Source organism: Bos indicus, chromosome 7 (assembly GCF_029378745.1).
Source record: "Bos indicus isolate NIAB-ARS_2022 breed Sahiwal x Tharparkar chromosome 7, NIAB-ARS_B.indTharparkar_mat_pri_1.0, whole genome shotgun sequence".
Classification (NCBI taxonomy): Eukaryota; Metazoa; Chordata; class Mammalia; order Artiodactyla; family Bovidae; genus Bos; species Bos indicus.
In genome coordinates this window covers 296,710-368,798 of record NC_091766.1, presented here as the reverse complement: position 1 = coordinate 368,798, position 72,089 = coordinate 296,710, and the positions used below count along the sequence as shown (strand labels likewise).

General features: G+C 39.2%; 1 protein-coding gene and 1 pseudogene across 1 annotated transcript; both read left to right on the top strand.

Annotated features, from left to right (window-relative positions):
• Positions 1 to 3,328: 3,328 nt before the first annotated feature.
• On the top strand, positions 3,329 to 15,430 carry LOC109561156 (nuclear envelope pore membrane protein POM 121-like). Its single transcript, XM_019963555.2, has 2 exons — positions 3,329 to 4,628; positions 15,257 to 15,430. The coding sequence occupies exons 1-2, from the start codon at positions 3,421 to 3,423 to the stop codon at positions 15,258 to 15,260; spliced, it is 1,212 nt and encodes a 403-aa protein (XP_019819114.2). The 5' UTR covers positions 3,329 to 3,420; the 3' UTR covers positions 15,261 to 15,430.
• A 13,141-nt stretch (positions 15,431 to 28,571) lies between these two features.
• On the top strand, positions 28,572 to 64,464 carry LOC109560797 (olfactory receptor 5I1-like; annotated as a pseudogene).
• The last annotated feature ends 7,625 nt before the right edge of the window (positions 64,465 to 72,089 follow it).

Below are 72,089 nucleotides of genomic sequence, written 5' to 3'. Positions count from 1 at the left end.
AGACCAGATACTATAAATTTCCTCAAGGAAAATATGGGCAGAGCACTTTCTGACATAAATGACAGCATCATTTTTTCGATCTGTCTCCCAGAATACTGGAGATTAAAACAAAAATAAACAAATGGGACCTACTTAAACTTAAAAGTTGTTGCATAGCAAAAGAAACAATAAACAAAATGAAAAGACCACCTAGAGATTGGGAGAAAATATTTGCAAATGATGTGATTGATAAGGGATTAGTCTCCAAAATTTACAAACAGCTCATGATGCTTTATGGCATCAAAATAAACAACCCACTCACAAAATGCGCAGAAGACCTAAACAGATATTTCCTCTGAAGAAGACATACAGAAGGCCAATAGACACATGAAAAGATGTTCAACATCTCTAAGTATTAGAGAAACAAAAGTCAAGACTACAATGAAATATCACCTCATACCAGCCGGAATGGTTATCAACAAAAAACTCACAAAGAATAAATGCTGGAGAGAAGGTAACTCTCCTGTGCTGTTGGTGGGAATGTAAATTGATACAGCCACTATGGAGAACAGTATGGAGGTTCCTCATAAAGCTAAAAGTAGAGCTACCATATGACCCTGAAATCCCACTCTTGGACATATATCCAAATAAAAAACATGATCCAAAAGGATGCATACATCCCAATGTTCATTGCAGCACTGTTTACAATAGCCAAGACATGGAAGCAACCTAAATGTCCATTGACAGAGGAATGGATAAAGGAATGGATAAAGATTCCATTGTACATACACACAATGGAGTATTACTCAGACATTATAAAGAATGAAATAATGCCATTTGCAGCAATGTGAATGGACCTGGAGCATATCATACTGAGTGAAGTAAGTCAAAGAAGGAGAAATATTGTATGACTTCCATTATATGCAAAATCTAAAAAGACATGATACAAATGAACGTACAAAACAGAGAGAGACTCACAGACTTAGAGAACGAATTTATGGTTGCTGGGAGGAAGGGATAATTAGAGAGACTGGGATGAACATTACACACTGCTATATTTAAAATGGATAACCAACAAGGACCTAGTGTATAGCATATGAAACTCTCTGCTCAATGTTATGTGGCAGTCTGGATGGGAGGGGAGTTTGGGGAGAATATATACGTATGGCTGAGTCCCTTAGCTATTCATCTGAAATGATCACAACCTTGTTAATTGGCTACACCCCAATACAAAATACAAAGTTAAAAAATTAGTGGTTAAAAAATTCCTTTAGAAAATTTTTATTGGATAACAAATTTTAATGTGTATATTATTAAGATTTATTTCCTTAACTGAGGAATGGATTACCTTCAAATACCTGGAATAATTACATTCATATTGTGGTAGTATATCCACCCATCATGAATTTTTCTCTTATTTCATTATTTATTTATTTATTTATTTTTATTTTTTAACTTTACAATATTGTATTGGTTTTGCCATATATCAACATGAATCTGCCACAGGTATACATGTGTTCCCCATCCTGAACCCTCCTCCCTCCTCCCTCCCCATACCATCCCTCTGGGTCGTCGCAGTGCACCAGCCCCAAGCATCCAGTATCGTGCATCGAACCTGGACTGGCAACTCGTTTCATATATATTATACATGTTTCAATGCCATTCTCCCAAATCATCCTACCCTCTCCCTCTCCCACAGAGTCCAAAAGACTGTTCTACACATCAGTGTCTCTTTTGCTGTCTCATATACAGGGTTATTGTTACCATCTTTCTAAATGCCATATATATGCATTAGTATACCATATTGGTGTTTTTCTTTCTGGCTTACTTCACTCTGTATAATAGGCTCCAGTTTCATCCACCTCATTAGAACTGATTCAAATGCATTCTTTTTAATGGCTGAGAAATACTCCATTGTGTATATGTACCACAGCTTTCTTATCCATTCATCTGCTGATGGACATCTAGGTTGCTTCCATGTCCTGGCTCATTTCATTTCTAAAAGAACTTTGAAGCATAGCAGACAGATAAAAAACACTGGGAGGTTGTCAATATTGTTAATTTTTTTTTTTTTGCATAAAGATGAAAGTCAAACTCCTGAATTTTATAACCCGCTAGAATATTTAGTTAAAGTATAGCCCTTTGGATGCTGCTTATACAAAATCATACTTCCCTTCTCTGCTTGCTGAGCATAGCACTGACTAGAATAACTCCTTTGAAAACTACCTGGTCTAGTAAAATGTCAAGCATAATTCACTAAGTGATGATAATCCAAAATAAGGCAAAATGATTTCAAAACAAAAAACAACCAAATCAAAGTGAGTGTAGCTATGAAAACATCAAAGATGTTTAAATAGTCTGAATATTCTAATGTATTCACCTTTCAACTAATACTAACTGCAGTCAGAATACTTACAGAGAGCCAAATTCTGAGTTCTAATTTGAATTGCCAGGTCCCTTCTCCCATCCATAGACACAGACTTACTGAAAAGGAATGACACAAAGCCCTACAGGATCTGTTGAGGGGCAGAAAGCAAAGATTAGGGTAATGGCAAAGTACGACCTTCAACATTCAAGTTTAAGTCCCAGATAACACTGCTCCTAGACATGTGTGTTGTGTGTGTGTTAGTCCCTCAGTCGTGTCCGACTCTTCGCGACCCCATGGACTCCTCTGTCCATGGAATTCTCCAAGCAAGAATACTGGAGTGGGTTGCCATTTCCTTCTCCAGCTCCCGGATATACAGCTGCCTAAAAAGATACCAATTCTCTACTTCTGGTCATTGTAAACTGTTTTGGAAACCTTACTTTCCAGGGGAGGAGGAGGGGGTGCGGTATCAGAAAAGTAAGATTCACCGGAAAGGAAACAGGACGGGGAGCATCCACTCTGGCTTCCCGCGTCCAGCTGGTTCCCTCCTGCAGCCCCCAGGATCTCGGTGGCACGGAGTCAGAACGGCTTTCCCCTGGGGTATCCGGTGCTGACCCTGGAGCTGCAGCATAGAGTGGGCGCTGCTGAGCCCGGAGCCAATAGGTTTGGGGAACACTGCCAGTCACCTTCCAGTGGCGCAGCTGGAGCCTGGTTGCGGGAAGTGCGACTGCGCCCAGGGGGCCGGTACTCCAGGCGCCAACACCTGCGCCCCGCCGACACCGGTGCCCCGGAGACACTTGCGCCCCGCCGACACCGGCGCCCCGAGACACCTGCGTTCCGCCGACACCTGCGCCCCGCCGACACCTACGCCGCATCCGGCAGGAAGCACCCGGGTGCGCTTAACCCTCCCTCGCGCAGGCCTAGCGTCCCCTTTCTTCGCTCACGCGTTCCAACGACGCGTCACAGGCGCCTCCCAACAGTAAGCGCTTTGCCTGGCACCCCTTAGGCAGCTAACGGAAATCTCTCTGAGCCACTAGACTCCATTTGAAGGTCCCGACAGTGCAGAATTGCGCCTCATGGGCGGTTGCCTGAGCCGGCCTCGCCCTCGCCAGTCGTCGTCACCTGCTCTGCGGGGCGGGGACCAGCCAGAGAGCACCGAGTGCCTCGGGCCCGCGCACACTGCCAGCCGTGTTCCCCCAGCTTGCCGGGTTCACTCGTGGGCCCCAACTCTGGACCTGGCTCGCAGGCTGTCCTATGAGGGTCTCATGGCTTCACCCCGTCGTCGTCTGCACCGTCGGGGGTTTGTCCTAGTCCATCGGCGGCAATATTCAATCCAGCAAGCCCGGTGTTTATTTTGGTGTTTTTTTCCCTCTGTGCCCCGGAGTGGCCGTCAGAAGCCATTGCCGTCAGCTTGCAGTTCCAAGATGTTCCACACCTCAGTAATCCTGAGGATGGCATCCGCAAAGGGCAAACTGACGCTCCGTTTGCCTCTGAAGCAGACAGTCATCTGTACGTGGTCTTCATTTTCTGTTCACCTCCCAAACCTTTGTGTAAAGGAAATTCTGGTGAGGGCCCTAGAAGAGAGTGGCCAACTGAGAGGAAAGGAAGAGAAGGACCTGACAGCCTTGGCTGAGAGCAGAAAGGGGCTAGCAAAGCAAAAGAAAGGACAATCAGCCCAGGAGAGTCAGGATAAACAGAGAAGGGGCTCGAATCCAGGAGGAAATGCGCAGTCCGCGTTTAGACACCTCATAATCAACGGGGTCCTCTCTTCCTTTGTGCCCAGGCCTGGGCCTCTGGTTCTCTGTTCCAAGAGCTCGGATATCCTGATTAGGAAATCCCAGACCTACTTTTTGAGTTCATGCAGCAAACGAAATGCCATCACCAGTTCATACAGCTCCACAAGAGGTTTCCTACAGCTCCAGAGGATGGGTCCAGGCGCAGCCCGGCTCCTGGGCCCAGAGTCATCGCATCTTCATGAGGTCTCAGATAAAACCAGCGAGGAATGCCATTGGCCTAACCCTTCAGCCTCAATGGAACCGCAGAGGAAGATCAAAGATGAAAAAATTGCAGATGACCACTTAAGGAAGAAACAAAACTTAAATTGCTCACAGTCATCTGACAGTTTCAGGCCCCGCAAACGCAAGATTCCTCTGCTGCTGCCCACCAGGCGAAACGGTCCACTGATCCTGCCCCCACCTCTCCAGATAGGTTATCCAGTCACTGCTGAAGACCTTGACCTAGAGAAGAGAGCTGCGATACAGTGGATTAACAACGTCTTGGAAGGGTAAGACTGAAACCATCTCAGTCTGCAGAACCCCTCAGCCTTCTATTCTGCCAGCTCCTAGCTCTAATTCATAGCGGAGGAGCTTCTGGAAGATGTAGAGCTCCCCAGGCCTGGTGGCCTTCTTGTAGTTGGTTGGAGTAGCCATCTCTATGAGGTATTTTGTCTTGGTTTTCCCTGTTTGTCTTGCTCCACTTGGCTTAAAAAGTTGGTTCCTTTTTCCTGGCCCACTAGGGCCTGTTCCCCAGTACTTTGCTGCTTGCCCCTCAGTGGTTCCTTGGAGAAGCAGTGCAAGACCATCAGAGTCCAGCTTTGCTCTTGAGGGAACCCAGAGTGCTGCTCCTGTGAGCCCATTCCCCTACCAAGTCAGTTCTCTCCAGAGAGACAACATAACATTGTTATCATCTTACTGTCAGAAGTGCACCTGGAACTTGGGCAGCTGGAGGTTGTTAGTCTGGCCTGACCCAGTGGTCAGCATCCTTGCAGCAGAAGAGGGAAGCTTTGGACCAGTTTCACTCCAGGCAGGAGCAAGCGGGACACCCACTGCTGCAATCGTTGCCTTTTCCTGCCTTCCCCATTTTCTTAACTGGGACCTGGTTCATCTTTCTTAAAATCTCTATATTCTCTCTCTGAACATTTGGTACCACATAAATACTTAGTTGATGAACAAAGTCATATATGTTGCATACATATAGTCACATATATTTATACATGTCATTTATATATTAATATAGTCATATATATTATGTGTATGTGAAATGAAATTCAGTCATGTTCGACTCTTTGTGACCCCATGGACTATAGAGTCCATGAAATTCTCAGGCCAGAACACTGGAGTGGGTAGCCTTTCGCTTCTCCAGGGGATCTTCCCAACCCAGGGATCAAACCCAGGTCTCCTGCATTGCAGGCAGATTCTTTAGCAGCTGAGCCACAAGGGAAGCCTGTATTATGTGTATATGTATATATTATATATAACTTATGAGAATACATAGTTCATATACATTATATATTAGATATGTATAATATATATGTATATTGTTTAGTCAATCTGTCCTGTCCAACTCTTTCACGACACCACAAACTGTAGGCTGCCAGGCTCAATCTGTCCATGGGATTTTCCAGGCAAGAACACTGGAGTGGGTTGCCATTTCCTTCTCCATATATGTATATATGTATGTATAATATTAGTATATGATTATATTCATAGTAATCAATATTTAATGTATGTAATGTTACATACTCATATGTAATATGTATTAATATAACCATGTACAATACATATGTGTTTTTAACATATATGTATGTGTTTAGTACATTATGTATAGAATATATAATGTGAATTACATTACATATAATAATATGTATTGAATACATATATGACCTTTGCTAATTTATCAAGTATTCCTGCCTCTGCTTTTTGAATTCACAGTGAAGAAAGAAGTGACTAGTACGAGTGGCCAGACTTTTAACTCTAGGTTTTCTGTGTCCCACAGTCAGAAAAGCTGGAACCACCTTACGTCTCTAAATGTTGAGTCTAGAAAAAATGCACTTGCCTTTTTTTTCTCTGCTTGTCATCTGCCCACTTGACTTCACTATGGATTGGATCATGCCTACTGTATGTTAAGAAATGACTTGTGACAACTTTAGTCTTTAAAAAAGAATTGAATTTGATATAATTTTAGACTTACAAGAATAGTAGAGAGAATCCCAAACTAGTCTTCACTGAGCTTCTCCTAATGTTAATATCTTACAGAACAGTTATTGAAACCAGGAAATTAACATTGTTGCAATGTTATTAGCTAAACTTCAGACTTTAAACATATTTTCCCATTTTCCAGTAAAATTTTCTTTCTGTGCCAGTATAATCCCACATTTCATTTAGTTGCCATGTCTCCTTAGTTTCCTCCAAACTGACCATTACTCTATCTTAATGTCTTCTGTGACCTTGATACATTTGTAGAGTACCAGTTAAGTATTTTGTAGAATTTTCCTCAATTTGGATTTGTGCTGTTTTATCATGAGTACATTGAGGTTTTGAATTTTTAAGAAATCACACACTTGTGATGTGTCATCCTCAGCACATGGGAAATGTTAATCTTGACCACAATTAAAGTGGTGTCTGGCCCGGGTTCTCCTCTGAATAGTTACTATTTTTCTCTAGTACATATTTAAGAGGGTCTTATGTTGATGTGACACAAAAATCCTGTTTATCCTTAAACTTTCACCACTAATTTTGCCATCATCAGTGGATCTTGCCTGTAGCAATTATCATTGTGGTGTTCTATGGTGATTTTATATCTTTATTGTTCTACATTTGATTAGAATTACTCTCCAAGGCAGAGTTCTCTGCATTTATATAGTCACTTATATCTGTATGGTCTCATCAATATTTCTTTTTATTATTTGGGCTATGTCTAATACGATCACTGTTAATTTTATTGCTCATATTGTTCCAGATTTGATCATTATGAGTTCTTTCAGATTAGCTCCTGAGTCCTTTAAAATGCCTGCATCTCCCTCCCCACTTTTCCCAAGGATTCCTTTACCTTATAGCCCCATAACGTATTCCAGAATTATCTTATATTTTACCTGTCCCAGTTCTGGAGTCAACCACTCTTCTAAGAAGCTTTGGTTCATTTTATTGGAGAAATTAAAAAAAAAATCTGGGCATTCAGGTGTTGTTATGACTACTAGGGAATCTTTGCTTCTAAGTCCTCTCAACAGACAGAATTGGAAATGTATGTTCCCACTTATAAACTTGTATCTATTTCTGTATGCTGTGTGTATGTGTACACATGTGTGTGTGTGCACACATGTGTGTGTGTGTGCAAAAGAGTTAATACTGATACCGCTAACTAATGTAGTGCACAATCAGGGTTCATCTTAGAAATGTTCCCCTTTGCTTATGTGTAACTTCTTCAACAGTTTCTCCAGAGAAACCTGGTCTAATTATAATTTAATTACTTATTTGTTCAATCCAGAATGTACATAGTTTCACAATTGGCAGCCCTGTGAGCCGCTCACCAAAGTGTTCATGTACAGTTCTTTCTGTATGGCCTTGCAGCATCCAAGCAAACATTGCTTTAAAAAACTCCTTGGTTTAGCTTCTTTCAGCAACTGTGTAGCGAGGTTATATGTAACACATTTAGATTCACTTGTCATTGTCTACATTCCATTTTGGGCTCCTGCAACAACCTGGTTGATTTTAATTTTCAAAGTGAACCCCAGTCTTTGTGGTATAAAATTTGCTTAAATTTTTTGAGTATTTTTTGTGTCTGTATTCATGAGTGATGTTGATCTGAAATTTTCTTTTCTTGTGATGTCTTTATCTGATTTTGGTATCAGAAAATACTGCCCATACAGAGTGAGTTGGGAATGCCAGTCCAGGTTTGATGCATGATACTGGATGCTTGGGGCTAGTGCACTGGGACGACCCAGAGGGATGGTATGGGGAGGGAGGAGGGAGGAGGGTTCAGGATGGGGAACACATGTATACCTGTGGCGGATTCATTTTGATATTTGGCAAAACTAATACAATTGTGTAAAGTTTAAAAATAAAATAAAATTAAAAAAAAGAGAAATGTTGGTACAATTTCTTCTTAAAATATTTGGGAGTATTCATCAATGAAGCCATTTGGGCCCAGGTTTTTATTTCTGGGAAAATTTTCAATTATTAATTCAATCTCTTGTTATAGGTCTAAGGTTTTCTAATTCTTCTTGAGTCAGTTTCAGTAACTGGTGACTTTCTGGAGACTTTGCCTACTTCATCTAAATTGTATAATTTATTGGCATGAAATTGTGCTATTTTCTTATAATTCTAGTATCTCTAACGTAGGAGATGATATCCTTTCTTGAATTCCTAATTTTGTTAATCATTTTCTTCTCTCTGTATCTCTTTCTCTCTTATTCTTGCCCTTTCTCTCTTTCACTGTGGCTAAAAATGTATAAATTGTGTTGATTTTTTAAAAAAGAGTCAGTTTTTGTGCTTTTCATTTTGTCTATTTTGCTGTTTTCTATTTCTATTTTAGGCTCTAATCTTTACTATTTCTTTCATTCTTCTTCCTTTAGGTTTGATTTGCTCTTTAACTATTTCTTAAATTGAAAGACTAGGGTATGGATTTGAAACTTCTCTCTAATAAACTTTTAAATGATGTAATTGATATAACATGCACAGAGGAGCCTGGCAGGCTACAGTTCATGGGGTCACAAAGAGTAGGACACAACTGAGTAGCTAACATTTTCACTTTCACTTATGTAAATTTAAGGTATAAATCTAATGTTGATTTGATACATTTATGTAAGTAATATGATTCCCATTGTAGTGATAATTAACACCTCCTTCATGTTGTATAACTATCATTTCTTTCTAGTGGTTGGAATTATTAAGATCTGTCCTTGTCAAGTATGATTACAGTAATACAATATTATTGTCTGTATTCAGCATACTGTGCATTAGAATTTTAGAAATTATTAGCTTCTTGTTGCAAATTTGTACCCTTAAATAGCATCTCTCCTATCTCACCACCCCCTAGCTTTTGGTAACCACTATTTTAGTCTCTGGTTTTATGATTTTGGCCTTTTAAGTTTACACATATAAGTGATATCATACGGTATATGTCTTTTCTTGTCTGACTTATTACTTAGCATAATGTCCTCAAGGTCCATCCATGTTGTTGCAAAGGTGCCCGTCTTACTCATGACTAAAAAATGTCCCCTTGTGTATACACCACATCTTTCTTATCCATTCCTCCTGCAATGGGCATGTGGATTGTTTCCATATCTTGGTTATTATGAATTATACTATAATAAATATCAGAGTACAGATATCTCTTTGAATCTTGTTTTCATTTCCTTTGAGTATATACCCAGATGTAGCTCTATTTTTATTTTTTGGAGAACCTTCATACTGTTTTCCATAATGCATGAACTAGTTTACAATTCCACCATCAGTATACATGGATTCCCTTTTCTCCATATCCTAGACCAATACTTGTTATCTCTTGTGTTTTTCATTGAAGTATAGTTGATTTATAATGCTATACTAGTTTCAAGTGTTCAAAATTGGGAAAGGGGTACATCAAAGCTGTATATTGTCACCTTGTTTATTTAATTTACATGCAGAGTTCATCATGTGAGATGCCAGGCTAGATGAAGCACAAACTGGAATCAAGATTGCCAGGAGAAATATCAATAACCTCAAATATGAAGATGACACCACCATTATGGCAGAGAGCAAAGAGGAGCTTAAGAGCCTCTTGATAAAGGTGAAAATGGAGAGTAAAAAAGCTGGCTTAAAGCTGATTATTCAAAAAGCTAAGATCATGGCATCTGGTCCCATCACTTCATGACAAATAGCTAGAGGAAAAAAAAAAAAAAACAATGACAGACTTAATTTTCTTGGGCTCCAGTATCACTGTGGATGGTGACTGCAGCCATGAAATTAAAAGATGCTTGATCCTTGGAAGAAAAGCTATGACAAACCTAGACAGCATATTAAAAAAGAGAGACATCACTTTGCTGACAAAAGTGCCTACAGTCAAAGCTATGGTTTTTCTAGTAGTCATGTACGGATGTGAGAGCTGGACCATAAAGAAGCCTGAGTGCCAAAGAATTGATGCTTTTGAACTGTGGTGCTGGAGAAGACCACTCTTGAGAGTCCCTTGGACAGCAAGGATATCAAACTACTCAATCTTAAGGGAAATCAACCCTGAATATCAGTTGGAAAGACTGATGCTAAAGCTGAAGCTCCAATACTTTGGCCACCTGATGTGAAGAACCGACTCATTGGAAAAGACCCTGATGCTGGGAAAGATTGAAGGCAGGAGGAGAAGGGGGCAACAGAGGATGAGATGGTTGGATGACATCAACAACTCAATGGATATGAGTTTAAGCAAACTCTATGAGATGTTGAAGGACAGGGAAGCCTAGCCTGCTATAGTCTGTGGGGTTGCAATGAGTCAGACAAGACTGAGCAACAAAGTTTCAAGTGTACAATATAGTAATTAAGTATTTTCAGATTATACTCTATTATTGGTTGTATTCCATGTAGATCCTTTATTCCATTATATCCTTGTCAGACATGACTTAGCAATTGAACAGCAACCTAGTATTGATAGTTCATATCTCTTAATTCCTTTTCCTTATTATGCCCCTCCTCCAAACAGTTCCACCACTGGAGAGACAAAGTATTTATACCAATAGTTTGTCCGCTATATCTATGTCTGTTTTCATTTTGTTATATTTATTTAACTTTTAAAATTCTACATTTAACTTAAACATATAGTATTTGTCTTTCTGTCTTACTTCGCTAATCATAACACTTTCCAGGTACATCAGTGTTGTGCAAATGGAAAAATTTTATTCTTTTTATGTGTGTATCTTGTTGATCTTTTAATCTGTTTATGGACACTTAGATTACTTCCATATCTTAGCTATTGTAAATATGATGTTATGAACTTTGGGGTGCACATATGTTTTCAAAGTAGTGTTTTTGTTTTGGATATATACCCATGAGTGGAAATATTGGATCATATGGTCATTCTATTTTTAATTTTTTGAGGAACCTCCATATAGTTTCCCATAGTGGTTTACCAATTTAAATTCTCACCAAAGTGGGCTAGCATTTCCTATTTTCCACATCTTTACCTACATTATTTGTTAAATTTTTTGATGATAGCATTTCTGACAGATAAGAGATGATGAGTCATTGTGGTTTTGATTTGCATTTCCCTAATGATGGGTGATGTTGAGCATCTTTTCATGTGCCAATTGGCTATTTGTATGTCTTCTTTGGAAAATGCCTATTCAGGTCTTCTGTTCATTTTTTAAGTTTGTTATTTAAATATTTTTGTTATTTTAAGTATTAACCACTTATCAGACATATCATTTAGAAATATCTTCTCCCATTCAATAGTTTGTCTATGCTTTATGATGGGTTACTTTACTGTGCAAAAACTTTTAACTTGAATTAGAATCCATTTGCTTATTTTTGCTTTTGTTTCCCTTGCCTGAGGAGGCAGATCTAATAAATACTGCTAAGATTTATGTCAGAGTGTACTGCCTATGTTTTCTTCTAGGAGTTTTATGATTTCTGATCTTAAGTTTAGGTCTTTAATCCATTTTGAGTTTACTTTTGTATGTTATGTGAGAAAATGTTCTAATTTTATTCTTCTACATGTAGCTGTTCAGTTTTCCTAGCACCACTTATTGAAGAGACTTCTTCCCATTGTATGTATTTGTCTCCTTTGTTGTAGATCAATTGACCATAGTTGCATGACTTTATTTTTGGGCTTTCTATTATTCAATTGATCTATGTGTCCTTTTGGTGCCAGTACCATACTGTTTTGATTACTATGGCTTTGGAATATAGTCTGAAGTTAGTGTGATTCCTGCAGCTCCATAGCATTGGCTATTTGGGGTATTTTGTGTTTTTCATACAAATTTTAGGACTCTTTGTTTTAGTTCTGTGAAAAATATCATGAGTTTTTTTTTTTTTTTTTTAATAGGGATTGCAGTTGATCTGTAGATTGCTTTGAGTAGTGTGGTCATTTAAACAATAGCAACTCCTCCAATCCATGAGTATGGATATCTGTCCACTTATTTGTATCATCTTCAATTTACTTCATCAATGACTTATAGTTTTCTAAGTATGGGTCTTTCATTTCCTTGGCCAAGTTCATTCCTATGTATTTAATTCCCTTTGATGCAACTGCAATTGGGTTTTTTGTTTTGTTTTCTCTTTTGGTACTTTGTTATCAGTGTATAGATAAACAATAGATATCTATGTATTAATCATGTAACCTGGAATTTTGCTGAATTATTTTTTAGTTCTGATAGTATTTTGGTGATGACTTTAGTGCTTTCAGTATACAATATCATGTCATCCGCAGTGACAATTTTACTTCTTCCCTTCCAATTTGCATGACTTCTTGTCTGATTTCTATGGCTAGGACTTACAATATTATGTTAAATACATGTGGCAAGAGTAGGCATCCTTGTCTTGTTTCTGATTTTAGAAGAGAAAATTTCAATTTTTCACCATTGAGTTTCTTTCAGCATTTGAAAAATTTTGTGCCACTTCATTGTTTTGGAAGAGAAATCTGCTGGTCATTCAAATTTGCATTTTTTTTGTACAATATCTTGTACAAAATACAAAATGTTATCTGTTTTAAAATTTTATCTTTGTTAGTTTTCAGAAGTTTAATATGCTGTATATTGATATGGATATTTTTTGTTGTTATTTTTAATATTTTTGGATTGGCTCAGTTTTTTGAATCTGATTTATGTATTTTGACAGATTTGTGACATTCTCAGCCATTATTTTTTCTGATACTTGTTCCACACTGTGTCCTCTCTTTCTGAGGCTCTGATGATATACGTTCTAGACCCTTTGTTATAGTCCCTCAAGTTGGTAAGGCTCTGTCTTTTTTGTCTATGTTCTCTCTGTTAAAATCGCACAACTTCTACTGATTTATTTTCAAGTGTATTGATTCTATCCTCTGTCATCTTCAGTTGTATTGAGTCCATCTATCAGGTTGAAAAAATTTAGCTGATGTAGTTTTCAGGTGTATTATTTCCATTTGCTCCCATTTTGTCCTTTTTATAACTTCTATTTTATTGCTTAAATATTAATTTTTTCATTTGTTTCAAGAGGATTTGTAATTGATTATTGAAATGTATTCATGATGGCAAATTTAAAATCCTTGTGTGACAATTCTAATATTCAACTTGGTACTGGTGTCAGTTGATTGTTTTTTCTCACTGTTTATGGTTTCACTGGCTTTTGGCGTGAGGAAAGTTCTTTCTGTTGTATCCTTAATATTTTGGTTATTATGCTTAGATACTCCTATTTTTTAATATAAATTTATTTATTTTTATTGGAGGCTAATTACTTTACAATATTGCATTGGTTTTGCCATACATCAACATGAATCTGCCATGGGTGTCTTCTACTTAGTAGGCAATTTTGCTGTTTAGGTTTAGCTTGTAAGTTGACCTATTTTGTGAACTTGACAGTTTAGCTTCCTGAACCCTGGGAATATTCCTGCTATTCTGATTTGCTTCATTCTTCTGGGGCCTCTGTCAATTCCTGCTGGTGCTGTATGTGGGAACATAAAGGTGTTTCCTGGGTTGTCTAGTGTCTGTGGGCCATCACCTCTTGAACAGGGAAGAAGGTGAGTCAGAAGCCATTGTTCTTGTGTTTCTTTATGCTACTGGTGGAAGTCAGGGAGACAATGGCTTTGCTGTGGGTATTTGGAGCTTTTGTGGGCAGTTGACGCTGCTTGCTGGTAACTCAGTTGTGGATGCAGGTTTGGACTCTTCACTCAATCTGTTTGGCATCTTGTTTCTTATCCTTTGGCCAGAAAGATCAGTCTTTTTACTGTTGGTGGGTTTTGATTTTTACATATCTGGTAGTTCCAGGTTTCAAAACTCCCTGTATCAAGTCCTGGTATATGTGAGACCAAATAATAATAATACAAAGAAAGAAAAGAAAGAGAAAACCCTACAGGAAAACCCTGTGTTATTCTTCAAGTCCTGAGATCCCTAGTCAGTCTGATTTCTTTTTTCCAGGCTTCAGAGTTCTTTTATTATTGTCTGTGTAATAATTTCCAAGATACTTAATTTCATTAGAAAGGATAAGTGGGAAAAAGTAAGACAATACTGTCTATTATGGAGCTGGTGATTTTAACATTGCTTTTTGAGGAGAGGATTTGGTAACCACCTTGTTCTGCCCTTCCGAAAGCCCCATCCCCAGATCAGTCTCATTATAGCTTTTCTAACAAGTTACATTTATTGCACTGTAGTATTCTCTTCTCAATGGTCCTGCATGTGTGCGAGCTAAGTTGCTTCAGTTGCGTCTAACTTTTTGTGACGCTATGGACTATAGCCTGCCAGGATCCTCTGTCCATGGGATTCTCCAGGCAAGAATACTGGAGTGGGGATGCCCTCCTCCAGGGGATCTTCCTGACCCGGGGATCAAACCCATGTCACATGTCTCCTGCATTGGCAGGTGGGTTCTTTACCATGAGCATCACCTGGGAAGCCCCTCAATGGTCCTAGCACAGTCCAAATATCCATAAATTATTGCCATGTATCAGTATTTCTTGTAATTTAGACACTTGTCTTTTAAAATAAGGAAATTAATTATATAATTATTTTTATATTATTATATTATAATCATATAACAAATAATTATATAATTATATATTATATAAATTATATACATTTGTCTTTTTAAAATAAGGAAATTAATTATATAACTATTTTATATTATTATAATTGTATAACATATAATTATATGATAATTATATAACCTATAATAATTATAATCATATATTATATTATAATTTATATACTATATAAATTATATAAATATATATTATAAAATTATATATTATATATTATATAATTATATAATATATATTATTTTAAAATATATAATATATAAAATATATTATATAAAATTATAAAATATAATTATATATATTATATAATTATATATATAATATATAAATCCTCTGTTTACTTACAGATGAAATGATAATCATAAGTGAGCATTATATCAAGTACTTTTTGTTTATGATCCCATTGATTCTTTTTCACATAGTCACAACCATTTTTATTTTTTACAGATAATGGAACTAAGACCCTAAACAATCAAATGACTTGAGAATGGTGACATCATGATTCATCTGCATAGGCGCCGATCTTCAAACACAAATACCTAAGCTGTACTCTTTTCTTGTAGTGCAATATCACATTCCATGTAGAGTCATTTTGATACTTAAATAAAATAATCAATCTGAAGTGCTAACTGTAGTGTCTGACTTATGTGTTTGGTTCATGTTATCACTTATTATGATTAGTTTCCTCCTCTGTTGATCACATCTGTCCTGCTTTAGAGAATCCTCCTACTTCACTTGGCTGTCATGAGAATGTTCATGTGTCAGCTGACATGCTGGCTCAGGAGGCTCCTCAACCTTTCACTTCTCAAGGAGCTACAAGCAGTTCCACCTCCCATGTAAAGCTTGGGGGAAGTGCCCCTTCCTCCTTCTGGAACACCCTCTGTATCTTGCTACTGAAGCATCTGTATTTGTATCCAGAGCATCATAAAACTCCCTTCTCAGTGGCACCAACAACTTCAACCTCTGACCCTTCTCTCTACATAAATGTTCAAGTCAGATACATGGGACAGGTTGAGGACAGATACCAATTCATTGTCCTGCACACGCATGACTTCTCTCTTGCCTCTGTTTCCCTCAGATTTCACTTGTCTCTCCATCCCACTTCCAGCCACTGATCTTTTCAACCACAAACTTTATCAAATCCAATTTAGTTTACTATTCTGGAATAGTGAAAGCCAGGGCAGAGCTTCAACTGTTTAAGAGAATAGGGGCCTGAGACCTGAGTCAGAGATAAATCCTAAAAGAGGAGCAGAAGGCTGAGGCAAGATGTGACATGGACACTGGAGCAGAAGGGCCTCTATGAGGCTATAGCAGAGGAAGGCTAGATTGTTCTAGATTGGGACAAGGAAAGATCAGGTGATGGGAGAACCTAGTGTTAGGTGGAGAGAAAAGTGATCCCACCCTAGACCATCCCCTATGGGCCCCTTCATGGGTATGGAGGATGAGGGGTTCCCATAGCAGACTGTCCTGAGTGAGAGTCACTGATTGTGGAATGACAGACATTGGGAAGGCAAAATATGACCCTTGTTGCTTAGGGTTGAAACCTAGCATTTGTTTCTTATAGCCAATGCTGAGCATTGGGAGATGGCAGCGCCAGGGGACTGAGTGGGTTGGCTGTGGCCAAGACTCCTTCTCATTCTCCTAGCAGAGATCAGATACTTTCCCTCAGCTCAGGGCCTCAAGATATGTGATTGATATCTTGTGATTCAGGGGACACATGCCAAATTCCATAGGCTTAAGTGCAAGGGGAGTGTCTAACATAACTTAAGAGACCCTGGCATCATGGAGTGGCTTTCCTGGATGAGGCAAGTGCTGGCCTGGGTTAAGGGTCTTCACTGCTGCCTCTTTGACATGGTTTCCTATGAAGATGATACGTGGGCTTCTGCATGTGAGATTCTCAGAGGCCTCAGGTTTATTATCAGAAACATTGCATTATGTATTCTATTTTGCCTGTTTTTTCTCTTTCACATGAGAGTAATAGCTTATGGTGAACACTGCCAGTACTCATGGAGAAAATTTCACTCCAGGACCTGAAAGATGTGGTCTCAGTCACTCAGAGCTTTGTGTAGCAAAGTTTAATTAGAGTGAAAAGTATAGAGAAAGCCTCCAGCAAAAGGCACTGGAAGGGAGTAGGAGAGTACCCCACCTCACTATTTTAAGCAGGGAAGTATATACTTTTCAAACTGGCTGCTGAGAACAGATAGAACACTTCAAGGATGTGAGAGTTCCATTAGACCCTTTCCCAAGGCATACATCCTGAGATAACTTCAGTACAAGCTTAGCCAGAAAGAAGGAGTTCTGGGCAATGTGTTTCTGGGTGAGATATTCTGTTGTTGAGAGACAGGTTCCCAAGCAAGATTGTTACAATTATAATTATTAGCATAGAGTCGAAGAAGAGCATTTCCATAAGTAAGACATTGTGCTGTGTAGTCATTACTCCCGGACCTAAAGAAAGGCCAATTTTCAGGCAAGATACAGTTGCAAAAGGCTTAAGGAAAGCATGAGGGAAAATGTTCACCTCTTCCTTAAAGGGTGCTAAGCTTTAACTCTCTCATTAGGCAGGCTCTGCCTCTTTCCTAAGGATGTGGGAGAATTTCATATGTATTTGTCATCTTGTAAATCGAGGAGTCCAAGGACAAGTGACTGGATAGGGAAAGGTGGACAGGGGCCAGGTAGAAGACGGAAGCTTGAGGACCCATGATTCTTTCCCTATGAGACCAGTGGAGTCAAAAGAGGTGAATGCCCCTTTGAAAATGCAGTTAAAAAAAATCTTTCCCCTCGTCTCCCTGCCATTATCTTATGTTAATGATGTTCTTCTATGAATGTATGTGTATTAACATAAATGGCACATAGAAAAAGCTGGTACCTTACAAAAATAGGATATAAAGTATGCAGTTCTGTGCATCTTACTTTTCTTAACAACATCAGTTTCGTGCAGTTCAGTTGCTCAGTTGTGTCCAACTCTTTGGGACCCTGTGGGCAGCAGCAGTCCAGGCTTCCCTGTCCTTCACCAACTCCCAGAGCTTGCTCAATCTCACGTCTGTTGACTCGATGTGATGCCATCCAACCATCTCATCCTCTGTTGTCCTCTTCTCCTTTGTCATATTTAAGAATGAATCAGCCAATAGGGTCTAATACATTCCTTTTAAGATCCTGTCCTGTGAGGCACCTAACCCTAAGGGCTAATCCTAATGTGTTAAATCTAAGGTCCTAGCCATGAGGCCTTACCCCAAACCCTAACTCCAACCCTAACACTAGGGTCCTCACTAGAACCCTAATCCCCAGGCCCTAATCCTATAAAACCTAATGCTGACTCTGAGGCCCTAATCCATGTGGAAATAAGCTGCAATGTACTCAACTCCTCACTATTAAAAAAAAATCGTTGGAGTATAGTTGATTTACAACAATGTATTAGTTTTAGGTGTACAGCAAAGTGAATTAGTTATACATATACATATGTCACCTCTTCTTCAGATTCTCTTCCCATACAAGATTATAGAAATATTGAGTATAATTTTCCATGCTATGCAGAAGTTCCTTATTATCTACTTTATAATTTTATATATAATAGCGTGTATACCTTAATCCCAATATCTTAATTGATCACCCCCTCCCCACTATTTTTCTCCTTTGGTAACTATAAGTTTGATTTTGAGATCTGTGAGTCGATTTCTGGTTTGTAAATAAGTACATTTTTATCAGTGGTTATTGCATTCCACATATAAGTGATATCATATGATATTTGTCTTTCTCTGTCTGACTTGCTTCACTTAGTATAATAATCTCTAGGTCCATCCACGCCTTTTGGTTGGAGTGCTTAATCCATTTACATTTAAAGTTAACTACCGATATGCAGAGTACATCATGAGAAATGCTGTGGTGGATGATTCACAGGCTGGAATCAAGATTGCTGGGAAAAATATCTAACAACTTCAGATATGCACAAGATACCACTTGAGCGGCAGAAAGTGAAGAGCCTCTTGATGAAGGTGAAAGAGGAGAGCGAAAAAGCTGGCTTAAAACTCAACACTCAAAAATCTAAGATCATGGTATCTGGTTCCATCACTTCATGGCTAATAGCTGAGGAAATAGTGGAAGCAGTGACAGATTTTATTTTCTTGGGCTCCAAAATCACTGCAGATGGTGACAGCAACCATGAAATTAAAAGACACTTGCTCCTTGGAAGAAATGCTATGACATACCTAGACAGCATATTTAAAAGCAAAGACATCAGTTTGCTGACAAAAGTGCATATAGTTAAATCTATGGTTTTTTCCAGTAGTCATTTATGGATGTGACATTTGGACAGTAAAAAAGTTGAGAGCTGAAAAACTGATGCCTTTGAATTGTGGTGCTGGAAAAGACTCCTGAGAGTCCCTTGGACTGCAAGGAGATCAAACTAGTCAATCCTAAAGGAAATCGACACTGAATATTTATAGGGAGGACTGTGGCTGAAGCTGAAACTCCGATACTTTGACTATCTGATGCAGAGCTGACTCATTAGAAAAAGCCCTGATGCTGGGAAAGATTGAAAGCAAAAGAAGAGGGCAGCAGAGGATGAGATGGTTAGACGGTATCACCAACTCAGTGGTCATGGATTTGGGCAGACCCTGGGAGACAGTGGAGGACAGGGAAGCCTCATGTGCTGTAGTCCATGGGGTCACAGAGAGTCGGACATGACTTAGGGACTGAACAACAACAATGTTCCTATTGCTGTTTTAAAAATTGTTTTGGGTTTGTTTTGGTAGGTCCTTTTTTTTTTTTTTTTTTTCCTTTTCTTCTTTTGTTCTCTTATGATTTGATGACTATTTTTAGTATTGCATTTGGGTTACTTTTTCTGTTTTGTGTGTGTTTATCTGTTGTGGTTTTATAGTTTGGAGTTCCCATAAGGTATGACATAGCATACAAGGTTGTTTTAAGTTGTTGATCTGTTAATTTTAAATACATTTCCCATTTCTTGCATTTGTACTCTCCTCAGAGTTGCTTGTTTCACTATCATATTTATGTGGATAATTCCTACTTTTACTGTATGTCTGCCTTTACCAGTGAGCTTTCCTATTTGTGATTTTAGTGTTTCTAGTTGTACCTTCTTTATTTTCACCAGCTAAACAAGTTCTTTCAACATTTACTGTAAGGCTGCTTTTGTGGTTCTGTATTCTCTTACCTTTTGTTTGACTGTAAAACTTTTTTTCTTTAGCAAATGAATGACAGCCTTTCTGGGTAGCATGTTCTTGGTTGTAGGTTTTTCCATTTCATCACTTTAAATATGTCATATCCCTCACTTCTGACCTGCTGAGTTACTGCTGAAAAATCACCTGATAACCTTATGGAGATTCCCTTGTATATTATTTGTTGCCTTTCCTTTGCTGTTTTTAAAAAATATTTTTTCTTCATATTTTAATTTTTTTCCAGTTTATTATATGTATTTCAATGTGTTCCCCTTTGGATTTATTCTGTTTGGGACTCTGTGCATTTATTCTGTTTGGGACTCTGTGCACTTCTTGGACTTGATTTTTTCCTGTCTTATATTAGGGAGGTTTTCATCTATAAGCTCCTCAAATATTTTCTCAGGCCCTTTCTCTTCTCCTTCTGGGATCCCTATAAAACAAATGTTGCATCTGTTGAATGTCAGATATTGTCCCAGAGGTCTGTGAGACTGTCCTCATTTCATTCTTTTTTCTTTATACTGCTTGGTGGCAGTGATTTCCTCTAATTTGTCTTCCAGATCACTTATTTGTTCTTCTGCCTCAGTTATTTTGCAATGGATTCCTTCTAGTGCATTTTTCATTTCAGTCATAGTATCGTTCATCTGTTCTGTAAGTCTTCTAGTTCTTTGTTAAACATTTTTTTGTATCTTCTCCACCTGTGTTGCCATTCATTTACTGAGACGATCATCTTGGGATCATCTTCACTATCATTACCCTGAATTCTTTTTCAAGTAGGTGGCATAACCCTTCTTTATTTACTTGTTCTGCAATTTTATCTTGTTCTTTCATCTGCAGCATGTTTATCTGTCATCTTATTTTGTCTTTCTACATTTCTGTTTTCACAAGCTACAGGGTTGTGGTTCCTCTCTTTCTGGTGTTTGCATCCTGGTGCACCAGCTTGCATAGGTTTCCTGGTGGGAGGGGCTGGTGCTTGCCTTGTGATTGGCTTCCTGGTGGGAGGAACTAGTGCTTGCCTTCTGATTGGCTCCCTGGTGGGAAGAACTAATGCTTGCCTTGTGATTGGTGGAGCTGGGTCTTGACCCTCTGGTAGGCAGGGCTGCGTCAAGGGGTCTGTTCTGAGGTAACTGTGAGTGCAGTATGACTTTAGGTCTTCAGTTGAGTGATAGGTTGGGCTCAGTTTCTATCTTGCTGGTTGGTTGGCCTGAGGGCTCTTGGGTGGGGCCCTCATAGGTAAAATGGGGATCTCTCAGAGGTCTCCCACTGCTCAATATTCCCTTGGTCTTCTGCCACCAGTGTGTACCCACATAGGGCTAGTTAACCTCTATCTGCTCAGGAGATCCTCTAAGATCCATAGGTATATCTACCCAAGACTCAAACAGGACACACTGGATCCTTCTTCATGAACATTGGTTTGAGTAGAGAGTTTTGTGACTAGTTAGTACAATACCTATAACTAACCTGATTAGGTGAAAATGTACTCTGAGATTATCTCCTAACAAGGAGTTTCAAGCAGCCTGTTTCTTTCAGAAAACTCAGGGGTTAGACAAATTTGCTGAGCTGAATACAAGAAAGGTAACCAAAGTGTTTTCCAACTAGCTTTTAGTCTACAACTAACTGGCTTCCAGAGGCAGATAATACATCTTTAGCCAAGGGTCTTGGATTTGAAGATTCACACACATCATGTTTCTGAACAATGTAGACACAAGATGCCCTGGATTCTTTTTCGTGATCACTGGTTTGAGCAGAAAGTTATGTGACTACCTAGTACTATACCTATGACCTGCTAACAAGGAGTTCCAAGCAGCCTGTTTCTTCCCAAAAACTTAAGTGTTAGACTAAGGAGATTGTAGCAAGAGCAACCAAAGTGTTTCTCAACTACTATTCAGCCTACAACTCACTAGGTTTCTGAGGCAAAAAATACAGCATTAGCCGAGGCTCAGATTTCAGGATTCATATGCATCGTGTTTCTGAATAGTGTAGAGACTCAAGTAGGACACACTAGATTTTTCTTTATGAGAATTGATTTGAGCAGAGTTCTGTGACTAGTTAGTAGTAAACCTAAAACTAACCTTGTTATGTGAAAATGTACTCTAAGATGACCTCTAACAAGGAGTTCCAAACAGCCTCTTTCTTTCAGAAAATTCAACTGCTAGACTAAGGACGTTTTTGAACTGAATACAACAAAAGTCCCCAAAGTGTTGTTAAACTAGCCATCAGTCTACAACTAACTAGCTTTCTGAGGCAGATAATACAGTATTAGCCAAGAGGCTCATATTTCAAGATTCACACACAGTGTGTTTCTGAACAGTTTATAGACTCAAACAGGATGCCCTGGATCATTCTTCATGATCACTTGTTTGAGTAGAGAGTTCTGTGACTAGTTAGTCCTATACCTATAACTAACCTTGTTTGATGAAAATGTGCTCTGAGATGACCTCCTAACAAGGATTCCAAGCAGCCTGATTCTTTCAGAAAATTCAATGGTTAGACTAAGGAAATTTGAACTGAATACAAAGAAAGTAACCAAAGTGTTTTTATTTATTTATTTTTGTTTGTCCAAATGCAGTTTATTATTTTTTTTAATTTTATTTTATTTAACTTTACAATATTGTATTGGTTTTGCCATATATCAAAATGAATCTGCCACAGGTATAACTAGCTATCAGTCTACAACTAACTAGTTTTCCAAGTCAGATAATACATATTTAGCCAAGAGGCTCAGATTTCAAGATTCACACACAGTGTGTTTCTGAACAGTGTAGTTAGCCAAAAAGGGCAACTGGATCCTTCTTATGAACACTGGTTTGAGCAGAGAGTGCTGTGACTAGTTAGTACTATACGTATAAATAACCTGAATTGGAGAAAATGTATTCTGAGATGACCTGCTAAAAGGAGTTTCAAGCAGCTCGTTTCTTTTTGACAGCTTAAGAGTTAGACTAAGGAAGTTGTTGAACTGAATATATCAAAAATAACCAAAGTGTTTTCAACTAGCATTTTGTTTACAACTAACTGGTTTTCTGAGGCAGATAATACAGCTTTACCCACAAGGCTCAGCTTTCAAGATTCAGCTTGTTTTTGAACAACGTACAACCTCAAACGGGATATGATAAATCCTTCTTTGTGAATACTGATTTGAGCAGAGTATACTGTGACTCTTTAGTTCTACACCTAAAACTAACTGGTTTGATGTCAATATATTCTGAAATAACCTCCTAAGGAATTCCAAGCAGCCTGAGTCTTACAAAAATTCAATGGTTAGACAAAGGAACTTTTTGAACTGAATACACCTAGGTAACCGAAGTGTTTTTCAACTAGTTTTCAGTTGACAACAAGCTAGTTTTCTGAGGAAGAAGATACATTGTTAGCTAAGAGGCTCAGATTTCTAAACTAACAGATAGCGTGTTTCTGAACAGTGTGGAGTCTCAAGAAGGACACACTGGATCCATCATTGTGAACACTGATTTGAGCAGATAGTTCTGTGACTAGTTATTAGTAGACCTATAACTAATCTGGTTTGGTGAAAATGTACTCTGCGATGACTTCCTAAGAAGGAGTTCCAAGAAACCTGTTTCTTTTGGAAAACTCAAGTGTTAGGAGAAGGCAATGGCACCCCACTCCAGTACTCTTGCCTGGAAAATCCCATGGACGGAGGAGCCTGGTAGGCTGCAGTCCATGGGGTCGCTAAGAGTCGGACATGACTGAGCGACTTCATTTTCACTTTTCAATTTCATGCATTGGAGAAGGAAATGGCAACCCACTCCAGTGTTCTTGCCTAGAGAATCCCAGGGGTGGCGGAGCCTGGTGGGCTGCCGTCTGTGGGGTCGCACAGAGTCGGACATGACTGAAGCGACTTAGCAGCAGCAGCAGCAGCAGGCTAAGGAAGTTGTTGAGCTGAATAAAACAAAAGCAAGCAATGTATTTAACTAACATTCAGTATACAATTAACTAGTTTTCCTAGGCAGAAGATACATCTTCAGTTCAGAGGCTGAAATTTGAAGATTAACACACAGCAATGTCTGAGAAGTATAGTCTTAAACAGGATACTCGGCATCCTTCTTTGTGAACAATAGTTTGAGCAGAGAGTTTTGTGACTAGTTATTAATATACTTATAACTAACCTGGTTAAGTAAAAATGTACTCTGAGAAGACCTCCTAAAATGGAGTTCCAAACAGGCTGTTTCTTTCAGAAAATTCAACGGTTAAACTAAGGATGTTGTTGAGCTCAATACAAGAAAAGTAACCAAAGTGTTTTTCAACAGCTTTCTGTCTACAACTAAATAGTTTTCTGAGGCAGGTAATACAGTTTTAGCCAAGAGCCTCTGATTTCAAGATTCACACACACCATTTTTTTCTGAACAATGTAGAGACTCAAATAGGATGCACTGGATCCATCTTTGTGAATACTGATTTGAGCAGACAGTTCTGTGGCTAGTTAGTACTGTACCTATAACTAATACGGTTAGGTGGAAATGTGTTTTTAGAAGACCTGTTAACAAGAAGTTCCTAGCAGCCTCTGTATTTCAGAATATTCACGATTAGACTTGAACTGAATGCAACAAAAGTATCCAGTGTTTTTCAAGTAGTTTTCAGTCTACAACTAACCAGGTTATCAAGGCAGAAAATACATCTTTATCCAAGAGGCTCAGATATCAAGATTTATACATAGCATGTTTCTGATTGGTGTAGAGACTCAAGTAGGATACACTACATCCTTCTTTGTGAACACTGGTTTAGGTAGATAGTACTGTGACAAGTTAGTACTATACCTATAACTAATGTGGTTAAGTGAAAATGTACTCTGAGGTGACCTTCTAATAAGGAGCTCCAAGCAGCCTGTTTCTTTCAGAAAATTCAAGGGTTAGGCTAACAATGTTGTCGAACTGAATACAACAAAGGTAACACAAGTGTTTTATAGCTAGAATTTAGTCAACAATTATTTCAACACAGATTATACAGCTTTAGCCAAGAGGCTTGGGTTTAAAGATTTACACACAACATCAGATCAGATCAGATCAGTCGCTCAGTCATGTCTGACTCTTTGCGACCCCATGAATCACAGCACGCCAGGCCTCCCTGTCCATCACCAACTCCTGGAGTTCACTGAGACTCACGTCCAGCGAGTCAGTAATGCCATCCAGCCATCTCATCCTCTGTCGTCCCCTTCTCCTCCTTCCCCCAATCCCTCCCAGCATCAGAGTCTTTTCCAATGAGTCAACTCTTCGCATGAGGTGGCCAAAGTACTGGAGTTTCAGCTTCAGCATCATTCCTTCCAAAGAAATCCCAGGGCTGATCTCCTTCAGAATGGACTGGTTAGATCTCCTTGCAGTCCAAGGGACTCTCAAGAGTCTTCTCCAACACCACAGTTCAAAAGCATCAATTCTTCAGCGCTCAGCCTTCTTCACAGTCCAACTCACATCCATACATGACCACAGGAAAAACCATAGCCTTGACTAGATGAACCTTTGTTGGCAAAGTAATGTCTCTGTTTTTGAATATGCTATCTAGGTTGGTCATAACTTTCCTTCCAAGGAGTAAGCGTCTTTTAATTTCATGGCTGCAGTCATCATCTGTAGTGATTTTGGAGCCCAGAAAAATAAAGTCTGACACTGTTTCCACTGTTCACCCATCTATTTCCCATGAATTGATGGGACGGGATGCCATGATCTTCGTTTTCTGAATGTTGAGCTTTAAGCCAACTTTTTCACCCTCCATTTTAAATTTCATCAAGAGGCTTTTGTGTTCCTCTTCACTATCTGCCATAAGGGTGGTGTCATCTGCATATCTGAGGTTATTGATATTTCTCCCGGCAATCTTGATTCCAGCTTGTGCTTATGCCAGCCCAGCGTTTATCATGATGTACTCTGCATATAAGTTAAATAAGCAGGGTGACAATATAAAGCCTTGACGAACTCCTTTTCCTATTTGGAACCAGTCTATTGTTCCACGTCCAGTTCTAACTCTTGCTTCCTGACCTGCATACAAATTTCTTAAGAGGCAGATCAGGTGGTCTGGTGTTTCCATCACTTTCAGAATTTTCCACAGTTTATTGTGATCCACACAGTCAAAGGCTTTGGCATAGTCAATAAAGCAGAAATAGATGTTTTTCTGGAACGCTCTTGCTTTTTCCATGATCCAGCAGATGTTGGCAATTTGATCTCTGGTTCCTTTGCCTTTTCTAAACCCAGCTTGAACACCAGGAAGTTCACAATTCACATATTGCTGAAGCCTGGCTTGGAGAATTTTGAGCATTACTTTACTAGCGTGTGAGATGAGTGCAATTGTGCGGTAGTTGGAGCATTCTTTGGCATTGCCTTTCTTTGGGTTTGGAATGAAAACTGACTTTTTTCAGTCCTGTGGCCACTGCTGAGTTTTCCAAATTTGCTGGCATATTGAGTGCAGCACTTTCACAGCATCATTTTTCAGGATTTGGAATAGCTCAACTGGAATTCCATCACCTCCACTAGCTTTGTTCACAGTGATGCTTCCTAAGGCCCACTTGACTTCACATTCCAGGATGTCTGGCTCTAGGTCAGTGATCACACCACTGTGATTATCTGGGTCGTGAAGATCTTTTTTGTACAGTTCTTCTGTGTATTCTTGCCACCTCTTCTTAATATCTTCTGCTTCTGTTAGGTCCATACAATTTATGTTCTTTATCGAACCCATCTTTGCATGAAATGTTCCTTTTGTATCTCTGATTTTCTTGAAGAGATCTCTAGTCTTTCCCATTCTGTTGTTTTCCTCTATTTCTTGGCATTGATCACTAAAGAAGGTTTTCTTATCTCTTCTTGCTATTCTTTGGAACTCTGCATTCAGATGTTTATATCATTCCTTTTCTCCTTTGCTTTTCGCTTCTCTTCTTTTCACAGCTATTTGTAAGGCCTCCCCAGACAGCCATTTTGCTTTCTTGCATTTCTTTTCTATGGGGATGGTCTTGATCCTTGTCTCCTCTACAGTGTCACGAACCTCATTCCATAGTTCATCAGGCACTCTATCTATCAGATCTAGGCCCTTAAATCTATTTCTCACTTCCACTGTATAATCATAAGGGATTGGATTTAGGTCATACCCATATGGTCTAGTGGTTCTCCCTACTTTCTTCAATTTCAGTCTGAATTTGGCAATGAGGAGTTCATGGTCTGAGCCCCAGTCAGCTCCTGGTCTTGTTTTTGCTGACTGTATAGAGCTTCTCCATCTTTGGCTGCAAAGAATATAATCAGTCTGATTTCAGTGTTGACCATCTGGTGATGTCCATGTATAGAGTCTTCTCTTGTGTTGTTGGAAGAGGGTGTTTGTTATGGCCAGTGCATTTTCTTGGCAAAACTCTATTAGTCTTTGCCCTGCTTCATTCTGTATTCCAAGGCCAAATTTGCCTGTTACTCCAGGTGTTCCTTGACTTCCTACTTTTGCATTCCAGTCCCCTATAATGAAAAGGACATCTTTTTTGGGTATTAGTTCTAAAAGGTCTTGGAGGTCTTCATAGAACCGTTCAACTTCAGCTTCTTTAGTGTTACTGGTTGGGGCATAGACTTGGATTACTGTGATATTGAATGGTCTGCCTTGGAAACGAACAGAGATCATTCTGTTGTTTTTGAGATTGCATCCAAGTACTGCATTTCGGACTCTTTTGTTGACCATGATGGCCACTCCATTTCTTCTGAGGGATTCCTGCCCGCAGTAGTAGATATAATGGTCATCTGAGTTAAATTTACCCATTCCAGTCCATTTCAGTTCGCTGATTCCTAGAATGTTGACATTCACTCTTGCCATCTCTTGTTTGACCACTTCCAATTTGCCTTGATTCATGGACCTGACATTCCAGGTTCCTATGCAATATTGCTCTTTACAGCATTGGACCTTGCTTCTATCACCAGTCACATCCACAGCCGGGTATTCTTTTTGCTTTGGCTCCATCCCTTCATTCTTTCTGGAGTTATTTCTCCACTGATCTCCAGTAGCATGTTGGGCACCTACTGACCTGGGGAGTTTCTCTTTCAGTATGCTATCATTTTGCCTTTTCATAGTGTTCATGGGGTTCTCAAGGCAAGAATACTGAAGTGGTTTGCCATTCCCTTCTCCAGTGGACCACATTCTGTCAGATCTCTCCACCATGACCCGCCCATCTTGGGTTGCCCCACGGGCATGGCTTAGTTTCATTGAGTTAGACAAGGCTGTGGTCCTAGTGTGATTAGATTGACTAGTTTTCTGTGAGTATGGTTTCAGTGTGTCTTCCCTCTGATGCCCTCTTGTAACACCTACCATCTTACTTGGGTTTCTCTTACCTTGGACGAGGGGTATCTCCTCACTGCTGCCCTTCCTGACCTTCAACGTGGGATAGCTCCTCTAGGCCCTCCTGCACCCACGCAGCCAGGGCTCCTTGGATGTGGGGTTGGTCCTCCCGGCCACTGCCCCTGGCCTTGGGCCTGGGGTTGCTCCTACCACCTGCAGCCCCTGTCTCTGGCTTAGGGGTGTGGGGTAGCTCCTCCCGCCCACCGCCCCTGGCCTCGGGCTTGGGGCGTGGGGTATCTCCTCCCGGCCGCCGCCCCTGACCTTGGACGGTGGGTATCTCCTCTCGGCCGCACCCCTGACCTCGGATGCGGGGTAGCTCCTCTCCGCTGTTCCTGCGCCATCACAGTCTGGTACTCTCGGCCGCTGTCCCTGACCTCAGACGTGGGGTAACTCCTGTTGGCCGCCGCCCTTCGGGTATGGGGTCCTCCCGGCTTCTGCCCCTGACTTCGGACGTGGGGTGGCTCCTCTTGGCTGCGCTTTAGCGTGCCCGTGGCAGCCGCCTGCACTTTAGCACACCCGTCAAAGCTGCCTGCACTTTAGCGCACCCATCATAGCCCTGAACAATGTAGAGACTCAAAAAGGATGCACTGGAATCTTTTTTTCTGAACACTGCTTGAACAGAGTTCTGTGACTAGTTAGTACTATAGCTCTAACTAACCTGGTTAGGTGAAAATGTACTCTGAGATAATCTAGTTAAAAGGAGTTCAAAAGAGCTTGTTTCTTTCAGAAAACTCACAGGTTGGACTAAGACAGTTGTAGAACTGAATGTAACAAAAGTAACCAAAGTGTTTTTCAACTAGTTTCAGTTTACAACTACTAACTAGCTTTCTGAGTCAGAACATAGTGTTTTAGCCAAGAGGTTTGGATTTCAAGATTCACTCACAGCATGTTTCTGAACTGTATAGAGAGTTATATAGGACACACTAGATCCTTTGTGGGCACTGGTTTTAGCAGAGAGTCCTGTGACTAGTTAGTACATAACCTATAACTAATCCAAGGAGCCATGGCTGTGCGGGGCAAGAGGGCCTAGAGGAGGTATCCCACATTGAAGGTCAGGAAGGGCAGTGGTGAGGAGACACACTTCGTCCAAGGTAAGGAGCAGTGGCTGCACTATGCTGGAGCAGCCGTGAAGAGATACCCCACGCCCAAGGTAAGAGAAACCCAAGTAAGATGGTAGGTGTTACAAGAGGGCATCAGAGGGAAGACACACTGAAACCATACTCACAGAAAACTAGTCAATCTAATCACACTAGGACCACAGCCTTGTCTAACTCAATGAAACTAAGCCATGCCCGTGAGGCAACCCAAGATGGGCGGGTCATGGTGGAGAGATCTGACAGAATGTGGTCCACTGGAGAAGGGAATGGCAAACCACTTCAGTATTCTTGCCTTGAGAACCCCATGAACACTATGAAAAGGCAAAATGATAGCATACTGAAAGAGAAACTCCCCAGGTCAGTAGGTGCCCAACATGCTACTGGAGATCAGTGGAGAAATAACTCCAGAAAGAATGAAGGGATGGAGCCAAAGCAAAAAGAATACCCGGCTGTGGATGTGACTGGTGATAGAAGCAAGGTCCAATGCTGTAAAGAGCAATATTGCATAGGAACCTGGAATGTCAGGTCCATGAATCAAGGCAAATTGGAAGTGGTCAAACAAGAGATGGCAAGAGTGAATGTCAACATTCTAGGAATCAGCGAACTGAAATGGACTGGAATGGGTAAATTTAACTCAGATGACCATTATATCTACTACTGCGGGCAGGAATCCCTCAGAAGAAATGGAGTGGCCATCATGGTCAACAAAAGAGTCCGAAATGCAGTACTTGGATGCAATCTCAAAAACAACAGAATGATCTCTGTTCGTTTCCAAGGCAGACCATTCAATATCACAGTAATCCAAGTCTATGCCCCAACCAGTAACACTAAAGAAGCTGAAGTTGAACGGTTCTATGAAGACCTCCAAGACCTTTTAGAACTAATACCCAAAAAAGATGTCCTTTTCATTATAGGGGACTGGAATGCAAAAGTAGGAAGTCAAGGAACACCTGGAGTAACAGGCAAATTTGGCCTTGGAATACAGAATGAAGCAGGGCAAAGACTAATAGAGTTTTGCCAAGAAAATGCACTGGCCATAACAAACACCCTCTTCCAACAACACAAGAGAAGACTCTATACATGGACATCACCAGATGGTCAACACTGAAATCAGACTGATTATATTCTTTGCAGCCAAAGATGGAGAAGCTCTATACAGTCAGCAAAAACAAGACCAGGAGCTGACTGGGGCTCAGACCATGAACTCCTCATTGCCAAATTCAGACTGAAATTGAAGAAAGTAGGGAGAACCACTAGACCATATGGGTATGACCTAAATCCAATCCCTTATGATTATACAGTGGAAGTGAGAAATAGATTTAAGGGCCTAGATCTGATAGATAGAGTGCCTGATGAACTATGGAATGAGGTTCGTGACAGTGTAGAGGAGACAGGGATCAAGACCATCCCCATAGAAAAGAAATGCAAGAAAGCAAAATGGCTGTCTGGGGAGGCCTTACAAATAGCTGTGAAAAGAAGAGAAGCGAAAAGCAAAGGAGAAAAGGAATGATATAAACATCTGAATGCAGAGTTCCAAAGAATAGCAAGAAGAGATAAGAAAACCTTCTTTAGTGATCAATGCCAAGAAATAGAGGAAAACAACAGAATGGGAAAGACTAGAGATCTCTTCAAGAAAATCAGAGATACAAAAGGAACATTTCATGCAAAGATGGGTTCGATAAAGAACATAAATGGTATGGACCTAACAGAAGCAGAAGATATTAAGAAGAGGTGGCAAGAATACACAGAAGAACTGTACAAAAAAGACCTTCACGACCCAGATAATCACAATAGTGTGATCACTGACCTAGAGCCAGACATCCTGGAATGTGAAGTCAAGTGGGCCTTAGGAAGCATCACTGTGAACAAAGCTAGTGCAGGTGATGGAATTCCAGTTGAGCTATTCCAAATCCTGAAAAATGATGCTGTGAAAGTGCTGCACTCAATATGCCAGCAAATTTGGAAAACTTAGCAGTGGCCACAGGACTGGAAAAGGTCAGTTTCCATTCCAAACCCAAAGAAAGGCAATGCCAAAGAATGCTCCAACTACCACACAATTGCACTCATCTCACACGCTAGTAAAGTAATGCTCAAAATTCTCCAAGCCAGGCTTCAGCAATATGTGAACTGTGAACTTTCTGATGTTCAAACTGGTTTTAGAAAAGGCAAAGGAACCAGAGATCAAATTGCCAACATCTGCTGGATCATGGAAAAAGCAAGAGAGTTCCAGAAAAACATCTATTTTTGCTTTATTGACTATGCCAAAGCTTTTGACTGTGTGGATCACAATAAACTGTGGAAAATTCTGAAATGGATGGGAATACCAGACCACCTGACCTGCTTCTTGAGAAATTTGTATGCAGGTCAGGAAGCAACAGTTAGAACTGGACGTGAAACAATAGACTGGTTCCAAATAGGAAAAGGAGTTCGTCAAGGCTGTATATTGTCACCCTCCTTATTTAATTTATATGCAGATTACATCATGAGAAATGCTGGACTGGCAGACGCACAAGCTGGAATCAAGATTGCCGGAAGAAATATCAATAACCTCAGATATGCAGATGACACCACCCTTATGGCAGAAAGTGAAGAGGAACTCAAAAGCCTCTTGATGAAAGTTAAAATGGAGGGTGAAAAAGTTGGCTTAAAGCTCAACATTCAGAAAACGAATATCATGGCATCCGGTCCCATCACTTCATGGGAAATAGATTGGAAACATTGGAAACAGTGTCAGACTTTATTTTTCTGGGCTCCATAATCACTGCAGATGGTGGCTGCAGCCATCAAATTAAAAGATGCTTACTCCTTGGAAGGAAAGTTATGACCACCCTACGTAGCACATTCAAAAGCAGAGACATTACTTTGCCAACAAAGGTTCGTCAAGTCAAGGCTATGGTTTTTCCTGTGGTCATGTATGGATGTGACAGTTGGACTGTGAAGAAGGCTGAGCACTGAAGACTTGATGCTTTTGAGCGTCCCTTGGACTGCAAGGAGATTCAAGCAGTCCATTCTGAAGGAGATCAGCCCTGGGATTTCTTTGGAAGGAATGATGCTGAAGCTGAAACTCCAGTACTTTGCCCACCTCATGGGAAGAGTTGACTCATCGGAAAAGACTCTGATGCTGGGAGGGATTGGGGGCAAGAGGAGAAGGGGACGACAGAGGATGAGATGGCTGGATGGCATAACTGACTCGATGGACTTGAGTCTGGGTGAACTCCCGGAGTTGGTGATGGACAGGTAAGCCTGGGGTGCTGCGATTCATGGGGCCGTAAAGAGTCGGACAAGACTGAACACTGAACTGAGCTGAACTGATAACTAACATGGTAGGGGAAATGTACTCTGAGATGAACTCCTAACAAGTAGTTCCAAGCAGCCTGTGTTTTTTTTTTTTTTTTAACTCAAGTGTAAGACTAAGGAAGTTGCTGAATTGAATACAACAAAAGTAACCAAAGTGATTTTCCACTAGCTTTCTGTCTACAACTAAATATTTTACCAAGTCAGAAAATACAGGTTTAGCCAAGAGATTGGGATTTTATGATTCACAACAGCATGTTTTTGAACAGTGTAGGGACTCAAATTGGATGCACTGGATTCTTCCTCATGTACACTGGTTTGAATAGAGGGTTTTTGTGACCAGTTAATACTATACCTATAACTGACTTGTTTAGGTGAAAATGAATGTTGAGATGACCTGCTAATAAGGAGTTCCAAACAGCCTGTTTCTTTCAGAAAATTCAACTGTTAGACTAAGGACATTTTTGAACTGAATACAGCAAAAGTCCCCAAAGTATTTTTAAACTAGCTATCAGTCTACAACTAACTAGCTTTCTGAGGCAGATAATAGAGCTTTAGCCAGAGGCTAGAATTTCAAGATTCAAATATAACATGTTTCTGAAGAACGTAGAGACTCACACAGGGCAACTAGATCCTTATCTGTGAACACTGCCTTGAGCAAAGAGTTCTGTGAATAGTTAGTACTATACACAAAACAAACCTGGTTACGTGAAAATGTACTGAGATGACCTCCTAATCCAAAGAGTTAGAAACAGCTTGTTTCTTTTAGAAAACTCACAGGTTAGCATATGAAAGTTGCTAAATTGAATACAAAAAATGTATCTAAAGTGCTTTGCAACTAGCTTTCTGTCTACAGCTAACTAGCTTTCCAAGGCAGATAATACAGCTTTGGTCCTGAGGCTTGAATTTCAAGATTCACACACAGCATGTTTCTAAACAATGCAGAGACTCAAACAGTACACACTGAATCTTTCTATGTGAACACTGCTTTGAACAGAGAGTACTGTTACGAGTTACAGCAGTGTAGTATAACTATAAGTTATATAAGTATAGTTATAAGCATGCAAGTATAGTTAGTAGTATACCTAAAACTAAGTTATTTGATGAAACTGTACTCTGTGATGACCTCCTAACAAGGACTTCCAAGAAGCCTGATTCCTCCAGAAAATTCAAAGTTTAGACTAAAGATATTGTTGAACTGAATACAACAAAATTAACCAAAGTGTTTTTCAACTAGCTATCAGTCTACAGCTAACTAGCTTTCCAAGGTAGATATTAGAGCTTGAGCCAGAGGCTTGCATTTCAAGACTCAAAAACAGCATGTTTCTAAACAATGTAGAGAGTCAAACAGGACCCACTGGAATCTTCTTCATGAACACTGGTTTGAGCAGAGAGTTCTGTGATTAGTTAGTACTATTCAAACAACTAATCTGACTAGGTGAAAATGTATTCAGAGATGACTTCCTAATGAGTTCTGGCAGCTTGTTTATTTCAGAAAACTCACAGGTTAGACTAAGGAAATTTCTGCACTGAATACAACAAAAGTAATCAGTGTGTTTTTCAACCAGCTTTCAGTCTACATCTAACTAGCTTTCTGAGGCAGAAAATACACCTTTATCCAAGAGATGTATTTCACAATTAGGTGAAAATGTCCTCTGTGATAACCTTCAAACAAGGATTTCCAAGAAGCCTGTTTGTTTCAGAAACTCAAGGATTAGAATAAGGATGTTGAACTTAATGCAAACAAGTAACCAAAGCGTTTTTCAACTAGATTTCTGTCTACTACTAACTGGCTTTTCAAGGTAGATAATACATCTTTAGCAAAGAGCCTCGGATTTCATGATTCACACACATCATATTTCTGAACAATGTAGAGACTCTAACAGGATGTACTGGAACTTTCTTCATGAACACTGGTGTGACCAGAGAGTTCTGTGACTAGTTATTACTATACCTATAACTGACCTGGTTAGGTGAAAACTTATGCTGCAATAACATCCTAACAAAGATTTCCAAGCAATCTGTTTCTTTCAGAAAATTCAACAGTTAGACTAAAGAAATTGTTGAACTTAACACAACAAAACTAACCAGTGTTTTTCCACTAGAATTCAGCCTACAACTAAATAGTTTTCTGAGGCAGAAAATACAGCTTTAACCAAGAGGATCGAATTTCAAAATTCACTCACAGGATGCTTCTGAACTGTGTAGAGACTCAAATATTACACACTAGATCCTTCTTTGTGAAATCTGCTTCGAGCAGAGAGTTCTGTGACTAGTTAATACTATACCTCTAACTAACCTCAGGTTAAATCTATTCTAAGATAACTTCCTTACACGGAATTCCAAGCAGCTGTTTCTTTCAGAAAACTCAAGGGTTAGACTGAAGAAGTTGTTGAACTGAGTACACTATATATATATATAACCAAAGTATTTTTCAACTAGCTTTCAGTCTACAACTATCTTGCATTCCAAGTCAGATAATACAGCTTTAGTCAAGAGACTTGGATTTCAAGATTCACACAGCATGTTTCTGAACAATGTAGAGTCTCAAAAGGATGCTTGTGTCCTTCTTCATGAACACTGGTTTGAGCAGAGAAAAAATTCAAGGGCTTGATTCGGGAAGTTGTTGAACTGAATACTACAAAAGCAACTAAATTGTTTTTCAACAAGTTTTCAGTCTACTAACTAGTTTTTGAGGCAGAAAAACTTTAGTCGATGTGCTTGGATTTCAAGATTCACTCACAGCAGTTTCAAAAATGTGCAGAGGTTCAAATAGACACACTAGATCCATCTTTGTGAATCCTGGTTTAGGCAGTTCTGTGACTAGTTAGTAGTATACCTATCACTAACCTGATTAAGTGAAAATGTTCTCTGAGACGACCTCCTAACATGGAGTTCCAAGCAGCTAATTTCTTTCAGAAAACTCAATGCTTAGACTAAGAAAGTTGTTGAACTGAATAAAACAAAAGCAAACAAAGTGTTTTTAAATTAGCTTTCAGTCTACAATAAAATACCTTTCCGAGGCAGATAATATTGCATTAGCCAAGAGACTCGGACTTCAAGATTCACACACAGCATGTTTATGAACAGTGTAGAGACTCAAATAGGACCCATTGAATCCTTTTTTGTGAACACTGTTTGAACAGAGAGTTCTGTGACTAGCTAGTACTTGTCAGGGAATGTTTAACAGGAGGATTCCTGTGTGCTGCTTTCTGTCTCTCATAAATCCTCTGTTCTTTATCAATTCCTGATAATGGCAACGAGTGGAGCAGCACGCTGCTCCCAGAACTGAGGTCATGGGATGAAATGCATGTGTGGATTTCTTTCAGTAAAAATTCTCCTTACGACAAAACTGCTTAGTCATGACCCTCTTTCTTGAGATATGGATTGTCTTCTGACTTTATGACCATTGCGAATTCCTTGTTTCCTTGATAACAGTTGCTGTGCATTTGGTTTTCTGATCTTTATCATTGTTGAAAGAAATTCCTTGTACAACAGCCTATAAATACTCACAAAAAGATCATTAAAACACCCTTGCTCCACCAGAGACTTGGGTCCCTGTGTCTTTCTCTCTCTCCCTCTGGCTAATTCTCTGGAGCATGGAAACCCACCGAACTCACTCCCCTGTCCGGCCTTTCAAGACCTCCTCGAGAGGATGCCCTGTGCCTTCGTGAGCCCTGCAAGCCCTGTTCTAGGGTTTTCTTGGTTCTCTGCATAAACCAGGAAATACTAGCTTCTTTCTCTCTTTCACTTTCTTATCATCGACTCCTGACCACCAGGTTCTGGTCCATTAAAGGGTGCGCAACAAGTACTATACCTATAACTAAGTAAGATGGCCTGCTAACAAGGAGTTCTAAGGAGCCTATTTCTTTCAGAAAACTTAAGGGTTAGACTAAGGAAGTTTTTGAACCGAATATGACAAAAACACCCAAAGTGTTTTTCAGCTACTATTCAGCTACAACTAACTACCTATCTGAGCCATAAAATATGGCTTAAACTAGAGGCTTGGATTTCAAGATTCACACACAGCTTATTTCTGAACAGTGTAGAAACTCAAGCAGAATGCATTGGATCTTTCTATGTGAACACTAAGGAAGCTGCTAAACTGAATAGAACCAAAGTAACCAAAGTTCCCCCCCCCCTTTTTATTTTTTTAATTGAAGGATACTTGCTTTACGGAAGTTTGTGGTTTTCTTGTCACACATTAACAAGAATCAGCCATAGGTACAGCCATGTCCCCTCCCACCTGACCCTCCCTTCCATCTTCCTCTCCATCCCACTCTTCTAGATGGTCACAGAGCCCCTGTTTGAGTTCCCTGAGTCATACAGCAAATGCCCACTGGCTATCTATTTTACATATGGTTTTATAAATTTCTATATTACTCTCTCCATACATCCCACCCTCTCTCTCCTTCCCTCCTCCCATGTCCTTAGGTCTGTTCTCTGCGTCTGTTTCTCCATTTCTGTCCTGAAAACAAATTCATCAATTTCATATTTCTAGAGTCCATATATATGCATCAGTATATGATATTTTTGTTTCTCTTTGACTTATTTCACTTTGTATAATAGGCTCTAGGTTTGTCCATCTCATTAGAACTGACTCAAATGCATTCCTTTTTATGATGGAGTAGTGTTCCATTGTATATTTGTACCACGGCTTCTTCATCCATTCATCTTTTGATGGACATCTAGGTTGCTTCCATATTCTATCTACTGTAAATAGTGCTGCAATGAACATTGAGGTATATGTGTCTTTTTCAATTTTGGTTTCCTCAGGGTATATGCTTAGGAGTGGGATTGTTGGGTCGTATGATGGTTTTATTCCAAGATTTTTAAGGTATCTCCATATTGTCTTCCATACTGACTATCAATTTATAGTCCCACCAAAAATGCTAGAGAGGCCCTTTTCTCCAAAACCTCTCCAGCATTTATTGTTTGCAGACTTTTAGATGATAGTATTTCTGACTGGTGCAAGGTGGTACCTCATTTTAGTTTTGATTTGCGTTTCTCTAATCATGAGTGATGTTGAGCATCTCTTCATATGTTTGTCAGTCAATTAGTTGTATGTCTTCTTTGGAAAAATGTCTGTTTAGGTGCAGAATACTCCTTCTTCTCAAGTGCACATGGAACATTCTCTAGGATAGACTTCATCTTGGGTCACAAATCAAACCTCAGTAAATTTGAGAAAATTGAAATCATATTAAGCATCTTCTCCAACCATAATGCTAAGAGAGTAGATATCAATTACAAGAAAAAACTGTAAGAAACACAAACACATGGAGATTAAACAATACATTTGTAAATAACCAATAGGCTACTGAAGAAATCAGAAGGGAAATAAAAAAAAATTCTAGAAACAAATGACAATGAAACCATGACAACTCAAAACCTATGGGATGCAGCAAAAGCACTTCTAAGAGGGAAGTTTATAGCAATATAATCTTACCTCAAGAAACATGAAAAACATGGGATAGGCAACCTAACTTTACACTTAAAGCAACTGGAAAAAGAAGAAGGAAAAAAACCTCAAAATTAGTAGAAGGAAAGAAATAATAAAGATACAATCAGAAATAAATGAAAACAAATGAAAGAAACAGTAGTAAAGATTAATAAAACTAAAAGCTGGTTCTTTAGGAAGATAAACAAAATTGACGAACCCTTAGCCAGACTCATCAAGAAAAAAAAGAGAGAGAAGAATCAAATCAACAAAATTAGAAATGAAAAGGGAGAGGTTACAACAGACAATGCAGAAATACAAAGGATTATAAGAGACTATTATAAATAACTATATGGCAATAAAATTGATAAGCTGGAAGAAATGGACAGATTCTTAGAAAAGTTCAATCTTCCAAGACTGAACCAGGAAGATATAGAAATTATGAACAACCCAATCACAAGCACTGAAATTGAAGCTGTGATCAAAAATCTCCCCAAACACAAAAGCCCAGGTCTAGATGTCTTCGCAAGAGCATTCTATCAAACATTTAGAGAAGAGCTAATGCCTATCCTTCTAACACTCTTTCAAAAATTGCAGAGGAACACTTTCAAACTCATTCAATAAGGCCACCATCACCCTTATATCAAATATATAAACCAAATATCAAATATCAGCAAATATCAAAACCATTCAAAGACAACACACAAAAAGAAAACTACAGGCCAACATGACTGATGAATATAGATGCAAAAATCCTCAACAAAATTTTAGCTAACAGAATTGAGCAACACATCAAAAAGCTCATACATTATGATCAAGTTGGGTTTATTCCAGGGATGGACGGATTCTTCAATATACAGAAATCAATCAATGTGATACACCATATTAACAAATTGAAAGATAAAAATATATGATCATCTCAATAGATGCAGAAAAAGCCTTTGACAAAATTCAGCACCCATTTATGATTAAAACTCTTCAAAAAAATGGGTATAGAAGGAACCTACCTCAACATAGTAAAGGCCATATATGATAAGCGTACAGCAAACATTATTATCCATTGTGAAAAACTGAAAGCATTCCCCCTAAGATCAGGAACAAGACAAGGGTGTCCACTTTCACCCCTATTATTCAATGTAGTTCTGGAAATCCTAGCTACAGCAATCAGAGAAGTAAAAGAAATAAAAGGAATCCACACTGGAAAAGAAGAAGTACAGCTCTCATTGTTTGCAGATGACATGTCAATGTACATAGAAAACCCTAAAGAGAGTATCAGAAAATTACTAGAGCTACTCAATGAATTTAGCAAAGTTGCAGGATACAAAATCAATACACAGAAATCACCTGCATTTCTATATACTAACAATGAAAAATCAGAAATAGAAATTAAGGAATCAATCCCATTCACCATTGCAACAAAAAGAGTTAAATATCTAGGAATAAATTTACTTAAGGAGACAAAGGAACTGTACACAGAAAATTATAAGACACTAACGAAAGAAATTAAAGATGACATAAACAGATGGATAGATATTCCTTGTTCCTGGGTAGGAAGAATCAATATTGTGACAGTGACTATACTACCAAATGCAATCTACAGATTCAAGGAGATCCCTATTAAATTACCAATGGCATTTTTCACAAAACTAGAACGAAAAACTTCACAGTTCATGGAAACACAAAAGATTCTGAATAGCCAAAGCAGTCTTGAGAAAGAAGAATGGAGATGGAGGAGTCAGGAAGTCAGGAAGCTTCCTGACTTCAGGTTATACTACAAAGCTACAGTCATCAAGACAGTAGGGTACTGGCACAAAAGCAGAAATATAGACCAATGGAACAAGATAGAAAGCCCAGAAATAAACCCATGTACCTACAGGTACTTTATTTTTGACAAAGGAGGCAAGAATATGGGGCAAAGATAGCCTCTTCAATAAATGGTGCTGGCAAAACTGGACAGCTCCATTTAAAAGAATGAAATCAGAATGCTTTATAACACCATACACAAAGATAAACTCAAAATGGATTAAAGACCTAAATGTAAGACCAGAAGCTATAAAACTCTTAGAGGAAAACATAGGCAGAAGACTCGAAGACATAAATCAAAGCAAGATCCTTTATGACTCACCACCCAGAGTAACGGAAATAAAAACAAAAGCAAAAAAGTGGGACCTGGCTAAACTTTAAAACTTTTGCACAGCAAAGTAAACTATAAACAAGGTGAAAAGACAACCCTGAGAATGGGAGAAAATAATAGAAAATGAAACAACCGACAAAGGATTAATTTCTAAAATATACAAGCAGTTCATAGAACTCAATACCAGAAAAACAAACCAAACAAAAAGTGGGAAAAAGATCTAAACAGACATTTCTCCAAAGAAGACATATAGATGGGTAACAAACACATGAAAAGATGCTCAACATTGGTCATTATTAGAGAAATGCAAATCAAAACTACAATGAGATACCACCTCACACCAGTCAGAATAGTCATCATCAAAAATCTATAAACAATAAATGCTGGAGAGGGTATGGAGGAAAGGGAACAGTCTTGCACTCTTTATGGCAGAAAGTGAAGAACTAAAGAGCCTCTTGATGAAAGTGAAAGAGGAGAGTGAAAAAGCTGGCTTAAAGCTAAGATCATGGCATCTGGTCCCACTACTTCATGGCAAATAGATGGGTAAACAGTGTCAGACTTTATTTTTGGGGGCTCCAAAATCACTGCAGAAGGTGACTGCAGCCATGAAATTAAAAGACACTTACTCCTCGGAAGGAAAGTTATGACCAACTTAGCATATTAAAAAGGGGAGACACTACTTTGCCAACAAAGGTCCATCTAGTCAAGGCTATAGTTTTTCTAGTAGTCATATATGGATGTGAGAGTTGGACTATAAAGAAAGCTGAGCGCTGAAGAACTGATGCTTTTGAACTGTGGTGTTGGAGAAGACTCTTGAGAGTCCTTTGGACTGCAAGGAGATCCAACCAGTCCATTCTAAAGGAAATCAGTCCTGGATATTCATTGGAAGGACTGATGTTGAGGCTGAAACTCCAAGACTTTGGTCACCTGATGTGAAGAACTGACTCATTGGAAAAGGCCCTAATGCTGGGAAAGATTGAAGGCAGGAGGAGAAGGGGATGACAGAGGATGAGATGGTTGGATGGCACCACCGACTCAATGGACATGAGCTTGAGTAAACTCCAGGAGTTGGTGATGGACAGGGCAGCCTGGTGTGCTGCAGTCCATGGGGTTGCAAAGAGTCAGGCATAACTGGGCGACTGAACTGAACTGAACTGAACTTGCACTCTTGGTGGGAATGTAAATTGATACAGTTACTATGGAAGTTGGTATGGAGATCCCTTAAAAATCTAGGAATAAAACCAGCATATGACCCAGCAATTCCACTCTTAGACATATACCCTAAGGAATCCAAAATTGAAAGAGACACATGTATCCCATTGTTCATTGCAGCACTATTTACAATAGCTTGAACGTGGAAGCAACCTAGATGTCCATTGACTGATGAATGCATAAATAAGTAGTGGTACATACACACAATGGAATATTGCTCAGCCATGAAAAGGAGAGCATTTGAGTCAGTTCTAATGAGGTGGATGAACCTCGAACCTATTATACAGTTAATGAAGTCAGATAGATAAAGATAAATATCATATTCTAACGCATATATACAGAATTTAGAAAAATGTTACTAAAAATTTATTTACAGTCTAATAATGGAGAAACAGACATAGATAATAGACTTATGGACATGGGGAGATGGGAGGAGAGGGTGAGATGCATGAAAAGAGTAGCATGGAAACTTACATTATCATATGTAAAATAGACAGCCAATGAGAGTTTGCTGTATGGCTCAGAAAACTCAAACAAGGGCTCTGTATCAACCTAGAGGGATGGAATGGGGACGGAGATGGGAGGGAGGTTCAAAAGGAAGCAGATATATGTATATCAATTTCTGATTGATGTTGAAATTTGACAGAAAACATAAAATTCTTCAAGAAATTATCCTTCAATAAAAAATAAATTAATTTTAAAAAAAATAAAAGAAAAAAAAGATATTTGAAATAACCCAAATATTTTCAAGTCTGGTGTGACATTTACCAAGAAAAATTTTGACTTATTCATTGAAAGCCTGAATAAAGTTGAAAGACTGAAAAAACACAGAGAGTGATTGCAGAGAAGAAAGTATTTAAATGAGAAATTAATATCAAAATGAGGATTTAGTATCAAAGATTCTTTAAAAGGCACATGTATTTGGAAAATTAATGTCTATTTTAAAATGATGGGTATATCTAAGAAGCCATACCAAGGGAAATTCAAATATGTTTGTAACAGAATAAAAATGAAAAGAGAATTTACCAGAATTTGTTGCATGCAGCTGAAGCTGCTCAAAGAAACTAAATACAACAAAGAATCTTGACTAAGCTATGAAAATGAACATGGACTCTAGCATAAAATTTTGTGAAATTTGAACCAAATCTGTACTTTAGTTAATAATATTGTACTGCATGTTAATTTTCCTATTTTTTCTACAATAGTATTTCTTTATATTCTCAGACTTTGATTATGGAATTTAGAAAGATGGTAATGATAACCCTGTATGTGAGACTGCAAAAGAGACACAGATGTATAGAACAGTCTTTTGGACTCTGTGGGAGAGGGAGGGGGAGATGATTTGGGAGAATGGCATTAAAACATGTATAATATCATATAAGAAACGAATCGCCAGTCCAGGTTCAATGCAGGATACAGGAAGCTTGGGGCTGGTGCACTGGGATGACCCAGAGGGATGGTATGGGGAGGGAGGTGGGAGGGGGGTTCAGGATAGGGAACACGTGTACAACCGTGGCAGATGCATGTTGATGTATGGCAAAACCAATACAATATTGTAAAGTAAAAATAATAATAATAATTTAAAAAAAAAGAAGTTTCAATTCTCACTCATTTTTTTAACATCACTAAAATAATAAATTTTCTAGTCTTTTAGCCGTATTTAGATGCCAAAATACATACAACTATATCAAAGTTTTCAGTGAATATAAATTAGAAAGCTAGCATTCTACCCATACTAAGTCGAACAAGTGGAATCAACATGTCATAATTTTTTAGCTAGGCAAAAATTCATAGGTTTCCTAAAATTTATGTATTATATTATACTTACTATATATGTGTGTATGTACAAAAGTTTTTTTTTAAACTATGCTTGATAGTAGCTGAAGTTGAACGGTTCTATGAAGACCTACAAGACCTTTTAGAACTAACACCCAAAAAAGATGTCCTTTTCATTATAGGGGACTGGAATGCAAAAGTAGGAAGTCAAGAAACACCTGGAGTAACAGGCAAATTAGGCCTTGGAATATGGAATGAAGCAGGGCAAAGACTAATAGAGTTTTGCCAAGAAAATTCACTGGTCATAACAAACACCCTCTTCCAACAACACAAGAGAAGACTCTATACATGGACATCACCAGATGGTCAACACAGAAATCAGATTGATTATATTCTTTGCAGCCAAAGATGGAGAAGCTCTATAGAGTCAGCAAAAACAAGACCAGGAGCTGACTGGGGCTCAGACCATGAACTCCTTATTGCCAAAATCAGACTGAAATTGAAGAAAGTAGGGAGAACCACTAGACCATATGGGTATGACCTAAATCCAATCCCTTATGATTATACAGTGGAAGTGAGAAATAGATTTAAGGGCCTAGATCTGATAGATAGAGTGCCTGATGATCTATGGAATGAGGTTCGTGACATTGTACAGGAGACAGGGATCAAGACCATTCCCATAGAAAAGAAATCTAAAAAAGCAAAATGGCTGTCGGGAGAGGCCTTACAAATAGCTGTGAAAAGCAGAGAAGAGAAAAGCAAAGGAGAAAAGGAAAGATATAAACATCTGAATGCAGAGTTCCAAAGAATAGCAAGAAGAGATAAGAAAGCCTTCTTCAGCGATCAATGCAAAGAAATAGAGGAAAACAACAGAATGGGAAAGGCTAGGGATCTCTTCAAGAAAATCAGAGATACCAAAGGAACATTTCATGCAAAGATGAGTTCGATAAAGGACAGAAATGGTATGGACCTAACAGAAGCAGAAGATATTAAGAAGAGATGGCAAGAATACACAGAAGAACTGTACAAAACAGATCTTCACGACCCAGATAATCACAGTGGTGTGATCACTGACCTAGAGCCAGACATCCTGGAATGTGAAGTCAAGTGGGCCTTAGAAAGCATCACTATGAACAAAGCTAGTGGAGGTGATGGAATTTCAGTTGAGCTATTTCAAATCCTGAAAGATGATGCTGTGAAAGTGCTGCACTCAATATGCCAGCAAATTTGGAAAACTCAGCAGTGGCCACAGGACTGGAAAAGGTCGGTTTTCATTCCAATCCCAAAGAAAGGCAATGCCAAAGAATGCTCCAACTACCACACAATTGCACTCATCTCACACGCTAGTAAAGTAATGCTCAAAATTCTCCAAGCCAGGCTTCAGCAATATGTGAACTGTGAACTTCCTGATGTGCAAGCTGGTTTTAGAAAAGGCAGAGGAAGCAGAGATCAAATTGCCAACATCTGCTGGATCATGGAAAAAGCAAGAGAGTTCCAGAAAAACATCTATTTCTGCTTTATTGACTATGCCAAAGCCTTTGACTGTGTGGATCACAAGAAACTGTGGAAAATTCTGAAAGAGATGGGAATACCAGACCACCTGATCTGCCTCTTGAGAAATTTGTATGCAGGTCAGGAAGCAACAGTTAGAACTGGACATGGAACTACAGACTGTTCCAAACAGGAAAAGGAGTTCGTCAAGGCTGTATATTGTCACCCTGTTTATTTAACTTCTATGCAGAGTACATCATGAGAAACGCTGGACTGGAAGAAACACAAGCTGGAATCAAGATTGCCGGGAGAAATATCACCAACCTCAGATATGCAGATGACACCACCCTTATGGCAGAAAGTGAAGAGGAACTCAAAAGCCTCTTGATGAAAATGAAAGTGGAGAGTGAAAAAGTTGGCTTAAAGCTCAACATTCAGAAAACGAAGATCATGGCATCCGGTCCCATCACTTCATGGGAAATAGATGGGGAAACAGTGGAAACAGTGTCAGACTTTATTTTTCTGGGCTCCAAAATCAGTACAGATGGTGACTGCAGCCATGAAATTAAAAGACGTTTACTCCTTGGAAGGAAAGTTATGACTAACCTAGATAGCATATACAAAAGCAGAGACATTACTTTGCCAACAAAGGTCCATCTAGACAAGCTATGGTTTTTCCAGTGGTCATGTATGGATGTGAGAGTTGGACTGTGAAGAAGGCTGAGCACCGAAGAATTTATGCTTTTGAACTGTGGTGTTGGAGAAGACTCTTGAGAGTCCCTTGGACTGCAAGGAGATCCAACCAGTCCATTCTAAAGGAGATCAGCCCTGGGATTTCTTTGGAGGGAATGATGCTAAAGCTGAAATTCCAGTACTTTGGCCACCTCATGCGAAAAGTTGACTCACTGGAAAATACTTTGATGCTGGGAGGGATTGGGGGCAGGAGGAGAAGGGGACGACAGAGGATGAGATGGCTGGATGGCATCACTGACTCGATGGACGTGAGTCTGAGTGAACTCCGGGAGTTGGTGATGGACATGGAGGCCTGGTGTGCTGGGATTCATGGGGTCGCAAAGAGTCGGACACAACTGAGTGACTGATCTGATCTGATGTTTGATAAAGAATAAGCAACAAAAAAGATATGGATAAATTCATAAACATAAACTAAATGAAATGGGAGCCCTGTATGTGAAATAGTAAATCGTGAAACAATCTAGATAAAGGTGAAAAAATCATCATATAGCCCAGTCATTTTTAAACATATGTGCCCATTAGAAAAACATATGGAGCTTTGGAGAAGAAAAAGCCATACCTGGATATTTGCATTTTTCAAAAAATTCCAAGATAATTCAGATGTGCATCTGGATTTTTAAAAAGTGATTACAAGGTTTTCTCTTAAAAAGGTAAATTTTGTGATATAGGGGCTTCTCTGATCGCTGAGTTGGTAAAGAATCCACCTGCAATGCAGGAGACACTGATTCTATTCCTGGGTCGGAAAGACCTACTGGAGAACGATAGGCTACCCACTCCAGTTTCCTTGAGCTTCCCCTATGGCTCAGATGGTAAAGAATCCGCCTGCAATGCGGGAGACCTAGGTTTGATCACTGGGTTGGGAAGAACCCTTGGAGATGTGAAAGGCTACCCACTCCAATATTCTGGCCTGGAGAATTCTTTGGACTGTATAGTTCATGGGGTCACAAAGAGTTGTACACGACTGAGTGACTTTGACTTTGTGATATAGAATCCTATTATTTTCTGTTGAACAATCATGATACAATAGTATTGAATTCAATGGTATTTAGTGAATAGTAGTTATATAATCACAATAGTAAAAGATGTTTATGTTTTCACAATCAATAACCAGACAAAAAATAAAAGATAATTACAATAATAAGCCATAATGAAACATGATTAATCTAACAATATAAAATAACTGCATGCTACTTCAGGGGTTAAGTAGAGTGATGTGGCAAGTGGAAGTCCATACATGCACACATTTTCATCCATCCGTCCAGTCTATGTCTTTTGTTTGGCACATTTAATCCATATATATTTAAAGTAATTATCCCTATGTATGATCCTATTACTATTTTCTTAATTATTTTTGGTTCACTTTGTGTAGGTCTTTTCCTTCTCCAGTGTTTCCTGCCTAGATAATTCCTTTAGTATTTGTTGTAAAGCTGGTTTGGTGGTGCTGAATTCTCTTAACTTTTGTGTGTCTGGAAAGCTTTTGATTTTTCCATCAAATCTGAATGAGATTCTTGTAGGGTAAGGTATTCTTGCTTGAAAGTTCTTCACTTTCATTCCTTTAAATATATTGTGCCTTTCGCTTCTGGCTTGTAGAGTTTCTGCTGAGAAATCAGCTGAGTTCCTTTGTATGTTATTTGTCATTTTTCCCTTGTTGCTTTTAATATTTTACCTTTGTATTTATTTTTCATCAGTTTGATTACTGTATCTTCTTGTCTTGACTATTTCCTTTCCCATGTTAGGAAAATTTTCAGCTATTATCTCCTCAAATTTTTTTTTTGGGGTCCTTTCTCTCTCTCTTCTTCTGGGACTCCTATAATGTGAATATTGGTGTGTTTAGTGTCCCAGAGGTCTCTTTGGGCTTCCCTTGTGGCTCATATGGTAAAGAATCTGCCTACAATGCAGGAGACTGGGTTCAATCCCTGGGTCTGGAAGATCCCCTAGAGAAGGGAATGGCTCCCCAGTTCAGTATTCTTGCCTGGAGAATACTATGGACAGAGGAGCCTGGAAGGCTACAGTCCACAGGATTGCAAAGAGTCAAATATGACTGAGCAACTAACACTTTCACAGAGATCTCTTAGGTTGTCTTTGTTTTTTTTTCATTAATTTTTCTATATTCTGTTCTGTGGCAATTATTTCTACCATTCTATCTTCCAGGTCACTTATCCCTTCTTCTGTCTCAGTCATTCTGTTATTGATTCCTTCCAGTGCATTGTTAATCTCTTTGTGTTTCTTCTTTATTTCTTCTAGGTCTTAGGTAAACATCTCCTGCATCTTCTCCATTGTTTTTCTGAGATCCTGGATCATCTTTATTATCACTATTCTGATTTCTTTTTCTGGAAAACCTACCACTTCATTTAATAATTTTTCTGGGGTTTTATCTTGTGCCTTCATCTGAAACGTAATCCCCTGCTTTGTCATTCTGATTAACTTTCTGTGTTGTGATTTTTGTTCTAGTTGCTGTGAGATTGTGGTTCTTCTTGCTTCTTCTGTCTGCCCTCTGGTGGATGAAGCTAAGAGGCTTGTTGTAAGCTTCCTGATGGGAGGGACTGGCAGTGGGAAAACTGGGTCTTGCTCTAGTGGGTAGGGCCATACTCAATAAAACTTTAATCCAATTATTTGCTAATGGGTGAGGTTGTACTCCCTCCCTATTAGTTGCTTTTCCTAAGGGGACCCATTCCCCTAGGTTCTATGGTGGGGTTAATGACAACATCCAAAAAGGCTTTTGCAAAAAGCCTCTTCCATGAGTCCTGCTGCCAGTGCCCCTCTCCCTGTGGTGAGCCACTGCTCACCAATACCTCCACAGGAGACCATGGAACACTAGCTAGTAGGTCCAGTTCAGTCTCCTGTAGGGTCACTGCTCCTTTCTTCTGGGTCTTGGTGTGCACACGATTTTGTCTGTGCCACGAGTGGAGTCTCTATTTCCCTCAGTCCTGTGGAAGTCCTGTAATCAAATCCTGTTGGCATTCAAAGTCATATTCCCTGGGAATTTCCAGTTCCTTCGCAGATTCTCCAGGCTGGGAAGCCTGATATCCAGTCTCAGAACCTTCACAACAGTAGAAAAACTCCTTTGGTATTATTGTTATCCAGTTTGTGGGTTGCCCACCCAGCAGGTATGGGATTTGATTTTATCGTGATTGTGTCCCTCCTACCTTCTCATTGCAACTTCTTTGTCTTTGGATGTAGGGTGTCTTTTGTTGTTGTTGAGTTCTAGCATCCTCTGTTGACATTTGTTCAACAGCTAGTTGTGATTTTGGTGTTCTCACAGGAGGAGATGAGCATACGTCCTACTCTGCCATTTTGAATCAATTCCAATAAAAAACATTGCTTAATTTTTTAATAAAGTGGTTGTTGTTGTTTAGTCACTTCGTTATGTCCTCCTTTTTTGTGACTCCATGGACTATAGCCGACTAGGCTACTCTGTCCATGGCATTTCCCAAGCAAGAATACTGGAGTGGGTTGCCATTTCCTTCTCCAAGGAATCTTCCCAACCCAGGGACCAAACCTGTGTCTCCTGCACTGGCAGTGGGTTCTTGCCACTGAGTCACCAGGGAACCCTTTTTATAAAGTGGCAGGTAGTAAACGTCCTCAGTATCACAGGGCACGTGGTCTCTGTGGCATCGACTCACGTCTGCTGTTAGAAAACAATCATCAGTCATAAACACATAAATTAATGATCATGGCTGTGTTTCAGTTACATTTCATTTATAAAAATAGACAGTTTGCTTACTCCTCTTGGACATGTCCTATTATTTTTTATAGCTAACTCTCATGTATTAGTACAAAATCCTAATACAATCAGAGTAATTCTTATTCACATTTATTTCCCCAGGTACCCATTCCCTCTTTATGGAGAAGAAAACTGCCCCTGGCCTCTTTCTCTACCCTTCCAGAAACATCCTTGGCAACCCCAAGATGTGTGTTTTATTGTGGGTTTCTAGTTCCTGTGTTCCTCTATTTCTCTCTTGTTATAATCATTTATTTGATGCTACAAATCCTTCGGTAAGTTCATGAGCAAGGGAAATCTCTTTATAATTGGCTTCAGTTCAGTTCAGTTCAGTTGCTCAGTCGTGTCCGACTCTTTGCGACCCCATGAATCCCAGCACGCCAGGCCTCCCTGTCCATCACCAACTCCCGGAGTTCACTCAGACTCACATCCATCGAGTCAGTGATGCCATCCAGCCATCTCATCCTCTGTCGTCCCCTTCTCCTCCTGCCCCCAATCCCTCCTAGCATCAGAGTCTTTTCCAATGAGTCAACTCTTCGCATGAGGTGGCCAAAGTACTGGAGTTTCAGCTTCAGCATCATTCCCTCCAAGGAAATTCCAGGGCTGATCTCCTTCAGAATGGACTGGTTGGATCTCCTTGCAGTCCAAGGGACTCTCAAGAGTCTTCTCCAACACCACAGTTCAAAAGCATCAATTCTTTGGCGCTCAGCCTTCTTCACAGTCCAACTCTCACATCCATACATGACCACTGGAAAAACCATAGCCTTGACTAGACAGACCTTTGTTGGCAAAGTAATGTCTCTGCTTTTCAGTATGCTATCTAGGTTGGTCATAACTTTCCTTTCAAGGAGTAAGCATCTTTTAATTTCATGGCTGCAGTCACCATCTACAGTGATTTTGGAGCCCAAACAAAATAAAGTCTGACACTGTTTCCACTGTTTCTCCATCTATTTCCCATGAAGTGATGGGACCGGATGCCATGGTCTTCGTGTTCTGAATGTTGAGCTTTAAGCCAACTTTTCCACTCTCCACTTTCACTTTCATCAAGAGGCTTTTGAGTTCCTCTTCACTTTCTGCCATAAGGGTGGTATCATCTGCATATCTGAAGTTATTGATATTTCTCCCAGCAATCTTGATTCCAGCTTGTGCTTCTTCCAGCCCAGCGTTTCTCATGATGTACTCTGCATATAAGTTAAATAAGCAGGGTGACAATATACAGCCTTGACGTACTCCTTTTCCTATTTGGAACCAGTCTGTTGTTCCATGTCCAGTTCTAACTGTTGCTTCCTGACCTGCATATAGGTTTCTCATGGGTGACTTTAATTTTAATAAAGGATTATTTTCACTACATTAAATTCTCAAAGCCTTTAAGGTGAGAACTGTTTTTATATTATGTGATGAGAAATTCTCTGTACCAGTTAATTGTGTCAAATATCTCTAAATTAATTCTAATTACTCCTACTTAAGGGCTTCCCCCGTGGCTCGGTGGTAAACAATCTGCCTGTAGTGCAAGAGACTCAAGTCTGTTCCCTTGGTCGGGAAGGTCCCCTGGAGGAGGGCCTGGCAGCCCACTCCAGTGTTCTTGCCTGGAGAACCCCATGGACTGAGGAGCCTGGTTGGTTACAGTCCATAGCGTTGCAGAGAGTGGGACATGACTGAGTGACTGAGCATGCATGCACTCCTGTTTAAAATAGGTTTCAACACACAACAACCTCCTTAAAGTTTCTATCTGAATGATTTGAAAAATTTAGACTTAGTTTCTGCCAACTATATTTTATTGGATAAATATCTGTATTGGATTCCTACTGCTGCTATAAGAAATTAACACAATAGTGGCTTAAAAACACACACACACACACACGCACACACAACAACAACTTTCTGTCTTAAACATATAGAAATCAGAAGCCTGAAATCTGGAGGGCTTAGATCTTTCAGGATGTTCCAGGTGAGAACTGAATTCCCTTTTCTATTGCAGTTTCCAGGGGCAACTTGCATTCTTTGGAGCATGGTGTTTCCTCCTTCTACAGTGCCAGTAGCACAGTCTTTAAATGACTCTCTGACTCCAAGTCTTCTTCCTCTCTCTTCCACACCCAGAGAATCATTGTGATCATATTAGTCCAAGGTGGATAATTCAGGCAAAATTGATATCTGAAATAGATGTATAGTAACTTTATTCCAACTACTATCTTTATCCTGCTATGGAAACAAATATATTCCAAAGTTCTTCCATTTAGCATAAGCCATCTTTTAGACTCCCTTAATCTGCCTACCACAAAGTTTTTTATTTTATTTTATCTTTATATTTTATTTGATGTGACAGAAGAGCTATTATATTTAAAATATCTGGACACATAATTTACCACCATCTATAAAGAGAGGCAGGTCAGGTGGTCTGCTATTCCCATCTCTTTCAAAATTTTCCACAGTTTATTGTGATTCACACAGTGAAAGGCTTTGGCATAGTCAATAAAGCAGAAATAGATGTTTTTCTGGAACTCTCTTGCCTTTTCCATGATCCACCAGATGTTGGCAATTTGATTTCTGATTCCTCTGTCTTTTCTAAAACCAGCTTGAACATCTGGAAGTTCAAGGTTCATGTATTGCTGAAGCCTGGCTTGGAGAATTTTGAGCATTACTTTACTAGCGTGTGAGATGAGTGCAACTGTGTGGTAGTTTGAGCATTCTTTGGCATTGCCTTTCTTTAGGATTGGAATGAAAACTGACCTTTTCCAGTCCAGTCCACTGCTGAGTTTTCCAAATTTGCTGGCATATTGAGTGCAGCACTTTCACAGCATTATCTTTCAGGATTTGAAATAGCTCAACTGGAACTCCATCACCTCCACTAGCTTTGCTCGTAGTGATGCTTTCTAAGGCCCACTTGACTTCACATTCCAGGATGTCTGGCTCTAGGTCAGGGATCACACCTTCGTGATTATCTGGGTCATGAAGATCTGTTTTGTACAGTTCTTCTGTGTATTCTTGCCATCTCTTCTTAATATCTTCTGCTTCTGTTAGGTCCATACCATTTCTGTCCTTTATCTAGCCCATTTTTGCATGAAATGTTCCTTTGGTGTCTCTGATTTTCTTGAAGAGATCCCTAGTCTTTCCCATTCTGTTGTTTTCCTCTATTTCTTTGCATTGATCGCTGAAGAAGGCTTTCTTATCTCTTCTTGCTATTCTTTGGAACTCTGCATTCAGATGTTTATATCTTTCTTTTTCTCCTTTGCTTTTCACTTCTCTTCTTTTCACAGCTATTTGTAAGGCCTCTCCAGACAGCCATTTTGCTTTTTTGCATTTCTTTTTTTTGCTTTTTTGCATTTCTTTTCCATGGGAATGGTCTTGATCCCTGTCTCCTGTACAATGTCACGAACCTCATTCCATAGTTCATCAGGCACTCTATCTATCAGATCTATGCATGTATTATTCAAACAACTATGACATAACAAACATGTTTTGTTTTAACATTAAATTTTACTGTCATCATCTTTGTGTCCCTATCTACAAACTGTATCAATTGGGTGTATGAGAGCGTCTGACAAACAAGTGACTCAGGAACGACAAAGACCTCCTGCCAGCATCTAACTGAGATTATTTCTAAAACCCACAGGCTGACCATGGCAGTCTAGTTGTCAAAGGTAATTGATTGTTAAATAAGGATAAAAGGTCCTCTTTAGAGTGGTTCAAGGAAATAGCCATGTATAATACCATAGAGATGTTTTCATTAATGGATAGCATTTTAAAATATATTCTATAATATTTTAAATTTGCATGCAAATTAAAATGCACTTTTTTTGTTGTAAACTTTTTGAGAAGTCTGACAAATTCACAGAGTTATGTTACCAAAAACATGATCAAAATACAGAACAGCTTGATAACTCTCCAAAATTCTCAGTTTTTTGTCTCTCTAGTTAATACCCTACCAATTTACTACCAGCTGACCAGTCCTCTGTCCATATGCCTTTTTCAAAGTGTCATATAAATGGAATCATAAAGCCTTTTAAGTCTGAATTTTAACTTTGCATAAATAATTTAGCATATTGCTGCCTGCATCAATATAGTTTGCATATTTATATTTCTTAGTAGTGTCTCGCACTATGTAATATACCAGAGTTTGTTTACTCATTCCTTGGGTGAAGAACATGTTGCTGTTTCCAGAATTTCACTGTTATAGCTGCCCTGAATGTTTGGTAATGGATTTTTGTGTAAATACAAGTTTTCATTTCTCTATAAATTGGGATTTCTGGATAAATGTGTTTTGTAAGTGTGCAATTACCTTTATAATGAACCACCAACCTTCAGAGAAGCTGTCTCAATTTTATTTTCTTTTTTAAAAAATTTATTTATTTTAATTGGAGGTTAATTACTTTACAATATTGTATTGGTTTTGCCATACATCAACATGAATCTGCCGCAGGTATACTCATGTTCCCCATCCCGAAACCCCCTCCCTCCTCCCTCCCCATACCATCCCTCTGGGTCGTCCCAGTGCATCAGCCCCAAGCATCCAGTATCATGCATCGAACTTGGACTGGCTATTCATTTCATATATGATATTATACATGTTTCAATGCCATTCTCCCAAATCATCCCACCCTCTCCCTCTCCCACAGAGTCCAAAAGACTGTTCTATACATCTGTCTCTTTTGCTGTCTTGCACACAGGGTTATCGTTACCATCTTTCTAAATTCCATATATATGCGTTAGTACACTGTATTGGTATTTTTCTTTCTGGCTTACTTCACTCTGTGTAATAGGCTCCAGTTTCATCCACCTCATTAGAACTGATTCAAATGAATTCTTTTTAATGGCTGAGTAATACTCCATTGTGTATATGTACCACAGCTTTCTTATCCATTCATCTGCTGATGGACATCTAGGTTGCTTCCATGTCTTGGCTATTATAAACAGTGCTGCGATGAATATTGGGGCACACATGTCTCTTTCCCTTCTGGTTTCCTCAGTGTGTATGCCCAGCAGTGGGATTGCTGGGTCACAAAGCAGTTCTATTTCCAGTTTTTAAAGGAATCTCCACACTGTTCTCCATAGTGGCTCTACTAGTTTGCATTCCCACCAACAGTGTAAGAGGGTTCCCTTTTCTCCACACCCTCTCCAGCATTTATTGCTTGTAGACTTTTGGATAGCAGCCATTCTGACTGGCGTGAAATGGTACCTCATTGTGGTTTTGATTTGCATTTCTCTGATAATGAGTGATGTTGAGCATCTTTTCATGTGTTTGTTAGCCATCTGTATGTCTTCTTTGGAGAAATGTCTGTTTAGTTCTTTGGCCCACTTTTTGATTGGGTCGTTTATTTTTCTGGAATTCAGCTGGGAGTTGGTGATGGGCAGGGAGGCCTGGCATGTTGCAATTCATGGGGTCACAAAGAGTTGGACACGACTGAGTGACTGAACTGAACTGATCTGAACTGAGGGCCAGAAAGCACCTTCCTTTTCTCGTCTTCCCCGTCCTTCTGTGCCTGCCCAGACTGCTGCAGCCCGTTCTTGGGGAGCAGACTCTTCGGGCTGACACTGGCAGCTTGCGGCTGGTTGGGCTGTGTAAAGAGTGAGGCCTGGTGAGCCTGTGCAAACCTGTCTGTCCGCAGGCTCCCTGAATGCCCCTTCCTGGGGGCTGGCCTTGCACAGCCCCAGGTTCAGGCTGGGGTTCACCTGGGAGAGAATGGCCGTAAGCTGGACCTTCCTGTAGTTGGAGATGATTGGGGCCCCAGCAGCCCTGGCCTCCCCAGGAAGGCAGGAGGACTTTTGCTTTGCCTCTGGTCAGGCCGTCTGGGCTCAGAGAGTACAGGCTGGCCCAGAGGCAGCATGTTTCCAGTCCCGGGGTACAAGCTGCAGGGAACAGAGACGAAGGACTCCATCCACCCACCTGGCACCGAGGAGCCGCACAATGCCCTGGGGCCCTTGGTTTGTGTTCTTGCCTTGTCTTCCACCTTCATCCATCCCCTTTCTCCAGATCAAGTTGATTCAGGAAGGGGGTGGGGTGCGTGGGGAGGTGCATGGAGGAGGTGGGGAGGGGGCGTTGGGATTAGCTCCCAACACTTCTCCATTTTACAACCCAGTTAGGCTGGTCCATAAATTGGAAATAATGAATGACACCATATGATCACAACCTTAATGCTGTAGCCCCAGCTATGAAGGCTCCATAGGCAATAACAATGAATTTACTGACTTCATTCATTAGCAAGTATCAAGTATTTTGCAGCTATAGATTTAGCTAATATATTCTGTTTAGTGCCTATTTCGAATGCCTCTCAGAGGAAGTTTGCTTTCACCTCTAAAGGGACACAAGATACTTTACTTGACTACTCATAGGGTATCTCAGTAGCTTGGCCATCTCATACAATTTTTTCAAGATATTAACTGCATTCAACTCCTTCTGGAAATATGGATATGACATTGTGTATAAATGGATTCAGGCTTCCCCAATGGCTCAGTGGTAAAGAGTCTGCCTGTTGAGCTGCAGGTTCAGTCCCTGGGTTAGGAAGATACCCTGGGGGAGAGTATGGCAATCCACTCCACAGAGGAGTCTGGTGAGCTGCAGTCCAGAGGGTCACAAAGAGTCGGACACGACTGAAGCAACTTAGGACTTATGCACACAAAGGGATTCGTTTGACAGATTCATTTAGGACCATGGGAGGAGGTCGTCTGGAGAAGGTGACATCTGGTTGACTGGCAAACTGGACCTGTGTACTCCTCACCCTCTCCTTTGTCTTTAGAATGTACATTCTGTCCATCATTCCTTCAGTGAGAAATATTTTCAAAGACCACACAAACAGTCTTGAGAGAGCAACTTGTTCAGACCATCTGAACGGTATACATGCTTGAAGCTGGTTAAGACCTCTATATAAATATTTGAAATTCTGACTGGTGGGTATTGAGATATACTTGTCTCACAGCCTCCCATGAAGAGCCCTATATATGAGACTATAAACAATAATTTGATGCTTATTCTAGAACATGAATTCAACTTTAATTCAATTGTATTTTACTGACCTGCCATAAAATTAATTCAACTTATTGGGATATCAGGGCTTCCCCAGTGGTTCAGTGATAAAGAATCCACCTACAGTGCAGGAGACCCAGGTTTGATCACTCGGTCAGCAAGATCCCCTGGAGGAGGAAATGGCAACCCACTCTGGTATTCTTGCCTATGAAATTCTATGGAAAGAAGAGCCTGGTGGGTTACAGTCCATGGGGTTGCAAAGAGTCAGACATGACTTAGAGACTAAACAACAAGAATATCTGGATATTGATACCAAGGATGAGAAGAATCAGGAATTTTTGTTTGATGATGGTTTACTGGAACCTGAGAGTCACAGTTTCCTGCACAGAGAGGAGTGTTACAAATTTACTGAGTAATGGGAGAATTTTTAAAAGAAAATTTAAATTTCTTAAAAAAACCCATATATACATGGTGAGAAACAGAGTACTAACATAATTGGAAATCTTAATTGCACAAAAATCTTTAAGAATACTGAAAGTTTACTTTTTCAGACTGACTTAGAGGCATACTAACTAGATTGCACTCATCTCACACGCTAGTAAAGTAATGCTCAAAATCAATACATGAACTGTGAACTTCCAGATGTTCAAGCTGGTTTTAGAAAAGGCAGAGGAACCAGAGATCAAATTGCCAACATCTGCTGGCTCATCGAAAAAGCAAGAGCGTTCCAGAAAAACATCTATTTCTGCTTTATTGACTATGCCAAAACCTTTGACTGTGTGGATCACAATAAACTGTGGAAGATTCTTCAAGAGATGGGAATGCCAGACAACCTGACCTGCCTCTTGAGAAACCTATATGCAGGCCAGGAAGCAACAGTTAGAACTGGACATGGAACAGCAGACTGGTTCCAAATAGGAAAAGGAGTACGTTAAGGCTGTATATTGTCACCCTGCTTATTTAACTTATATGCAGAGTACATCATGAGAAACGCTGGGCTGGAAGAAGCACAAGCTGGAATCAAGACTGCTGGGAGAAATATCAATAACCTCAGATATGCAGATGACACCACCCTTATGGCAGAAAGTGAAGAGGATCTAAAAAGCCTCTTGATGAAAGTGAAAGTGGAGAGTGAAAAAGTTGGCTTAAAGCTCAACATTCAGAACATGAAGATCATGGCATCCGGTCCCATCACTTTATGGGAAATAGATGGGTAAACAGTGGAAACAGTGTCAGACTTTTTTTGGGGGGGGGGGCTCCAGAATTACTGCAGATGGTGATGGCAGCCATGGAATTAAAAGATGCTTACTCCTTGGAAGGAAAGTTATGACCAACCTAGACAGCATATTCAAAAGCAGAGACATTACTTTGCCAACAAAGGTCTGTCTAGTCAAGGCTATGGTTTTTCCAGTGATCATGTATGCACGTGAGAGTTGGACTGTGAAGAAAGCTGAGTGCTGAAAAATCGATGCTTTTGAACTGTGGTGTTGGAGAAGACTCTTGAGAGTCCCTTGGACTGCAAGGAGATCCAACCAGTCCATTCTGAAGGAGATCAGCCCTGGGATTTCTTTGGAAGGAATGATGCTAAAGCTGAAACTCCAATGCTTTGGCCACCTCATGTGAAGAGTTGACTCACTGGAAAATACTCTGATGCTAGGAGGGATTGTGGGCAGGAGGAGAAAGGGACGACAGAGGATGACATGGCTCGATGGCATCACTGACTCCATAGATGTGAGTTTGAGTGAACTCTGGGAGTTGGTGATGGACAGGGAGGCCTGGAATGCTGCAATTCATGGGATCGCAAAGAATTGGAAACGACTGAGCAACTGAACTGAACTGAACTGAGCTAGATTATATAGCTGTCTCTGGTGCCATCTATTGTCTGAAAGATGCAAGAATTCTAGCTTCTTGGGTATATGGAAAACACTTTTTAAGTTCATTCTTCTCAAGCAATGCCAATGTGCATTTGCTAGGAAAGTCTGTTTTCTTAAGGCTTATTTATGGTAAGCATTTAAGTATTTGAGTGGAAGTAGCATATATTTTCTTGATGACCCCCTTTACCACATTATTTGCAAGTTTCAAACCAAAGATACTTCATACAAACCCTTTTGACCTTGTCACTTTTCATCCAACTCTTTGCTTTTCAAAATTCAATGTATCAATAAATCCACTCAATAAGTTGTTAATTTAGATGTATTTTTCAGTTCTATTTTATTTTCTAAGGTTTCCAATCATTTGTGGAATGTCTCCCAACTTTTGTCATTTTCAATTTTTTTTTGGACAATTTTCTTTAGGATGTTTTTAGAATTATTTTTAAACTCTTGCTTGCCAACTCCAATTTTGGTTCAATGTGTATTTGCTTTTGGCATTTTCCCTCTTGTATGGGCATAAAATCTTTCCTGTTATCATGCTTAGTAATTTGTTTATTACATGCCATACAGACTACAAAGATGTTCTACAGAATTTCTCAAATCAATGAAGCTTCAACTATTTTTCTGATGCAATTAAGAGTGACAAGCTCCATTCAATAGAAAACGGATTCTTTTGGTTTTGGCAACATGCACTGTGTCTCCAGTTCACCCCTCTTACTAGGACATAATGACCTAAGACTTTCACATAAGTACTTAAGCTTTCTTGGAGTCTCTTCAGCACGAAAGTAATATAGAATTGTCTACTCTTGTATTTCAGAGGTTTTTGACATATCTTTAACCCCCCACTCCAAGCAATTTAAAATTTGGCAAATGCTGTGAAGGGAAGACAGCTCTGTGTTTGTAGCCATGCAAATTTCCAGTTTGGGTACTCTAGTACTGTGTAATTACCAAAAGTTCTGCAATTGTTTCTGAGAGCAGCTGAAATATCATTGTTTAGTGAAACTGTCCAGAGAAGGAAATGGCAACCACTCCAGTACTCTTGCCTGGAAACTCCCATGGATGGAGGAGCCTGGTGGGCTGCAGTCCATGGGGTCACTGAGGGTCGGACACGACTGAGCGACTTCATTTTCACTTTTCACTTTCATGCATTGGAGAAGGAAATGGCAACCCACTCCAGTGTTCTTGCCTGGAGAATCCCAGGTACAGGGGAGCCTGGTGGACTACCGTCTATGGGGTTGCACAGAGTCAGACATGACTGAAATGATTTAGCAGTAGCAGCAGCAATGAAACTGTCATACAAAACGCACATAAGAACAATCAAGTTGAAAATGGAAAACTGTATTTGCTAACTGGGATGGTTTTATCTTCTTTTGATGCTCTCAGGCATAAGACTCTTATTTTAAAGTCCTTCTGAGACTTTCCTGGTGGTCCAGTGGTTAAGAGTCTACCTGCCCCTGCAGAGGACATGGAATCAATCCCTGGTCCAGGGAGATAACCACAAGCCAAAGGGCATCTAAGCCATGCACCCCAACTGTTGAGCCTGTGATAAAAAACTTAAACTTGTTTGCTCAGTCGTGTCTGACTCTTTGCAACCCCATGGACTGTACCTGCCGGGCTCCACTGTACATGGGATTCTCCAGGCAAGAATACTGGAGTGGGTTGCCATTTCCTTCTCCAGGGGATCTTCCCAACCCAGGGATCGAACCTGGGTCTCCTGCATTGCAGGCAGATGCTTTATCCTCTGAGCCAATATTAGAGCCCAAATTCTAGAGCCCATGGTCTGCAACAGAAAGTACCCCCACTCTCTGCAACTAGAGAAAGCCCATGCACAGCAAGGAAGACCCTGCACAGCCAAAAGTAAACAGACAGGTAGATAGATAATTTTTAAAAATAAAGTCCTTTCATCTTCTCAGAAAGCACCTATGATAACAGGTTCTATAGTAGCCTCCGCTGGTCTCACCCTTCAGTGCAACAAAATATATTACATTTCAGTGCTGAGGGTATCAAGTAACATTTTTAGGAACTTCCATGTGGTTTTGAAATAATTTAAATGAGAGCTACATTTTAAAATATATGAACTATTTAAAAGAACCTTTACAGTATCAGAGTATAGGACTCTAGTGGGATTTCAAGTGTCAGGAAAAAAACAACCACAATATTACTGACAGTAAAAATTGCCTCTTCAAACTAATGCTAACAGAATTGCTATTATAATTACGAAGTTGTTTCAAAATAATAATTCACAATAACCTACTAATTATTCCCTAGGAATCTCTTGGAAATGAACATGTTTGGAACCTTCGGTTATTAGGTCCCTAACTACCTGCGAATGTATATAAAAGTCCTTGGTTCTATTGGTGAAATTATTTATCTAGGTAATAGGAAAATGTCTCCTCCTTTGTAAGTAGCTTATGTGTTTACCAGATTGGCTTTATTGATGCAAAAATAGACTTTTATGGATCTGAGATCACTGACATGTGTCAAAATAGTTACAAAATCATATGTATTAGCATATTACCCACAAATAAATCTACCTGTGCCATTCTTCTGTAGCTTCTACAGGTATCTGAGACACTTACCTTTTTAAAATATTTTCTTTTTTGTTAACAGAAATAAACTGAAACATGATAGTTTCAATTAATTTATTTTCTATTCTAACATTGTTTTGCTATATATTTATGAAAAAATTAGCAAATCACTTCAGTTTGATTGAATCTTTTTGGTCATTCCCATTGAAAAGCAAGAATCCAAGATTCACTCTCATCTCTGACTTTTCCCTTCGTGCTTCTCTCCTCACTCACGTTTCTCTACGTGGATGGTGGTGGTGGTGGTAGAGTTGATTTAGTTACTAAGTCGTGTTCCACTCTTTGCAACTGAGGCCCTGCCAAGCTCCTCTGTCCATTGGATTTCCCAGGTAGGAATACTAGAATGGACTGCCATTTCTTTCACCAGGGAATGTTCCTGACCAGGGATCAAACCCAGGTCTCCTGAATCGTAGGCATTCTCCTGCATTGTAGGCAGATTCTTTAAGGGTTGAGCCACCAGGGAAACCCTTCTTAGTTTATTGGACGGGATGCTCGCTGTGAGTCCCCGAGAGTAATGGACTGTGTTTTCAGGAAATAACTTGAGTCATTCTGCGCTGCCTTCAGCAAGTCTGCACCACAGCCTGTCTCATGGAGGCCACACTGTTAATTCTCTAACCACCTTCATGGTTGTCGTTGTGAGCTTTGACTTCACACATATCTGAATTTGAATTATACCTGTCAACTACTTGCGGACTGACTTGGAACATTAAGCTTCAATGTCCCCATGTAACATACGGAATCAGTAATGAGAATCTAGCTTACACAGCCCATCTGTCTTGAAGTTTTGGAGGCAGGAGCCTGGGCTCCAATCCTATTTTCATCACGTCTTAGCTCTCCAGCTCTCTGTGCTTTAGCTCCCTCAACTGTAAGAGAAATACTACAGTGACAGCAACTGCTGTGAAACTTTGTTAGTATACTTTTGTGTGACAAGTAAATAAATTATATGTAAAGTGTTTAGAATATTGCATTTCACATCACAATCATTATATAAATGATAACTATTATTTTAAAAAACCTAGTGACATAGTTCTAATTATTAGCTAGGGATAAGTGAGAGCAGTGGGTTGTTTCTGTTGTTGTTTAGTCGTTAAGCTGTGTCCGACTCTTTGTGACCCCATGGAACTGTAGCCCATCAGGCCTCTCTGTCCATGAAATTCTCCAGGCAAGGATACTGGAGTGGGTTCCCACTTTCTTCTCTAGAAGATCTTCCCAGATCAGGGATTGAACCCACATCTCCTGCTTTGGCAAATGGATTCTTTACTGCTGAGCAGAGAGCAGTGGAGTAATTGAAACTAATCTTCACTCTTTACCTATTATTTGCCAATCTATCTAAAGTAAAACAGCAAGAAAGTATAGATAGATAGTTTTCCTCATTTAACCTGGCAGAGAAACCACGTGAAATACTGTTGTCATTATTATAGTAAAATTTTAAATATATATGTTATATATAATAATATACATATAGTATATGTATTAAGTATAACAGATTCTCTCTCTCTCTCTCTCTCTATATATATATATATATATACACACACACACACACATAATTGTGCAAGGTCATACAGTCCACATGGCTAATATGAGATTCTAACCAAATGCTTATTAACTCTAAATTTAGGTCATATCATTTCTGAACACTCTGATTATGTTGAAAACAGGCAAAATAAGGATAAATTAACTACTATCCTAACAAGGTACTGCATCTCATTCACACTCTTTGAGGTAATAACATAAGACAGTATCCTAACCCTTCTAATTCTCTTAGACTTTTCTGTGCCTATGTTATAGCATACTTTTAGTGATTAGATGATATTACAACAATGAAGTTCTTAGCTCTGTACTGTCTCAATAATTTTATATAAGTGAGAGAATGACCCCAACCATTTGTTCTAGCCAACTGTGGCAGTAGTAACAAAGCTCATTGGAGGTTTCACTTGCTTGTTTTATAGATTTCCAAGTCATCCTTCAAGGCTACAATAAAAAGTCTTATATTTCAAAGTCATGTTCAAATTATCCTTGCTTCCAGAAAATTTCTGAGATTACAGAAACAGAAGTTGACAAAATTCTTAGGCTCAACATCCTGAATTATACTAGGATAAAAATTAAATGCAGCTATTTGTGTTTGCTCACATATATAATTAGTGAGGAGGCTATATAGAGTAATTTTTAAAAATGAGAAGTTAATACTAATTTTTTTGCCCACTTTACTCAGTCATCTTATATTTATGCTGTGCTTACTAGAAGCCAAGAAGATAAAGAATGCCAAAGAGAAAAGCAGTTAATTACTTTAATCTCCTTAACTTAGTATCTTGACAGGATTTAAGGATTTGCCTTAAACTTGTCACTTTCTAAAACATGCTCTCAGCTGATGTTTACTGACATTTGCTTTAATTTCACTAATCACTTTTGCTTTTATTTTTTTTAAATAGCTGAAGTATATTTCATTGCATCATTCTAATCACAATCAAGAGTACAACACACTGCTATTTATTAAATACTGGACAGAAGGAGTACATTGTTCTAGAGTTATCATTGCAAGATGTACTCAAGTTAACATACTTTTAATAACAGATATATTTTCTCTCTTATCATCATCTCATTTATTACTTCATTATTCATTTACTTCTCTGTAGTAGCTATAGGTCTATACTTGAGAATTAAAAAGTAAGAAATATGAGATGTTATCTGCACATGTCTGTCCAGTGGAAGAACTAGCTATTAATCAAACAAAATAAAACTATCAACCATGAGATAAAGCTACTAAATTCTGAAATATGTTTCTCAGGATTTATATTTGGAAGGATATTTGGTCTGGGACTCTTGATTGCTTGTTTGTTTGTTGAAACAACAAAATAACCTTATAATTATATCTAATTTTTTTCTCTATCAACATAGCATCTTAGGATGTTAGAATTCTCATAAGAAGAAAACAGCACAGAATATGACTTTTAAGATGGAAACTATACCTTGGTGACTGAATTTATTCTGTTAGGGTTTCCAACTTGCCCTGAACTGCACATTGTCCAGTATCTCCTGTTTCCGACTTTGTACTCTATGATTTTAATGGGGAACGTTGGATTGATGATGTTAATCAGGGTTGATCTGCATCTTCAAATGCCCATGCATTTTTTCCTTAGTAATCTATCCTTTGTAGACCTTTGCTATTCTTCAGTCATCATTCCCAAAATACTTGTCAACTTCCTCTCTCAGAACAAGTCAATTTCCTATCACAGCTGTGCCCTGTAGTTTTATTTCTTTTGTACTTTCGCAGATACGGAATCCTTTATCTTGGCTGCCATGGCGTGTGACCGCTATGTTGCCATATCCCTTTACTGTACACGGTTGTGATGTCTTGGGGCATCTGCATATGGTTGATCGTCTTGTCATACTTTGGAGGCAATATGAGTTCCCTGGTGCACACATCCTTTGCGTTTACTCTGAAATACTCTGATAAAAATGTCATTAATCATTTTTTCTGTGACCTTAAGTTATTGTGCACAGACACGTCACTTAATGAGTGGCTTCTCTCCCCATAGGGCAGCTCAGTGGAAATTATCTTCTTCATCGTTTTCATCATCTCCTACTTTAACAGTCTGCTCTCAGTCTTAAAGATCCATTCTTCCAGCAGGAGGAAGAAGACCTTCTCTACCTGTGCTTCTCACCTGACATCCGTGGCCACCTACCAGGGAACTCTGCTCTTCATTTACTCACGACCCAGCTACCTGTATTCTCCAAACACTAATAAAATCATCTCAGTGTTCTACACCATCATCATCCCAATGCTGAATCCTTTGATTTATAGTTTGAGAAACAAAGACGTAAAAGACGCTGCTAAAAATGTCTTAAAACCAAAGATAAATCCCTCCTGAGATATAAGGTTCCAGGATTCATCTAAATCCCTGATTACAAACTCCAGCTTGTATGTGTGTATGCTCGGTCATGTCCAACTCTTTGCAACCCTATGGACTATAACCTGTCAGGCTCTTTTGTCCTTGAAATTATCCAGACAAGAATACTGGAGTGGATTGCTATTTCCTCCTCCAGGGAATCTTCCCCACCCAGGGATGGAACCTGTATCTCTTGCTTATCCTGCATTTACAGGTGGATGTTTATCCCTGCAGTGCCTGGGACAAACTGTAGCTAAGAACCTGCCACAACCTTGCCAGCACATACACAACTTCTCACACAAACATTTTATCAAACACTTGTTTTTTTATTTTTTATTTTTAAATTTTATTTTATTTTTAAACTTTACAATATTGTATTAGTTTTGCCAAATATCGAAATGAATCCGCCACAGGTATACCTGTGTTCCCCATCCTGAACCCTCCTCCCTCCTCCCTCCCCATACCCTCCCTCTGGGTCGTCCCAGTGCACCAGCCCCAAGCATCCAGTATCGTGCATTGAACCTGGACTGGCATCTCGTTTCATACATGATATTTTACATGTTTCAATGCCATTCTCCCAAATCTTCCCACCCTCTCCCACAGAGTCCATAAGACTGTTCTATACATCAGTGTCTCTTTTGCTGTCTCGTATACAGGGTTATCGTTACCATCTTTCTAAATTCCATATATATGCGTTAGTATACTGTATTGGTGTTTTTCTTTCTGGCTTACTTCACTCTGTATAATAGGTTCCAGTTTCATCCACCTCATTAGAACTGATTCAAGTGTATTTTTTTAATGGCTGAGTAATACTCCATTGTGTATATGTACCACAGCTTTCTTATCCATTCATCTGCTGATGGGCATCTAGGTTGCTTCCATGTCTTGGCTATTATAAACAGGGCTGTGATGAACATTGGGGTACACGTGTCTCTTTCCCTTCTGGTTTCCTCAGTGTGTATGCCCAGCAGTGGGATTGCTGGGTCATAAGGCAGTTCTATTTCCAGTTTTTAAAGGAATCTCCACACTGTTCTCCATAGTGGCTCTACTAGTTTGCATTCCCACCAACAGTGTAAGAGGGTTCCCTTTTCTCCACACCCTCTCCAGCATTTATTGCTTGTAGACTTTTGGATTGCAGCCATTCTGACTCGTGTGAAATGGTACCTCATTGTGGTTTTGATTTGCATTTCTCTGATAATGAGTGATGTTGAGCATCTTTTCATGTGTTTGTTAGCCATCTGTATGTCTTCTTTGGAGAAATGTCTATTTAGTTCTTTGGCCCATTTTTTGATTGGGTCATTTATTTTTCTGGAGTTGAGCTGTAGGAGATGCTTGTATATTTTTGAGATTAGTTATTTGTCAGTTGCTTCATTTGCCATTATTTTCTCCCATTCTGAAGGCTGCCTTTTCACCTTGCTAATAGTTTCTTTTGTTGTGCAGAAGCTTTTAAGTTTAATTAGGTCGCATTTGTTTATTTTTGCTTTTATTTCCAATATTCTGGGAGATGGGTCATAGAGGATCCTGCTGTGATGTAAGTCGGAGAGTGTTTTGCCTATGTTCTCCTCTGGGAGTTTTATAGTTTCTGGTCTTACATTGAGATCTTTAATCCATTTTGAGTTTATTTTTGTGTATGGTGTTAGAAACTGCTCTAGTTTCATTCTTTTACAAGTGGTTGACCAGTTTTCTCAGCACCACTTGTTAAAGAGATTGTCTTTAATCCATTGTATATTCTTGCCTCCTTTGTCAAAGATAAGGTGTCCATAGGTGTGTGGATTTATCTCTGGGCTTTCTATTTTGTTCCATTGATCAATCTTTCTGTCTTTGTGCCAGTACCATACTGTCTTGATAACTGTGGCTTTGTAATAGAGCCTGAAGTCAGGTAGGTTGATTCCTCCAGTTCCATTCTTCTTTCTCAAGATAGCTTTAGCTATTCGAGTTTTTTTGTATTTCTATACAAATTGTGAAATGATTTTTTCTAGCTCTATGAAGAATACCGTTGGTAGCTTGATAGGGATTGCATTGAATCTATAAATTGCTTTGGGTAGTATACTCATTTTCACTATATTGATTCTTCGAATCCATGAACATGGTATATTTCTCCATCTATTAGTGTCCTCTTTGATTTCTTTCACCAGTGTTTTATAGTTTTCTATATATAGGTCTTTAGTTTCTTTAGGTAGATACATTCCTAAGTATTTTATTCTTTCCATTGCAATGGTGAATGGAATTGTTTCCTTAATTTCTCTTTCTGTTTTCTCATTATTAGTGTATAGGAATGCAAGGGATTTCTGTGTGTTGATTTTATATCCTGCAACTTTACTATAGTCATTGATTATTTCTAGTAATTTTCTGGTGGAATCTTTAGGGTTTTCTATGTAGAGGATCATGTCATCTGCAAATAGTGAGAGTTTTACTTCTTCTTTTCCAATTTGGATTCCTTTTATTTCTTTTTCTGCTCTGATTGCTGGGGCCAAAATTTCCAAAACTATGTTGAATAGTAATGGTGAAAGTGGGCACCCTTGTCTTGTTCCTGACTTTAGAGGAAATGCTTTCAATTTTTCACCATTGAGGATAATGTTTGCAGTGGGTTTGTCATATATAGCTTTTATTATGTTGAGGTATGTTCCTTCTATTCCTGTTTTCTGGAGAGTTCTTATCATAAATGGATGTTGAATTTTATCAAAGGCTTTCTCTGCATCTATTGAGATAATCATATGGTTTTTATTTTTCAATTGTTAATGTGGTGTATTACATTGATTGATTTGCAGATATTGAAGAATCCTTGCATCCCTGGGATAAAGCCCACTTGGTCATGGTGGTATGATCTTTTTAATGTGTTGTTGGATTCTGATTGCTAGAATTTTGTTAAGGATTTTTGCATCTATGTTCATCAGGGATATTGGCCTGTAGTTTTCTTTTTTTGTGGGGTCTTTGTCAGGTTTTGGTATTAGGGTGATGGTGGCCTCATAGAATGAGTTTGGAAGTTTACCTTCCTCTGCAATTTTCTGGAAGAGTTTGAGCAGGATAGGTGTTAGCTCTTCTCTAAATTTTTGGTAGAATTCAGCTTTGAAGCCGTCTGGACCTGGACTTTTGTTTGCTGGAAGATTTTTGATTACAGTTTCAATTTCCGTGCTTGTGATGGGTCTGTTATGATTTTCTATTTCTTCCTGGTCGAGTTTTGGAAAGTTGTACTTTTCTAAGAATTTGTCCATTTCTTCCACTTTGTCCATTTTATTGGCATATAATTGTTGATAGTAGTCTCTTATGATCCTTTGTATTTCTGTGTTGTCTGTTGTGATCTCTCCATTTTCATTTCTAATTTTATTGATTTGATTTTTCTCCCTTTGTTTCTTGATAAGTCTGGTTAATGGTTTGTCAATTTTATTTATCCTTTCAAAGAACCAGCTTTTGGCTTTGTTGATTTTTGCTATGATCTCTTTTATTTCTTTTGCATGTATTTCTGCCCTAATTTTTAAGATTTCTTTCCTTCTACTAACCCTGGGGTTCTTCATTTCTTCCTTTTCTAGTTGCTTTAGGTGTAGGGTTGGGTTATTTATTTGACTTTTTTCTTGTTTCTTGAGGTATGCCTGTATTGCTATGAAGTTTCCCCTTAGGACTACTTTTACAGTGTCCCATAGGTTTTGGGTTGTTGTGTTTTCATTTTCATTAGTTTCTATGCAAATTTTTATTTCTTTTTTGATTTCTTCTGTGATTTGTTGGTTATTCAGCAGCGTGTTGTTCAGCCTCCATATGTTGGAATTTTTAATAGTTTTTCTCCTGTAATTGAGATCTAATCTTACTGCATTGTGGTCAGAAAAGATGCTTGGAATGATTTCTATTTTTTTGAATTTACCAAGGCTAGATTTATGGCCCAGGATGTGATCTATCCTGGAGAAGGTTCCGTGTGCGCTTGAGAAAAAGGTGAAATTCATTGTTTTGGGATGAAATGTCCTATAGACATCAATTAGGTCTAACTGGTCTATTGTATCATTTAAAGTTTGTGTTTCCTTGTTAATTTTCTGTTTAGTTGATCTATCCATAGGTGTGAGTGGGGTATTAAAGTCTCCCACTATTATTGTGTTATTGTTAATTTCTCCTTTCATACTTGTTAGCATTTGCCTTACATATTGTGGTGCTCCCGTGTTGGGTGCACATATATTTATAATTGTTATGTCTTCTTCTTGGATTGATCCTTTGATCATTATGTAGTGACCATCTTTATCTCTTTTCACAGCCTTTGTTTTAAAGTCTATTTTATCTGATATAAGTATTGCTACTCCTGCTTTCTTTTGGTCCCTATTTGCATGGGAAATCTTTTTCCAGCCCTTCACTTTCAGTCTGTATGTGTCCCCTGTTTTGAGGTGGGTCTCTTGTAGACAACATATGTAGGGGTCTTGTTTTTGTATCCATTCAGCCAGTCTTTGTCTTTTGGTTGGGGCATTCAACCCATTTACGTTTAAGGTAATTACTGATAAGTATGATCCCATTGCCATTTACTTTATTGTTTTGGGTTTGAGTTTATACACCGTTTTTGTGTTTCCTGTCTAGAGAATATCCTTTAGTATTTGTTGGAGAGCTGGTTTGGTGGTGCTGAATTCTCTCAGCTTTTGGTTGTCTGTGAAGCTTTTGATTTCTCCTTCATATTTGAATGAGATCCTTGCTGGGTACAATAATCTGGGCTGTAGGTTATTTTCTTTCATCACTGTAAGTATGTCTTGCCATTCCCTCCTGGCTTGAAGAGTTTGTGTTGAAAGATCAGCTGTTATCCTTATGGGAATTCACTTGTGTGTTATTTGTTGTTTTTCCCTTGCTGCTTTTAATATTTGTTCTTTGTGTTTGATCTTTGTTAATTTGATTAATATGTGTCTTGGGGTGTTTCGCCTTGGGTTTATCCTGTTTGGGACTCTCTGGCTTTCTTGGACTTGGGTGATTATTTCCTTCCCCATTTTAGGGAAGTTTTCAACTATTATCTCTTCAAGTATTTTCTCATGGTCTTTCTTTTTGTCTTCTTCTTCTGGGACCCCTATGATTCGAATGTTGTAGCGTTTAATATTGTCCTGGAGGTCTCTGAGATTATCCTCATTTCTTTTTTTTTTTTTTTCCTCTAATTTTATTTTATTTTTAAACTTTACATAATTGTATTAGTTTTGCCAAATATCAAAATGAATCCGCCACAGGTATACATGTGCTCCCCATCCCGAACCCTCCTGCCTCCTCCCTCCCCATACCATCCCACTATGGAGAACAGTGTGGAGATTCCTTAAAAAACTGGAAATAGAACTGCCTTATGATCCAGCAACCCCACTGCTGGGCATACACACTGAGGAAACCAGAAGGGAAAGAGACACGTGTACCCCAATGTTCATAGCAGCACTGTTTATAATAGCCAAGACATGGAAGCAACCTAGATGTCCATCAGCAGATGAATGGATAAGAAAGCTGTGGTACATATACACAATGGAGTATTACTCATTTCTTTTAATTCGTTTTTCTTTTATCCTCTCTGATTCATTTATTTCTACCATTCTACCTTCTAATTCACTAATCCTATCTTCTGCCTCTGTTATTCTACTATTTGTTGCCTCCAGAGTGTTTTTAATTTCATTTATTGCATTATTCATTATATATTGACTCTTTTTTATTTCTTCTAGGTCCTTGTTAAACCTTTCTTGCATCTTCTCAATCTTTGTCTCCAGGCTATTTATCTGTGATTCCATTTTGATTTCAAGATTTTGGATTAATTTCACTATCATTATTCGGAATTCTTTATCAGGTAGATTCCCTATCTCTTCCTCTTTTGTTTGGTTTGGTGGGCATTTATCCTGTTCCTTTATCTGCTGGGTATTCCTCTGTCTCTTCATCTTGTTTAAATTGCTGAGTTTAGGGTGTCCTTTCTGTATTCTGGCAGTTTGTGTAGTTCTCTTTATTGTGGCATTTCTTCACTCTGTGTGGGTTTGTACAGGTGGCTTGTCAAGGTTTCTTGGTTAGGGAAGCTTGTGTCGGTGTTCTGGTGAGTGGAGCTGTATTTCTTCTCTCTTCTTCTGAAGACTTGGGTTGCTTTTCTGGGTGCCTGATGTCCTCTGCCAGCATTCAGAAGTTGTTTTGTGGAATTTACTCAGCGTTTAAATGTTCTTTTGATGAATTTGTGGGGGAGAAAGTGTTTTCCCCGTCCTACTCCTCTGCCATCTTAGTTCCTCCTCCCAAACACTTGTTTTCACAGAGCCAAACACATTTCATAGCCCCCATATAAAGGAAACATTTAAAAGTTTCAAAATTGCTTCAAACTAATAGTTGGATAACTTTCCAACTATTCAGTTCAGTTCAGTCACTCAGTTGTGTCTGACTCTTTGCAACCCCATGGATTGCAGCATGCCAGGCCTTCCTGTCCATCACCAACTCCCAGAGCTTGTTCAAACTCATGTCCATAGAGTTGATGATGCCATCCAAGCATCTCATCCTCTGTCATCTCCTTCTCCTGCCTTCAATCTTTACCAGCTATGGGGTCTTTTCCAATGAGTCATTTCTTCATATAAGGTGACCAAAGTATTGGAGCTTCAGCTTCAAAATCAGCCCTGCCAATGAATATTCCTTTATTATTGACTGGTTTGATCTTCTTACAGGCCAAAGGGTTCTCAAGAGTCTTCTCCAACATGACAGTTCAAAAGCATCAATTCTTTGGCACTCAGCTTTCTTTATGGTCCATCTTTCACATCCATACATGACTACTTGAAAAACTATAGCTTTGACTCAATGGACTTTTGTTGCTAAAGTAATGTCTCTGCTTTTTAATATGCTGTCTATGTTTGTCATACCTTTTCTTCCATGGAGCAAGTGTCTTTTAATTTCATGGCTGTAGTCACCATCTGCAGTGATTTTGGAGCCCAAGAAAATAAAGTCTGTCACTTCCAACCATTAGGAGCTGGGACTTAATGCTAGAACAGATTGTAATAGGTTGTCTTAAAAGATATAGTAAGAACCTCAGAGATTGTGTCTGTGTGTGTTTTCATGTGTAGAATATCTCATTAACAAGATTGCATTTACGAAATTACTGGATTAGAGAGGAAGCCAGATTCCTTTCGTTCCTTTGCTATCTCTTGTACCCAACTAGTCAATTGCACTTTGATCAATTGCACTATCAATTGTACCCAACTAGTCAATTGCACTTTATTTTTTCTGTCTCAATTGTCTGACCTGTAAAATTAGGAGAGTATAGTACCTACATCAATGACTGTTGCATGTTTGACTAAATGCTGAGAATCATGCCTGAATCATTTTAAACACTTGATAGATCTTAAATACATATATTTCTTTAATCAATTAAAATACATAAAGTGCAACAAGATGTTGTGAGGCAGGGGTGCTAAGAAAGCGATAATACAAAATCAAATACCTTTCTTAAGTGATGTCCAATAACAAGTCAAGAACCTTCTATACCCAATCTAATCCAAATTAATTTGAAAACTTTTTCTAAGTAAGTGGCATCTTACAGACTAAAGGTTAATTGCAAGCAAAGTATTTGTTTTCCCCCCTATCTTTTATTTTTATGTGTGAAAATATTACTGAAAGTATGGAACATCCTTCTCTGGTATCTCAGAAACACAATGAGC

What these genes read in the sequence shown, in the direction of transcription:
- LOC109561156 (XM_019963555.2), top strand. Translation starts at nt 3,421, where the DNA reads ATGGGCGGTTGCCTGAGCCGGCCTCGCCCTCGCCAGTCGTCGTCACCT.